A 70531-nucleotide genomic window follows, 5' to 3' on the forward strand; every position below is an offset into this window, starting at 1 on the left:
GGAGTGGAGGTGGCTCAAGCAATTAGGTGCCTCCCTCCCACATCAGAGGTCCTGGGTTCGGCTCCTGGAGCCTCTTAAAAAGAAGACCAGCACACAAGCAAACACAGCAAATGCAAACAATGAGGGTATGGGAAGAAATAAGATATTTTTTAAAAAAGCCTTACAGGAGGTAGTTCAAGTGATAGAGCACCTGCTTCCCATATACGAGGTCCTGGGTTCAATCCCTGGTACCTCCTTAAAACAACTAAATAAAAATAAATAAATAAATAAATATATGAAAAACACTATGAAACTCTTGGGAGAAAACAGAGGAGAATATTTTCAGTACCTTGTATTAAGCAATTAGACTTTACACCAAAAGCACAAATAACAAAAGATAAATTGAGCTTCATCAAAACTTTAAAAAGGTTTGTTTTTAAAAAACTTTTTAAAAACTTTAAAGCTTTAAAAAAACTTTAAGGACATTATCAAGAAAGTGAAAAGACAACCTCAGAGAAATATTTGGAAATCATTTAGGTGATCAAAGTTTAATACACAGAATAGATAAGGAACTCCTTCAACTCAATAACAAAAATACAAACAACACCTTTTTTTAAAAAAATGACGAAGGATTTGAAAAGAAATTTCTCCAAAGAAGATACGCAAATGGTTAATGAGCACATGAAAAGATGTTCAACATCATTAGCCATTAGGGAAATGCGAATCAAAACCACAATAAACTATCACTTCACACCCCCTAGAATGGCTATTTTTTTTTTTTTAATGGAATAAAACAAGCCTTGGTGAGGAAGCAGAGAATAGGAACTCTGGTGTCTTATTTGTGGTAATGTAAAATGGTGCAGCTGCTGTGGATGGCAGTTTGGCAGATCCTCAGAGATACAAGTATAGAATTACCATATGGCCCAGCAATCCCACATTTAGTATTAAAATCAGGGACTCGAATAGATATTTGTACACCAATGTCCATAGCAGCATTATCCACAACAGCCAAAATGTGGAAGCAACCCAAATGTCCATCAACAGATGACTGGATAACAAAATGTGGTATTTATATACAATGGAATATTAGTCAGCCATAAGAAGGAATGAAGTCCTGATACTTGCTACAGCATGGATGAACCTTGAAGATACCTTTTTAAAATTTTTCTTCCCTTCCCCCTCCCTGCTGTTTTTCTTTTGTTTTGCTTTATGTGTCCATTCGCTGTGTGATCTGTATCTATTTCTCTTTTTGTCTTCTCTTCTGGTCTTTCTCCTCTAGGATTCACTGGGATTTGATCCTGGGGACCTCTGATGTGGAGAGAGGCTCCCAGTCAATTGTGCCACCTTGGTTTCAGTTCCTGGTCTCTGCTGTGCTTTACTTTGATTTTCCCCTTCGTCTCTCTTTTGTTGTGTCATCTCTTGCTGCGTGACTCACTTGCGTGGGCATTGGCTCACCATCTGAGCACTCAGCTTACCATGTGGGCACTGGCTCACCATGAGGGCACTTTGGTGGGCACTTGGCTCACCGCATAGGCACTCATATGGACACTCGGCTCACCACATGTGATGAGCACTCGGCTCGAGCACATGGGCACTCGGCTCACCATGCAGGCACTCTGTTCACTGCATGAGCACTTGGCTCGCCACACAGGCACTTGCACAGGGACTTGGCTCATTGCACAGGCACTCTGCTCACTGTGTGGGCACTTGGCTTACCACATGGGCACTGCCTTGCCACGCAGGCACACTTTCTCTTCTTTTTCACCAGGAGGCCCCAGGGATCAAACCCAGGTCCTTCCATATGGTAGGCGGAGGCCTTACCACTTGAGCCACATCTGCTTCCCCCTTGAAGATAACTTGTTGAGTGAAATACAAGATGCAAAATGACAAATATTGTATGATTCCACTTACATGATATACCTAGAATATGCAAATTCATAGAGGCAGAAAGTAGATTACAGATTACCAGGGGAAGGGTGGTTGTGGTGAATGGGGAGTTAATGCTTCAGGGTTACAGTTTCTTTTTGGGTTTTGGTAATGGATAGTGGTAACAGGAGCAAAACATTGTGAATATAATTATTACCACTGAATTGTATACTTTTAAGTGGTTAAAATGGAAAATTTTATTTTGTAGATGTTACCAGTCATATCCTCCCCTGCAAGGGAAGTCACACATTGCACACGCTGCAAAGGTTTGACTGATGTGATATCCGCAGGGAAGGAATGTATATTCAGTGTGCGCCCTACAAGGAGGGTGCTATGAATAACTCACGCTTTGAGTGATGTCCGGAAACTCCATTACAGTCAAGACTGGGAACATCCCTGGGCCTTAACAATGCTAAGTTTTAAGAGGCTTGGTCTATGGAACCCATGGCTTCCTACATTCAAATGGTCCCATTCGATGGTCTGCGGGTCTCCTAATACCTAGAGCCATCCTTGAATGGAACGGACTGCCCTGTAAGAAGGTGAGGTAGGAGAGTGGTTGGAGCTCCACTGCTTGAGCCCCTGCTTCCCATGTACAAGACCTGGATTCACTCCCGGGGACCTTCTAAAAACAAATAGACAAACAAAAAAAAACAACTCTCAAGGAGCTGAGATGTGGCTCACAGGTTGAGTGCATGTATCCCATGTGTTGAGTGCATGTAGCCCATGTGCGAGGTCCTAGGTTCAATCCCCGGTACTTCCTGAAAAAAAAAAAGGTGAATTATCTGTGCCTATCAGGGAGGCTTATGTAGATTAGGCTGGAGACCTGATGAGAAGACCTCTAGGTCCCTTCCTAATCTGCGCCTACGTTCCAGGGTTCAGTGGATATTATTTCAGGGTGTCAGGCATTATGAACTAGAAGAAGAAGTCTTTTCTTCTGCCTCATGGAAAAGAAGGCACCCCCTTTCTGCCAGGCAGAGAGCCTATCCTGGGTAACCTGGACAAGCAGCTGGGCAGGGGTTGGGGGTGGGGCAAGGACCAGAAAGCCTCAGGAGGTGTGTCCTGGCTCTGTCCTAGTTGGGTAAATTTCTTAACTGCTCTTAGCCTCAGTTTCTTCATCTGTAACTGTATCTGAGGAAAAAGTAGTGATTATCCCCATTTTACAGATGAGGAGGCTCGGAGAGGGTAAGTTGCTCAAGAATTCACTATAGAAAGTAGCAGAGTCAGGATTTAAATCCAGGCAGTCTGAATCACTAAGAATCACTACTGAGATGTGGGGTACCACTCTTTGGGGGAGGAGGAGATACTCTACCACTTTTATTTGCTACTTACGAGGTATGGGGCGTCCGTCTACCACATGGGAGGTCCGCGGTTCAAACCCTGGGCCTCCTTGACCTGTGTGGAGCTGGCCCATGTGCAGTGCTGATGCGCGCAAGGAGTGCCGCCCCACGCAGGGGTGTCCCCGCATAGGGGAGCCCCACACACAAGGAGTGCGCCCCATAAGGAGAGCCGCCCTGAGCGAAAGTGCAGCCTGCCCAGGAATGACGCCGCACACATGGGGAGCGGACACAACGAGATGACGCAACGAAAAGAAACATAGATTCCCATGCCGATGACGACAACAGAAGTGGACAAAGAAGACGCAGCAAATACAGAGAACAGACAACCGGGGTGGGAGGGGGGAAGGGGAAAGTAATAAATAAAAATAAATAAATGTAAAAAAAGAAAAAAAAGAGGTATGGGGGATTGAACCCAGGACTTCATATATGGGAAACAGGCGCTCAAACCACTGAGCTATTACACCCATTCCCTACTCTACTCCCTTTAAGGCGGACATCCACTGCTAGACACTTCCTGATTTCCAGATTATTAAAATGGGAGAAAGTGTGAATCTTACCAAGAAGAGAACACGTATTGTGCGTGGGCAGGGAGGAGGAACCAGAGACTGGATGTGCCTCCACTCCCTCCTGCTGTTTCCCTCCCAGGCTTAGAGCCTCCGGGAGGCCCCAAGTAGGGCGACAGCGACTTTAACACTACTTGCAAGAGGAGAACCGCCCCCCGCCCGCAGTCGAGGTTTGGGGGAGAGAGTAGAGGGTGCAGCGGTTGCCACAGTTTATGCTCCCCCTGAGCTTCGGAGCAAGATTTCCCCCCAAAAAGCCATGCTAAATAAATAAAAGGAAATTCAGCAGATGGGAACATGAATCAATGAAAACTCCCATATGAGCGCAAAGATTTATGTCAAAAAACAAAACATCAGCATCTGGGAGCTGCCGTGTCTCTCCTCTTGGCTGCTCGTTTGGAATGGATTCTCAGTGTCGCTTTCCGCCTCTTTCTGGCCCTGGGAGAGGACAGAAAGAAATAAAGAATGAAGCCCATTAAAAAATAGTCATTTTTAATCAGAAATGAACACTGTTTTCCCCCTCAAGGCTGGAGGGAACGTGATCCAGGCGGTGGGCTGCGGCGCGCGGGATGGCAGGAAGAGAGAGCCCCCTGCCGGACGTGCAGGGGCCCCTCCCTCCCAGCTCTTAGGCCGCTCTCGGGGGTCCAAGACCTCCAGATTTCACAGCTGCTGCGCTGCACAAACACGCACACATTCGCGCCCACTGCACTGTGGCCGCGCTCGGCGCCTCCACAGCGCTGGCAACCCGACTGTCACGAGGGTGGGGACTGGGCCGGGGGAGACCCGTGGCTGCCACAGGTCAGGCCCGCCCCCGGAGGCTGGTCTGGACAGGGGGAACGTGACCGTGCATTCTGCCGCTGGCGCGAAGGGAGACGAAGAGGAACCTAGGCCCTAAGGAAGGAACGTGCAGTGCTGGTCAAAGGCCACACTTAGCTCTTAAACTGGGCCACGCAGGGGTTAAGAGTGCTGGTGATTGCTCCTGATGTCTGGGTGCAAATCACAATTCTGCCATAGCCTACTGCATGACCTTGAGCAGGTTAACTTCCCTAAGCCAGGGTTTCATCATCTGTAAATCCGGAATAATAGCACCAGCCTCCTAGGGGAGTTGTGAAAAGTAAAGGAGAAAATACATGTAAACATGTATATATGCATATTGTACACATATATTCAATTGAATGCATATTACCTATTATCATTAGGATAGAGACTCAATTCTCTTCATGGCCTACAAGGTTCTGTATAACTTGTGTGCCCAGCTCTGCATCCTTGGAGAGGCTACTCCCTCCGTCCCAGACTCCAGCCACATTAACCTTGTCTTTCACCCAGCAACCTAATTCTTTACCTCAGGACCTTTGCACATGCTACTCTGTCTGGAAGACTCTTTTCCATTTTCCTTATCAACCTTTCTTTCTTTGGACCTCATTTTACCTGTCACATCATCTGGGAAACTGCCAAATATAGTCACCTTGCTCTATGCTTTCATAGCAGCGTGGGCTGCTTCTTGGTAGCAATGATTCCACTTGAAACATATAATCAAAAACACTGGCTATCGGGAAGCTGACTTGGCCCAGTGGTTAGGGTGTCTGTCTACCACATGGGAGGTCTGTGGTTCAAACCCTGGGCCTCCTTGACCCGTGTGAAGCTGGCCCACATGCAGTGCTGATGCTCAAGGAGTGCCGTGCCATGCAGGGGTGCCCCTGCGTAGGGGAGCCCCATGTGCAAGGGATGCGCCCCGTAAGGAGAGCTGCCCAGCGCCAAAGAAAGTGCAGCCTGCCCAGGAATGGCGCCTCCCACACGGAAAGCTGACACAACAAGATGACACAACAAAAAGAAACACAGATTTCCGTGCCGCTGACATCAGTAGAAGCGGACAAAAGAACACTCAGCAAATGGACACAGAGAACAGACAATTGGGGGGGGGGGGAGGGGAGAGAAAAAAAATCTTAAAAAAAGAAACAACATTAGGTAAGCAGTATATCCCAAGAGGCCAAGGCCCAGGATGTTGCATTTGCCATGGCATTCCCAGGCCCCAGGACAGTGATTGCCTAGGCCCTTCATTTGTGGAGAACGACCCAGAGTAGATAGTGGGGCTCAGACCTGAGGGAATGGTCTTCTACATTGTTTTACCAGTTTCTCCCAACAGTAAATATATATTCATCAAGCTCGATTACTGCCAGGTCCTGAGCAGGACACCAAGGACACAAACCCCTACAATTCCATTTTTGACCTAACAGAGCTCAGTCCAATGACAGAGACAAACATGTAAACAGATGACAACACAAATGGAATGGTGACAAGGTATGTGTGGGCAATGCGGTGGCTGTTCCTGCAAGGGCAGTGCCCTTGGCTCTAGGTGGTGCAGGCAGACTTTGCTAGGCCTGCAATATCACACTGAAACTATTGAAACTCAACAAAGGCCTATTATCATCCCTTTTGTACAATGAGATATAAAGAGGTTAAACAACTTGCTTAAGGCACAAAGATAATAATGGCCCCTTCAGAGCCAGAGCTCTTAACCACTGGGCCCTGCTGCCTCATAGCAGACAGGTGTGTAGTTACCCTTCCTGGTTCAAAGTGGGGTGCTCCCCCTCCCTCCAGTTCCTGCTGGTAGCCAAAACAGGGAGCAGGTAGAGCAGGGTTGAGAAGCAGGTGAAAGCTGCACACCCTGCTCCACACAAGGAGCTTAATGAGGGATGTTCACTAGAGCTGCAAGGGGGACCTGCAACTGCTCGGCTAAAAACGGAGCGCCTCTGGCTTCTGTGCTGCCAAATCCCAGTGCTCCCTCTGGGGAGGCCCCAGCCTAAACCCAACGCTCTGAGGGTGTTGCTCTTACCTTTCACACCCACCTGGCAGCTTCTCTGATCCTACCACCTCTCCTCTCACCGCCCCCCCCCCAGGGCTTTTTTTTTCTTTTAAAGATTGCAGTCACATTTGCTCTACTAATGGCAGTCCTGCCCACCCTTCTGGATCCCAAAGGAGTCAGCCAGCATAGGGTTTGGGGGCTTCTAGGGGTCTCTGTTCCTCTAAGGTCTGGCTGAGGTAAGGTGTGTGTGGGGGGGGACTCCTTCGAGGATTTGATGAGACCACTCCTCTTTTCCAGGTCCCTTCACCTTCCAGCTTTCAGAAAGCGGAGACTTCTGGCACTACCTGGAGGATTCTGACGGATAGGTCTGAGATCATAGCAGAGCAATTAGATGAAAAGTCTAGCAGGCAATACTATACTTTTCCTTGGGAAAAGGACAAGGGTAAGGCTACTACTTGTCATTTATTGAGTCCTTTCTATGGCTCCCAAGACTTAGGTTCTAGTCTGGGTTCTGGCTGCATCCTGCCCTCGGGGTCCATTAGATGCCCCCCTCCTGATAAAACTTTTTTTTTTAAAGCTAGCTTTGGTGATTTTCTAATAAGTCAGAACTAATGTGGGGGAAGGCAGAAAAGAGAGTTGAGCCAACTTCAAGTTGAAAGTTTCTCTCCTAGATGACTTGGAAGAAAGGATACAATTGACAAAAAGAAGGATGTGGCAGTTTTGTAGGTTAAGATTCAAGGAGTGGATGGTCAACTGAATCAAGTGCTCTGGGTCAAGGAGACTGACTGAACAAAGGCCCATTAGTGGTTAATGAGGTAGGCTTTGGTGACCCGAGGGGCAGACGTGTCAGAAGAACAGAGATGGAAGTTAGGAGGCAAAGCTGAAAAGTGAGCTAGTCATGAGGATATGGGAGACACAAGACTGGTAATTAAAAATGTGGCAGTGGAGGGAAAGAAGCATAATGGTAGCTGAAAAGGGCAGGAAGATCAAAGAAAGGATTTTTTCCCCAAGATAGGAAAGGCTTGTGTATATTTCATAGGCAGAAAGCAAAAAGCAAGCAGGAAGATGTAACCTTTGGCATGAGGGTCAGATTACAGAGACAACGTTCTAGAAGAGACAGGAAAGGAATGGGACTGAGAGCAAACACAGAGTTTGGCCTTCGAACAAAGGGAAGAGACAGGTCTCTCCAATTGAACAGATTTTCTTGTCATTTCCTCTAAATCATAAGCAGGACTTATATTTATTTGTATAGTACATGGCTAACTTTCACATGTATTTATAGCTGCTCTCACATTAGATTCTTCATCATCATCACACATAACTACCATGTATTGACTGTGTACCAGCCAATCTATGTGTCATCTCATACTAGTAGGGTACACTTGTCATTCCCATCTTACAAATGAAGAAACTGAGGTACAAAGATAGAGAACCTTACCAAGATCACCTAACTGAAAGGGGGAGAGCTGCACTGGATTCCAGATATTCCAATTCTAGAATGCATGCTCTTCTGTGCTGCCTCCTTAAACTTCAGAGTTAAAAATAGTAGCCTTTAGGGAGAAAGAGTAGAGGGTAGGGAGCTATATGAGGCAGGCATCTGATCTTTTTGGTTATAAGCCTTTTAGTACTATTGTCTTTTAACCACCATTACCTGAGTAAAATCCAGTTGGCCTGCTCCCTTTCTCAGTAACACTTGTCACTTAAGTGTAAATTTAGCCACCAATCCTACTGGGTAGGTGGATCTGAAAAACTGAAAAAGAATTTGTATAAAGCAGTTTGCATTCTTTTGCAATAAAAAAAAAATTCGCTAATAAAAAACAAAAATAACTAATATCATGTGGAGGTGATACCTGTCTTCTCAGTGATGAAGGTAACTGGCCTAGAACAAAAGGGTGGGGTGAAAATGAGGGCTCAAAGCTCTCTAATCCATTCACCACACAGCAACCAAGAATGCTCCCCCACTTTCTTTTAGGAGGGTATTGGGAGGGAGGCGGACTTGGCCCAATGGATAGGGCATCTGTCTACCACATGGGAGGTCCGCGGTTCAAACCCCGGGCCTCCTTGACCCGTGTGCAGTTGGTCCACGCACAGTGCTGATGCGCGCAAGGAGTGCCCTGCCACGCAGGGGTGTCCCCGCGTAGGGGAGCCCCATGCGCAAGGAGTGCACCCATAAGGAGAGCTGCCCAGCACGTTTTAAAGTGCAGCCTGCCCAAGAATGGCGCCGCACACATGGAGACACAACAAGATGATGCAACAAAAAGAAACACAGATTCCTGGTGCTGCTGATAAGGATAGAAGTGGTCACAGAAGAACACACAGTGAATGGACACAGAGAGCAGAGAACTGGGGGGGAAGGAGGGGGGGGGAAGAGAAATAAATAAAAAATAAATGTTAAAAAAAAAAAAAGGAGAGTATTGGGGATCAAACCCAGGACCTTGTACACGGGAAGCAGGTCCTCAACCACTTGAGCTACAGCTGCTCCCAAGAATGGCCCTTTTAGGGTTGCTCTAGCCTCACTCCCTGCTGAAAATCCCTCCTTGGAAGCAGCTACAAGGCTTTATGACCTGGCTCCATTTACCTCTCTAGCCTCATGGCTCCCCCCTAGCTCCTTCCTGTCAGGCTACACAGGCCTTACCTTTGTAGAGCAATTGAGTCAACTTGACTTTGGGCCACAATCCAGCAACACAGAGCGGCTTTGGTAGTAGAAGAGAATGGCCAATGATTTGGGCCTAGAAGTTCAGACAAAGCTAAAGGCCAAGGGAACAAGAGTATCATCCTTGATGGTGTTCTGGGTAGCAAAGAAGAAGTAAACCGCTATGCCAGGTAGGACTCTAGCTGCTCTGGCCATCTGCCCCTCATACAAGTGCCCTGTTGGTGTCATCAGGCTTCTGGGAATAAGAGATATCATGCCATTTTACACATTTTTACAGACACCTTATCCTCTGGTTCAAACATTTTCAGCTAGCTTCAAACATGGAGAACACTCCAAGAATATCTGGATGTAGAATGAAGTCATTTCCACCCAAAACAGTAAATCCCATGTTTCAGGTCTGGTGCTCTTGGCTGTCTTCACGATCTGCACAAGGTGTTTGGCCAAGTCACCAGGTATTATCTGAGCATCTTCTCTGGCCTGACAGTTTATGTCAAGACCTATGGGGAACACAAAATGAGAGAATGCCATCCCTACCTTGAGGAGAAAACTAGGGAGACTAGACTTACACAAATGAGATAATTAAATAACAGGACAACATATAATTACTGCTAAATTATGTGGTAAGAAACTAACTGCTACAGGAATTAGGAGAAGCAGAGAGCAGTAAAGGCTAACAGTTGGGGAGTCTCGACTGAAGAGGTGGGATTGGACCGAGTTAAAGAATCAACAAACTGCAGGTGGGCTGAAAGGAAGATGGATACAGCAATTCCAGCAAAAGGAAGATGGATACAGCAATTCCAGCAGGAAGCAAAGAGCCAAACCCTCATGTTTGTTCATGATTTTATTTTGAGGCAGTAATGCAAGGGATGTGAAAAGTGGCTGCCCCAAATCTCAAAGCAAGGATATTTCTGAATAGTTTCCCAATATTCAAATTTCTGGACCTTGATTTATTCAGCTTCCTTCACTTGGATTGCATTTGCTCCATTCTCCACCTGGCAAACTCTTACTCCTATTTAAGAGTCCAGCTCAGATGTAATCACTTCTCTGAATCTTTCCATGGTATCCCAATAGCCCATTGTTTATGTTTCTACTGGAACATTATATATTACATTTGCTTACTCCCCTTCACTACTACAATTAATAGTAACATATTTATTAGGCCAAGGACTATGCTAAATATTTTAAACGATTATTTAATCCTCACAACATCATGAATTATTATTTCACCTATTTTATATAAGAAGAACTTGAGGCTTAGGGAGGTTAAGTAACCTACCCAAGAACACACAGTTATGAAAGCATAAAGCTGGGATTCAAATCCAGATTTGTGGGACTTCAGAGCCCACTCTTAAAACACTGGATCATGCATACATGGTGGATGCAAATATTCTTTATTCATCTGTCTTCTCAGTTCTTAGGACAGCGGCTGACTTACGGCTCAAAAATCAATTTTGGGGGAGCAGGTGTAGCTCCGTGGTTAAGCGCCTGCTTCCCATGTACGAAGTGTCAGGGTCAATGCCTGGTACCTCTTTTTAAAAAAAATCGATGTTGAGTAAACTACTGTCACTTTCATATTACTTGCCTGGATCCAAGAGTAGGTATTCCAGTATTTTTACGCCTGGTATATACTTCCACCGATCTAGAAGTCACAGACCAACGGGAGTGTAGGGAAGGAAGTCTAAGTATCTTATATTTGAATTTGAATGGGAGCTCCTTTATTTCACGGACTCAGGTCGGGTGAAACAGGAAACATTCTTTTCCCAACAAAAGAACACACTTTAAGGTTCACAGGATCTGAGGATGAGGCCTCTGATAAACTAGTGTATGAGTAAGGAGGGGAACTGGGGGGGGGGGGGGGGGGAGTGTTCTTCCCTAACGTAGTTTTAAAGAATCATCTGGGGAGTCAGATTGTCAGACCAGCATATGGTCGAGATCATTTCATCAAACCCTATCGAGGCGCAGACTGGGCCCAGACCTGGGGAGAAGTCGGCTTGAAGCTACACAGAGAGCAAAGGTGAGCCAGGATAGAACCCCGGAATCGGAACCCTGCCCTGCGCAGTTTTCCATTGCCTTCTCTGTAAGGCCCGAGCCCCTCATCTCGAAGCAGACGGCCTTGTTCGGGAAGCTCGGACTACCGGTTTCTTTTGTGGGACCCTAGGACTCCGATCCTCCTACCACTGGCCTGGTTACTCCCACCTCCTCAAGCCTCGGGACCTGGAGAAGAATTTTCCTCCGCGGTTCAGCGTGTCTGTAAGGTCCCCTTGTTACACCAAGGTCGCTCTAGCCCTCTTCCCAGCGGCCCTTTTTCGGAGGCGGTTCAGCTTAGCCACCTGCGGTGCCCCCGCTCAGTGCGCGCTCCCCGTTTTTGTGGAGGCGGTAAACAGCACCTCTACCACGGAAACCTGGGCCAAAACTTCCATACCCTTTTCGCATTTCTCTTCCCAGCGAGTCCAAAACACCCACTTCCTCTCGCTGAGAGCTGTCCTTCCGGTTCGGCTCCTTTCTAATTGGCTGGCTGAGACATTCTTTAGGAACTCCACCACTCAGAGAGCGGGACAGCGGCCCCTCTAGCTGCCCTCCATGCTTCGGCCTTGCTCTTTCGGCTGCGAGCTCTCTATGGTGCTGAGGGAATGTGGCGTCTCCCGGGCCTTCTGGGCCGAGGTAAGAGCTTCCGAGCCGAGCGTCTTGAGGCAGCTGAGACTTCGAACTGGAGCTGGGGCGGGCCCGAGGGCAGAGTCAAACCAATTGGGGGGAGAGGGGAGAGCTGGGGAAAGGAGGGCCAGAAGGGGGTGGGACTACAGCCCAGAAGGCCCGTAGGAAAGGGGCGTGGGTGGGGCTAGTGGAAAGAGGGCGGAGCTTAGCGCCCAGGAGGAGGGAGCGTCTATCGGAAAGGGGAGGAGTCAAGGAGCAGGTGCTAGGCGGAGCCGATGAAAGAGGCTTAAAGGCGAATAGAGTAGCAGAGGCCAGTGCAGAGAGGCGGTGTTTAGAGATAAAGCACTCCAAACTGGGCGGGAGTATGAATAAAAATGAATAAAAATGCTCATCTTAAGAGCAGTGATGTCAGCCCTATGGGAGCATCACAGCACCTGGGGAGCTATTTCAAAATGTAGTTGTGCCACCGTGAAAGATCCTGGTTTACTGGTTCTGGGATAGCACCCTTGAGTCTGTAGGAGGCCAGAGATCACCAGGTGATTCCCACTTGTATTGTTTAAGAACCACTGCAGGGGCAGTGACCACTGATTCCTGCCTTCCTGGGGTGGGGGTAGGGTATGGAGGGAAGCTTGTTGGCACTACCATTGCCTCAGTCACCTGTCAACGTGACTAATCCTTGTTTCTGCACAGCTCTTCACCGTCCACCTGGACCCGGCCTGCCAGGGGTGACCCCCAGGTCTACCAGCCCACATGGACCTCAGCCTGCCTCCTCCACCCTCCTTGTCCCTGTGTCTAGCCTTGACAGGTGAGACTCTTGCCATTCCACCTCCTATCTCCTCCCCTGGCCTCTCTTCCCTTTAGGCAAAACTTGACAGCCTCTGTTGCATCTGTCTAGGTCTGGCCTGCATGGCCCAGGCCCAGCCCCAAGCCCAGGTACGAGTGGGGGCCCAAAGTCCCATGGATGGAAGGATGCTTTTCAGTGGATGTCTGCCCGTGTCTCCCCAAACACCCTGTGGGATGCCATATCCTGGGTAAGCCTTCTCCAGCCCTGTCCTTAACCTTTAGAGTGGATGTGAATGATCCTGCCTAGAAGTGTAGCCTAGAAACAAGAGCTAAGGCATGATGTGCCCACACGCAAAGTTGAGTAACCCATGACATCATCAGGGAATACTGATACTGCTACTCCCTTCCCCTCCCTGTGTATTTATTCCTCCTTTCACTTAGTAAACCTTTATTTAACAACTTTGAGCCAGGCATTTTTGCCAGGCATGAGGGACACATAGCAGAGAACAAGGTAGATATGATAACCTGCCTTCATGGAGCTTACAATAAATAATAACTAACATTGTCTTTGTTAATATAAATAATTGTTTATGCATTGTTTTGCTTATTCCTTATAAAAATCTTGCAAGGGAAATATAATATAATCCTCATTTTCTAAATGAGGAAACTGAAACTGAGGGTCTGGAAGGTTAGGCGACACACTAAAGGTCATACAACTATTGAGGAGCCAGGTTTTACTGTGGAGCTCATGCTGTTAGCTACCCTGTTCAATAGCTTGTTTGCTGTACCTAGAATCGTTTTTAAAAACACCTAGTATAGAGCCTGGCCCATAATAGTTACTTTTAAAATATTTGTTGATTCTGAATCTATAAGGCCAGATACTCAGGAGCAAATCCTGAAGTCTTAACAGGGCAGAGTCTTTGCCTCCTAAATTCTGCTTATAAAGTATTCTGACGAGAGTTGGCACACACATCCCTCCCATGGCGGTCGCAGCTCCTCTCTTAACTGTCATAACATGTACTTTGGGCAAGTGGCTTGTCCTCGCTGAGCCTTAGGTTTCTCATCTGTAAAGTGGTCTCATCAGCAGAGCTGAGCCTGCTTTCCATGACAGGGGCATCTCCCTGGGAAGTTCTGGACTAAGCAATTCACATTACACACCCTGGAGATGGGAGCATTTTTCCATTTTGCCCAAGGAGATCTCAGTCCCGCAGTGAGTCCTGTTTGGAACTCGGTCTGGATTCCAGGGGTCCCAGTGTCATGCCTCAGCTCTGGTTTTGCTACCCATGTGAAAGGCCTGTCGCTACGCACTCCCTGATGCCATGGACACTCACCTCTACTCTTCACAATGCAGGCACCTTCTCCATGTTCACACATTGCCCCTCAGAGAGTCTCTTCCTGACTCCCCATCTTGTCAAGCTTCCCTCTTATGTTCTGTGGAAACACCCATCTTGTTTCCTTCATGGCATTTAGCATAATTTGTTATTGTATATTTATGTCTTTCTGTATAAGTCTCTGGGTTTTGTCTGTCTTTCTCAATGCAAGATATAAACTTCATGAAGGCAGAAACTCTATCTTGTTTGCCGTTGTGCATGGTGCCTGTCACAACAAATAAAGGAAAACCAAACAGTCGCTGGGATATGAGCTAGCTCAGGTCTTCTGCAGACCTCTCAGAGAAGAGACACCTTCAACATCAGCAGGCCTGCACCAGTGAATGTGTGTTTCATGGGTGGGCTTGCCTGAGGGCAGGGAGGGTTTCTGCGGGGCTGTGGAAAGAGTGGGAGCCTGGGGGAAGTCTGACCTCTTGCTGCATTTGTTTTCAAGCCCCAGCTGAGCACATTATCTCTTTACCTGCTTTAGCCTTTGTTTATTCAGTCACTTGCTCATGCATTCATTCAAAATATATTTATAATGCGAGCAAAACAGATTGTCTTGGTGCCTAGAGTAACAGGAGAGATGAACCTTGGATGAGTGATGGTATTTCAGTACCGTGTGATCAGGGCTCCAGGGAAGTTCCTGTACTGTGAGAGTATGTAGCAGAGGAATGAGGAGAGGCTTCCTGGGTGAGTGGTGTTTTGAGCTGAGAGCTGAAGGCTGAGTTTGAAAGGGCCGACCGGTGGAGGGCTGTGTCCCTGATGTGCTGTCTTTCCCAGGGCACGCTGGCTGTGCTGGCCCTGCAGCTGGCGAGGCAGTTCCACTTCCAGGCATCCCTGCCAGGAGCATGTCGGCGAGCAGAGCACTGCTCTTGGCGCAGTCCCCGGGACCTTTTCCCGTCATTTCCTTTGTGGCACCCGCGCTCCTGTGAGTTCTCAGTCCTGGGGGCAGGAGGGCTGGGCTGGGAGTTTCTGTGGGCCAGGAAGCATCTCTGTACACACCTCAGGAAAAGAGCCATCAGCAGCTCCTTGCCTTTCCTTTCGGAAGTCAGAGGAAAGGGCTTTTGGGGAAGTGTTGTCCACCCAGGGCGCAGGCCACACCTGCCCCTCAGTGTCCTTCCACATCCTCCTATCACCTCCTGCAGAGGGAGCATCACAGGGATGCAGTCCCCTTTAGATCCCAGGTGTGGCTTCCTGCCAACCCCTCAGCCAGTTAGGACATTCTCTGGCCATCAATTAATAAATGAATATTACTTGAGTACCTCTTATGTGCCAGGGTACAGAGGCAGTACAACCTAGGGATTAAGGCTCTGGACTCACATTGTCTGGGTTCAAGCCTGGGAATTCTTGCATACTAGTCTGATATCTCTGGGCAAGTCACTTAACTTCCCTATGCTTCAGTTTCCTCATCTATATAATACCAGGTTTCCTCATTTATATAATACCAGGACTCACTTCATTGGTTACTTGGGAGGACTAAATGAGTTAACACAATTTGAGGATTTAGAATAGTCCCTGGCACATGAAGTCCTCAGTAAATATTAGTTCTTCTCATTATTATGATTGTGCTCATTGTCAGTATTACCACACAGGTGCTAGGTGCTGAGGCTACAACAGTGAATAAGGTAGATGCCTTCCTGCCACTGGAAGAATTCAAGCAGAGGAGCAATGGAGTGTGTTTAGGATGGGAGATGAGCCAAAGGCAGGCTCTAGACCTATGGAGGGAAGCCAGCAAAGGAAATGGAGGAGAAGAGTGAGAAAGAGATCTCACAGGAATTTCAAAATTCCTCCTGTGGTCTCCATAACCTCAGGGGGGACTCTGTCTAGGCAGAACTGGCTGCACTGTCCCTTTCTTACCTGAGCCCTCTTGCTGGCTCTTTGCAGCTCTGCGGAGCCATGTTCTCCCCAGCCCTGAGTGTTCAGCCACCAGGCACACTGACCTCAGGGACCCCCGGCTGGGTCAGGAAGGGCCCTCGACTCTGCGCCAGTGCCTCTCCTCACACAGCTCCTTGAGGGCGACTAGTCCTCTGGACCCCTCTGAGGAAGGTAAGTCCTCATCTCCTAGAATCAGGTAAAGGTTGGGGTTGGGGGTAGGTAGCGAGAGTTGGGCAGATAGACATTTGTAACTGCATTTTCCCAGATAAATTGTCATTCCTTTGAGGCCCTGCGATTTCTGGGGCCATTCAGAGTTATTCAGGTTCTTGGCAGCGGGGCTGGGTAGAGGGGCCGGGTGGACTGGGAGAGTAAGAGGCAAGGAGACTTAATGCCTTCCTCCTGTTCCCTGGCTGGTTATTGGCCATTTCTGCTTGCAGAGTCCAGGGACAGTTGCTTCCTGCATGCCAGTAACAGCCTTGAGTCCCAGGCAAAACCAGCCCAGCCTCAGACCACAGAGGAGGAGCAGGTATTGTTCAGATTTGGCCATTCAGACGTTGGTAAAATTCCCCTAAGCAGGTGATCATCCCATCATGGCTCTTCATATTTCTTCCCCAGGAACAAGATAAATCAAACACTGTTTCCCTGGAGGAGGCTGTGACTTCCATTCAGCAGCTCTTCCAGCTCAGTGTTTCCATCGCTTTCAACTTCCTGGGTAACTGCCTTGACCTTGCCTCAGGATGAGTGGATAGGAAAATGGGAAGGGTGGGTCAAAGAGAATCAGGGTCAGTAGTGGTTTAAACAAGAGAGGGCATATTTTCTCCCAAGTAGGTAGACCAACTCTGGCATGGTGGCTCAGTGGTTTCAGGGATCCATTCTCTTTCAACCTTGTTCTGCCATTCTTATAACTGACTCCCATCTCGAGGAACTATTCCAGCTCCTACCCCACATCCACATTCCAGCCAGCTGGAAGGGAGAAGATGAGAAAAGTGAAGGGCCACTCCTTCCCTTTAAGGATGAGACCTTGAAGATACACAAATCATTATCTGGCGTGTGGGCATATGGCTCACTTAGTTGCAGAGGAGGCTGGAAAACATAACCTTTCACTGAATGTCCATGTGCTTCCTTGAAAGATCTGTTACTGTATAAGAAGGGAAGTAGATCTTGGAGTACATCTCACCTTCTCTGCCACACTAGGAAAGAACAGGCTCCTGAGGCTGGGAGCAGACCCTCAAGTGCATGAATGGGAACCTCTTACCCACATCTGGAGATGCCAGGTGCCGTTTCCCCCATTTTCCCAGGCCCTGCAGTGACTTGGCTTAAGTTTCATGTCTTCCAATGTGGAGAGCCAGGCTTTCAGTAGCATCTAGTGGGGTCTGGTGGGCATGTGGGTGAGAAGCTGGGATTCATTCAGCCCAAATGTATGGAGCATTTACCTTTGTCTGAGCCCTGTTTTAGGTGCTGGGGATACAGTGATGCACAGGACTAAGTCCTTGTTCTCATGGAGCTGACATGTAAGTTAAGGGACAGAAGAAACAAGCTGGCAAACAAATAAAAAGAACTTCAGGTGATGGTAAATGTTATGAAGAAAAAACGGCAGTGTGTTAGTGATTTGGGCAAGGCCTCACTGAAGAGAAGATCCTTGTACTAAGACATGACGGAGAGAAAGGAGCTGGTCTGGAGAAAGTGCTTTCTCCTAGAAGAGGGAACAGCAAGTACAAAGATCCTGAGGCAGGATTGAGTTTTGCTAGTTAAAGGAAGGGAAGAAAGGCAAGAGTAGCTGGAGCTTAAAGATCACAGGGTGAGTGGAAGAAATGAAGTCAGAGAAGCAGGCAGGAACCATTATCAGGTGAGGCTTTCTGAGCCAAGGTAAAGAATATAGATTTTCTTAAGGAGATAGGAAGCCATTAGGGGACTTTAAGCTGGGGCAAGGAGTGGGGCAGGCTCATAATCTGATTTACTTTTTCAGAGACCTGTCGGGCTGCTGTATGGACATGTATTGTAGGGATGCCAGAGGAGTGTTTTGGATGTGATATGATAGTTCTTTAAGTGGTGAGGTGAAAACACAAGTAGCTGGCCAGCTGAGAATGGATGAAAGGACAGCTTTGTTAGCTCAAAGCTCCTGGAATGGGAGAGGGGAGAATGAGGGTGGCAGAGGGCTAACCTAGGCTCCTGTGAGGGTTCATAGAGGAGAGTAATTTCTTTTATGCTATTACAAGGAGAAACAAGGGGACTGGGTAGCTGCTGTTACTGACAGCTAAGCAAGACACACTGGTACCTTGGTTTAGGTTAGAGGTAGAGAAAACAAGAGTAGATGGACCAGAGTATGTTGATGGAGCTGGTGTCGGGAATAGGGGCAGAGTGAGATCTTTGACCTTCTTGAGTCTTCTCCCCAAGGACAGTATGCTCTCTGAACCCCAGACTGAGTTTTTAACCAGTAGGGAGGTGACTTTAATTCAGTGCTGGCTGAATTGAACCTGGCTTCTACCTCATTAACTTTTAGTGATTTTGATGGGCAGACAGTCCCTTCTGAGAATTTTCTGGCCCATTCTTTCATTAATATATTCATTTATTCAGCAAGTGCTAGGCACTGTGGCAGAATACAAAAGGAGCATAAGCCATAATCATATTTTGCATTTGTATAGAGCTCTCATCCTATGCACAGTTATTTCTTCTACATTCTTTTTCTGCTTCTCCCTCTAGGATTTTACAGTCTAATTGAGGAGACAGGACTTGTACTCTTGAAACAGTTTAATTCATAGAAAAAGGCTTGGTATGTTAAGTAAGCACCAAAAAAAGTGTTTAAAGTCTGAGTGTGGTCTGAAGGTTCTTGAGCAGAAATAGGATGTGAAGACATGATGGTGGAGGCAGAAATTATCCCAGGCAGAAGAAACCACTTGAGCAGAGTTGGCTGTGCCCTGCTTCCTTCCTGTTTTCCTTTTTGTCTGGACAGTGAAAAAGAACATGGGCTTTGGGGTAGGACATACCTGAGTCAAGGTCTCAGCTTTCTTATATGACCTCTCTCAGTTTCCTCGTAAAAATGATCAACAGTCTCACCTGTATCAGGTAGGATTTCTTGGTTGCAAGCAACCGAAACCCACTAAGGCTAACTTAAACAAAAAAAGGAATCTGCTAGTATCTTTTGGCCTAACAGTCTGTTGCCTCAGAAAGAACAGGAGTCAGGGAAGCTCCAGTGATTCAGGATGCAGCAATACTGTCTTCAGAGTGCTGCAATCAGAATAAACCTGCAAAAATTGTGTTTTGTCCTTGTCCCAGCCTGATTCAGATTCAGATTCCTGGGAGAAAGAGTCATAGGTCAGGAAAGGTGCAGGCGCATTGATTGGCAGCCTGGAGTGGGGGACTAGTCCCAAAGGGCGATCAGGACCCTGTTACCAAGAGAAGAAAGAATGGCTTATAAAAGGGCAGAACCGGGGGAAACGGACTTGGCCCAGTGGTTAGGGCGTCTGTCTACCACATGGGAGGTCCGCGGTTCAAACCCCGGGCCTCCTTGACCCGTGTGGAGCTAGCCCATGTGCAGTGCTGATGAGTGCAAGGAGTGCCCTGCCACGCAGGGGTGTCCCCCGTGTAGGGGAGCCCCACGCGCAAGGAGTGCCTCCCGTAAGGAGAGCCGCCCAGTGCGAAAGAAAGAGCAGCCTGCCCAGGAATGGTGCTGCCCACACTTCCCGTGCCGCTGACGACAACAGAACCGGACAAAGAAACAAGACAACAAGACGCAGCAAAATAGACATAGAGAACAGACAGCCGGGGTGGGGGGGGGGGATTAAATAAAAATAAATCTTTAAAAAATAAAAATAAAAAAATAAAAGGGCAGAACCCACTAATGCCTATGGACACTCATGAAATATTTGGGGGAGGGAATAGTGGAAATATATGCAAAGTGTCTAGCACAAAAAAGAAAGGAAGGAGCCTGGTATCAGATGAGCCTATGGGTATCTGGCTGAAGGTATATGGGGAAGCTCATGGAGAAGTTGTGAGTGTTCGTGCCTTTTGCTTGCTCTCAGGGACAGAGAACATGAGGAATGGGAACTACACGGCAGCCTTTTCTTACTTCCAGAAAGCTGCAGACCGTGGCTACAGCAAAGCACAGTACAACGTGGGCTTATGTCACGAGCATGGCAGAGGCACCCCGAGAGACCTCAGCAAGGTAGTGTCCCTCCTCCCCTGCCCCAGGGCTGTCCCCTGTGTGCCCAGTGACCTCCAGAAATGAGCAGTAGACGGCGCAGGGGGAAAATCTGGCTTCTCCCTTCCACTTGGTTTCAGCTCAGTAGTCAGGAAAAAAAAGAAAGAGCTGCTAACTTCTAGGTGTTTAGCCTTGAAACTCCAGGAGGGTGGGTACCTTGTCTGCCTTATTTGCCACTGTCTCCTCAGTGCCAAGAACAGCACCTTGATGAATGAATTAGTTAATATTTTTTTAAAAGAATAGGATAAGTATATAAAGATGTTATATGCAAGAATATATATATATATTTTTAAAGGAGGTACTGGGAATTGAACCTGGGATCTCATACATGCAAAGCATATGCTCAACCACTGAGTTGTACCCACTTCACAAGAATGTATTTCTTAGAGTTCTATATAATGGCAAAAAAAATGGAAGGCAACTTGATATTCCTTCAAGAGAGAATTGGTTAATTACATCCATATGGGTCTTAAAAATGGTGCGCTACATCTATATTTATTGGAAAGGAAAGATATTCTTGGTGTATTAAGTGAAAAAAATAGTGTGTAAAATAGTGAATGTAGTATGATCTAGTCCTTTATATACATATACATATTTATGTGTGTGTGTTCATATGTGCTTGTATACAAACACAGATATGTGTGGGAAGAAGTTTGCAAAACTACTAAAATGTTACTGGAACAATCTTTAGGAAGCTTGATTTCTTGGGATTTTATATTTCTAATTTTGGCTTATCTGTTTTTTCATTTTTGCCTTGTCTATTTTCTGATGTATCTACAATAATCACATAATATTTGACTAAAGTAATTTTAAAATAGTTCACTCAAAGCAAAAGGCAGCTTATAGAGTTACCAGTTGCCTGGGTGTTTCTCCTTTGCCCCAGGCAGTCATGTATTACCAGTTGGCTGCCAGCCAGGGCCATAGCCTGGCACAGTACCACTATGCCAGGTGCCTACTGCGAGATCCAGCCCTCCTGAGGGACCCTGAGCGGCAGAGGGCGGTGTCCATGCTGAAGCAGGCTGCAGACTCAGGCTTGAGAGAGGTAAGTGCCACTGATGGGCTCTGCCCTGGTGGCTGGGGCATCTGGGGCCTGACAGTGACCAAGATGCCCTTTTTCTTTCCTCCCTAACTACAGGCTCAAGCTTTCCTTGGGGTGCTTTTCACCAAGGAGCCATACCTGGATGAGCGGAGAGCTGTGAAATATCTTTGGCTTGCAGCTAACAATGGGGTATGAGGTCTCTTGTCTTCAGGCATGTTGGGGATTGAGTCTGATAAGAGAAGATGGATTCTGGAATTAGTATTGACTTATTCTGTGCTTAGGAGACCTTCTGATGGGTGCATGGGGCCGGCTTCAAGCCCACGTTTCACTGTTTTACTGTGTGGCCCTTGCATGGGACTGGGGTTTGCTGGAGCTGCCTTACACCAGTCTGCAAGAGCTGTTGGTATCTTAAAATAAGCCACTGTTTGAGCATTCCCACCACAGAAATTGGTAAATGCTACAAATGAAGACTTTTTTCTCCCAGAGATAAAATCTACCAGCACACTACTGGGCTGTTCACTTATTTTTTAAAATTTTAAAAAAATTTTATTTTGTACACATAGTAATTGAAAATATAAACAAAAACTAAAAAGAAAACAAATAAAAGCATATGTTTTTCAATTAAATGTACTAGATACCTATAAATATTTTTTTGAATCACACAATATGTTACACTATGTATTTGGTTCATAGTAAGGCAATCATACAGTATTTGTCCTTTTGTAGCTGGCTTGCTTCTGTTCACTTTTTTTTTTTTTTTTTTAAGATTTATTTCTCTCCCCTTCCCCGCCCCACTCCCCCCAGTTGTCTGCTCTCTGTGTCTGTTTGCTGTGTTTTCTTCTGTGTCTGCTGGTGTCAGCGGCACCCAGAATCTGTGTCTTGTTTTGTTGCGTCTTCTTGTTGTGTCAGTTCTCCGGTATGTGTGGTGCCATTCCTGGGCAGGCTGCACTTTTTTCAGCTGGGTGGCTCTCCTTATGGGGTACACTCCTTGCGTGTGGGGTTCCCCTATGTGGGGGACACCCCTGTGTGGCACGGCACTCCTTGCGCGCATCAGCTCTGCACATGGGCCAGCTCCACGTGGGCCAAGGAGGCCCGGGGTTTGAACCTTAGATCTCCCATGTGGTAGGTGGACGCCCTATCCATTGGGCCAAATCTGCTTCCTTCTGTTCACTTCTTGATTCAACATGCTTCTTCATCTCTGAAACCAGGGCAGTTATGCTTTGCTGACCTGCCTACTACTTCACATGGTTGTAAGGATCAAAATTTAACTGAGGTAATAAGTGTGAAAGCCCTTTGTAAACTGTACCTCCAAAGTGCATCATGAGAAGTGGTGAGCCCAGGCAGGTCAGAATGCACACGAGCTGAAGGCACTGAGCTATTTAGCAGAGGAAATGTCTGGTTGTCTGTAAACTGGGAACATTGGCATTCAGCGGCATGTCCCAAAGATTGTTCCATAGAGCATTAGTTACGTGGGTTATTTAGAAGTAGTAATTTTTGTTTGTTTTTTTTAGGAGGTACCAGGGATTGAACCTGGGACCTTGTACATGGGAAGCAGGTGCTCAACCACTGAGCTACACCTGCTCTTGGATCGGTATATATATTTATTTTTTGTTTTTTTTTTTTCTCTCTCTGTCCATGTGTTCTTCTGTATTTATTTATTTTATTTCCCTTCCCCCCCTTGTGGCTTGCTTGCTGTCTGCTCTCTGTGTCCATTCACTGTGTGCTCTTCTGTGTTTTTGCTTGTCTCCCTTTTTTTGTTGTGTCACATTGCTGAGTTGGCGCTCCACGGTGTCTGCGGGCCAGGTGGCTCTCTGCGGCATGTGGGTGAGCCTGCCTTCACAAGGAGGCCCTGGGACAAGAACCCAGGGCCTCCCATATGGTAGACGGGAGCCCAACAGATTGAGCCACAGCCTCTTCCCAGACCAGTGTATTTTTTCTTCTTGAAAGACCAGAAGTATGATATTTAAGAAAGCAATGTATGAGCTGTAATTCCCTGCTTAGGGTGCTGCTCCTTCTCTTTGTTTTCTGGCCAGCACACTGATAGCTTCATTGAACTCTTGACTGTTGCCCAAAGTTTCTCTAATAGCCATCAGAAGGGAATTCATGTCACCATCCCTGTACCCACCTCAGAAAGAGCCCTGCAGAGCCTTCCTTGGGTATATGGGTCTTGTGCACCCATGTGCTGGGTGAGCCTAGGAGGCCCCTGGGCGGTTTCAGTCATGTAGCATGCTAGGAGAAGCACATGGAGAGATATCTGTCACCTTTTTGTGACACTGTTGGGGCATAGCCCTCATGCTCATGCATCCATAAGAATTGTGTCTTCCTGGGCTTGTATGGAAGGCTGGGTGTTTGGCCTTCCATATGTCCAGGTCTGTGTTCTAATGCAGCCTGTAGCCATGAATCCACCATAGTTATTGCATAGACTTTGGCCTGTGTTTCACAGAAGTTAGGGCAGAATGTGTAGACAATTCCAGAAATTTGACTGGAAGGTAGAAAAGAAATGGGACCATGGTTGGGTGTCAACAGAGATTTCATTGGTTTGCGTTTTCTAAGATGGGAGATTGAGTGTAATGAAAATATCCCAATAGAGAGGGAGAGATTAATGATGTGGACAATAAAAGGGGATAATAACAGCACCTAGTATTTACTGAACACTTAGTATGTGCCAGGCACTAATCTAAGTACATTTCATATATTAAGACATTATTATTCTTGTAACAACCTAATAAGGTAGGTGCTATTATTATCCCTACTTTATAGTTGAGGAAACTGAGGTACAGAGATGTAGAGTAACATGCCTGAGGTTACCTAGCTAGTAAATGGCGGAGCCACGATTGGAGCCCAAGCAATCTGGCTGTACGGAATGGGCATCTAACCCTTACCTGATAATGCTTTTGACAGGAGCATAGCTGTCAAGGAGAGGTGGGAGGATACAGTGCCTCCCGCAAAGGGATTAGCCTTTTTAAGGAAGAGGAAATGCTTTTTCTGTAATTCCTGCTTTTAGCCCTTTAGGCAGAGATTCAGGGAGGCTAGCAGGCCCTTTGGGAAGCCTGCTTTCCTCCCTTGCCTCTTTTCAGTTTAAAATAGGAGCCTGGGGGCGGAGGACTTGGCCCAGTGGTTAGGGCATCCGTCTCCCACATGGGAGGTCTGTGCCGGGCCTCCTTGACCCTTGTGGAGCTGGCCCATGCACAGTGCTGATGCGTGCAAGGAGTGCCCTGCCACGCAGGGGTGTCCCCCCCATAGGGGAGCCCCATGCACAAGGAGTGTGCCCCATAAGGAGAGCCGCCCAGCACGAAAGAAAGTGCAGCCTGCCCAGGAATGGCACCGCACACAAGGAGAGCTGACACAACAAGATGATGCAACAAAAAGAAACACAGATTCTTGTGCTGCTGACAATAACAGAAGCAGACAAAGAAGACTCAGCAAATAGACACAGAGAATAGACAACCGGGGTGGGGGGGGAGGGGAGAGAAATAAATAAATAAATCTTTTTTTTAAAAAAAAAGGGAGCCTGACTCCCAGATGTTCCTCCTGTAACTGGACTGGAAAATTCCTGCAGCCTTCACTTCTCCATCCCTTTAGCACTGCTTCAGCACTCTGCTCTGGCTGCAGCCTCCTTGGGCAGAGGGATCCCTGTCTCCTCTGTGTTGGCCAAGCTCTGGGCCTCTGGCTTTTCATTGAGATTCCTTGCTATGGGGAGGGGCGGAGTTGGGTCTTGACCCTGCGTGGGCGAAACCCCAGCGTGTCGGCTTATCGCTGTTGTTTCTGCCCCAGCATTTCAGCTCTTCAGTCCTGCATGTGCATTTCTGTGTGTCTGTCCATTTTCTCCCCTAGGACTCACAGAGCAGATACCACTTGGGAATTTGCTATGAGAAGGGCCTTGGCATGCAGAGAAATCTGGGAGAGGCTGTGAGATGTTACCAGCAGGCAGCTGCTCTGGGGAATGAGCTGGCCCGAAAGAGGCTGCAGACCCTCTTCTCCATGAATATAGCAGGTACAGACGCAAGGCAAAGCCAGTAGGCCCCCCACCCCCCCCGCCTTCTGAGTTCTTCACCCTGTGATAGAGGTTGGTATGGCAGTGGTCCCTGTTCTCCTTGTCATTTCCTGCCCTACTAGTGGTTAAGAGCATGGTTCTGAGAGCATGAGAGCACTCCTGAGTTTTAACCTCTGCTCTGTCACTGAACTTGGACTCCATGTCTTTGGGTCCTCCGTCTCTTTACCTCTAAAAATGAGGGTAATAGTAGTGCTGAACTCACTAGGTTGTTGTAGGGATTAAATGAGATGACTGTGAAAGGCTTAGCACAGCCTGGCACCTAGTATGTATGGAATAAATGCTACCTGCTCTGGTGGTTTTTGAGGCAAGACAGTGTCCTGAGGCTGCTGCAGTGCTTGAGTTGCCTTCTGGAGCTCTGAGAGCCCTGCTGAGTTATGAGCCACTGGGGCTGGGCTGGGCTAACAATGCCAGGGGTATCCAGGTCCTTTAAGAAGTTGCTGCATGGTGGAGTCCAAGAATACAGCCTGAGTAAGAGTTGCTCTCACCTCTCCTTGTAGCCCCAGGGCCCAGCGACTTGGCAGTTACAGGACTGAAGTCTTTCTCCAGCCCCTCCCTCCAGAGTCTGAACACCCTGCTGGCAGGTGCTTCACACCTTTCACATGCCTGGAGCACAGGGAACCTTGGATTCCTCTGCAGAAGTGGACACCCTGGACCCTGCCCTGGAGCCCCTGGCAGGGCTGGCCCCCCACACCCCTACTCCTTGGAAAGGAGTCTTGTAAGACTGGGATTTGGCTAAGGTGAGATAAAATGTAGTCACTGGTTAAAAAACGTAGTCACAGGTACCTCTCAGGGACCAGCAGACCAGAAGGTTGGATGACCTTTCCAGGGTGGAAATTCCAGTGGGAACTCAGGATCCCAGGCAGTTTCAAATGCATGGCTAATAAATGACTTTGACCTTTTCCCCAGTTGGTAGCCTCATAGATGAGCAGTGGACAAATTTGCAGTTATTTCTGATACATGCACAAAAAGGACTTAGTCAGTGATCTATAAAAAACCCCACTGAAGGGTACAGAAACCTGATCCTTGCTTTAGCTTTTGTCTTTGAGAAAATCACTTATCATCCCCCTCCCTCTGCCTCAGTTTCCTCTGCTTAGATGACATCATAGTTTGTGAAAGTCTGATGTGTGTATCACTGGTGGTGCAAAAGAAGATTGTAGGTAGTACATAAGTTAATTTTTATTTTAGTAGTTATATATTTAGTATATAATTTAGAAGTATGACTAGCCTATTGACCTGTAGTTTTACAGATATGGCTAGGATGAAGCTAACTTTAAAAAAAAAGTGAATCAATTTAAAGAAAAACATTGAGTAAAAGGGAGGCAAAAGTCACGAGGGTGGTCCCATGAATGGCTAAAATTGGGAAACACTGAATCAGGTTATCCCTGAGACGAGCACCAACGTTCATGTTTGTTCATCCCCAGTGGATTCATGAATGTTTTTATTGCACTTTTGATTTAGAAGGAAGGAGTTTCTTGCCTAAATGCCTGGATGTGTCTGCTTGGCTTTTTCAGACCTTCTCACCTCAGCCTCGAAGATGATCGTATGTTTTCTCAAGGAGATACTTCAGCTTGGATCCCAAAGAGGAGGCCAGTTACCCACCCACCTCTCCAAAGCGCCTTAAGCACCCGCCCCAGCACAGCGTGTGGAAACCCAGGCTCTGCTCCTGGCTCGGCCACTTGCCTGGCCATGTCCCCTGAAGCAGTGACCTGCTCTGTTTCCTTGGTTGTAAACAAGGGCAGTGGCATCTGCCCTCCACCTTGCAGGCTTGCCGTGAGGACTCCCTGAGACCAGCACAGCCTGTCACTCCGAAAGGACCTTGGCGCTCACCTGGGTCACGGGGCTTGGTGTGTCGCCAGGCCATGTGAGGGCCCGGGCCTCCTGACTCGTGGCCCAGGACTCTCCCACCTGTTCACACTGTAATTTTATGTGAAAGCACTAGGGCAACGCTATTATCGTCCTATCAGTGTGAGGGAGTGGATGTAATTTGAGCACCTGGAGTCTTGGAGGAGGCAAGAGTAGATTTTGAGGTCCTCGTTTGAGAAGGGGTGTGCCAAAACTGTATGGGTGTTTAATAAACTGAATGAGATTGTTTCATCACTCTTGGCCTTGAGTGTGTTGGGAGAGCCAGGAAGATGGGCAGGAGGAGCTGAAAGCCAAGGCTCCATTCTCCTCTGTACTTTCCATTAACCAATTTAAAGGGTCTTAAAAGCTTCTCCAAGAGAGAGGCTCAGGAAAAAAATGATTTCTGAGTCAACGCTAATGACTCCAATTACTGAATTTGTGAATAGCTGTTCCCTGTTTTCTGGATGTTAGCCCGAGTTCAATAGCATAGATGTGGCTGGGGGGCGGGGAGGACTGAGGGCCAAACCCGCTGGTGCCTATTCAAATGGAAGGAACCATCCAGCCTGGCCACTTGAAAGGTGGGGGGAAGTGTGGGGGGGGAAAGTTCCCCACATTTCCCTCTCTGCTGCCCACCCCTGCTGCTCCCCACCTCTAGTGGTCCCTTGCCACACTTTTCCCAGCACCTTCCTAAGCTTCCTCTGGGTCCAGCATCTCCCCTTCCCTGCTCCTTTTCCGCAGCTGCCCGCACTGCCACTGGGCCTCCCACAGAAGGCGCTCCTTGGGAGCAGGGGCCTGGTCTTCTATGTATTCCAGTATCCCCAGCACTTAGCGTCATGGCTTTTAAGCTGTGTAGTGCACTAATCTCTCCGGGAAAAAAAAAATTCTGTGGTCAAATAAGTTTGGGAAATGCTGCACTAGACAGCCCCTTTTTATAGATTACAATGCACATCAGCAGCTTCAAGGTTCCAAGAAGTCCTACAGTAAAGAACTTGGTTAACCCAGTGTTTCCCTCTCTGAGTTGCACACAGGCCCATTTCCCACAGGCTGCGTGTGGACCTCCCTGGGGCACCCCCTGGAAGCTCTGTGGCGAGGGTTGCCTCCTGCCCTCCCATGGAGCCTCCACCAGCCTCTTGCCCTCCTGTTGGCATCTGGGGTTCTCTGATTACAGGCTCCTCCCGACTCTGTCCGGGGCCCAGGGGCAGTTGCAGCAGTCCACAGGCACTGGGTGTTCTGTGGGATGGACAGGTGCAGCGCTCCCTTGCCCTCGGATGTTACAAGTTAAATATTGATTCAGTTTGGAAGCCAGAGGGAGGAGTGAGATTTTTGTAAGCACTCGGATTTAAAAAGGTAGGGCCTCTCCTTGTGCATGGAAGAGCCGGGAGAAAGAAGCCAAGGGACCAAAAGCCTGTGACTGTTCAGTCACTGCCGGCTGGATGCGGCCCCAGGGGATGGGCTTTGTCAGCAGACCTGGGAACTGCTGGGCTTTTGCCATTAAAATTCCATTTTTAATGACTTACCATCAGTGCCCAGAGAGGAAATGCGAGGGAAGGATAGGGAGGCGGCCTCCAGCAGCAGGGCCGGCCTGGGTCAGGATGCTGGATGACCCAGTGTTCGGGGCCTGGTGCCCTCTGCGATGAGATCTTTGGGCAAGACTGCTGCCTCAGTTTCCTCATCCTGTGACACTGATTTCATGGTACCCTGACATGGTTCATTGTATCTTTGGTGCTAATATACAGCTGAGCACTTAGATATTTATTCAATGAGTAATTCTGTGCATCTCCCCCCACTCCACCCAATGCCTGGCACCAAGCCTACCTAGCACATAACAGGTCTTTTATAAAAAAGATTTATTTATTTGTTTCCCCTTCTCCATTGCTTGTGGTCACTGTCAGGTCTCTGTACATTTGCTGTGTGCTCTCTGCGTCTGCTCATCTTTTTAGGAGGCACTAGGAACCAAACCTGGGACCTCTCATTTAGGAGAGAGGCACTCAATCTCTTGAGCCACATCAGCGACCTGGTTTGTTGTGTCTTTTATTGTTTTTCCTCTTTGTGTCTCTTTGTTGAGTCATCTTATTGTGTCAGCTTGCCACGCCTGCCCTTTGCATCAGCTTGCCTTCTTCAGCTCCAGCCCATCTTCTCCAGGATTCACCAGAACTGAAGCCAAGACCTCCCATGTGGTAGGAGGGATCTCAATTGCTTGAGCTATATTAGTTTCCCATAATAGGTCTTTAATTAGTGAATGAATGAATGAATGTTTCTGTATACCCTTCTCCCCACTGCTATTCTTAGTCTAATTCTGACCCTTAAAATTGTTCAATAGATAAAATATATTTGTTGAATGCATGTTTCTGATCATGCCACCCCAGCCCCAGCTCACCCCTACCCATTACTTTGTACCTGATAGTAGAGGTAAGAAAACACTGACCTATTTGGCTGGTATAGACTATGCTGGGCTGAGCCTGTGCTAAGCCTTCCCCTTCCAGTCTTCCTTTTTGGATTTGTTCTTTTCCAGAGTCCCAAGGGTAGTGGATGCCACCTCACTCTTGTTCCAGCCAGAAGAGAAGTAGGGTCAGTGAACTGCCAAGCTGAAGTTGGGTGACAGGCAAGAAGCCTGCTTGTCAGTCTCTGAGCTGCCCCCAGGCTCTGAGTGAGCACTACACTGCACTCCTGCTGCTGGGGAATGGCTGATGATTGATTTTTAAAAATGTCCCTCTCGCTTTCCAAATTAAGACGACATTTAACTGAGTGCTTGCTGGCTTGCCTGCTCCCTCAATGTCCCCGGGGACAGAGCCCATCTTGGTGGAAACTGTTTTGAGCATGCCGTCAGTCTCAGCTTAGACATCTTGGGTGATGTCAAGAAGTTTCTGTAACCTTCCTGTTCTACACACTCAGTTCTGTCACCATATCCACTGCTTCATTCCCACCTGTTATTAGGAAAGGGTCTGGTATCAGTCAGCCTGCTAGGAAGGGATTGGTGCAGGAGAGAGCAGCAAAGTGTAAGACTAGCACTTACATATGTGAACCCTCACCCCAAGGAAAGATCTGTTGCCTCAGAATAGGAACAGTCTGCCCATGAGTTCTCTGTGCTTCTGCAGGGATGGCAGAGTTAAGCACTGACCAAGAGGATGCTACAGCAGTGGTCCTTAATCTTATTTAGGTCACTGACCTAATGACCTTCGAGAACCTGATGAAAGCACTGATTCATTCCCCTAGAAAAATTCACATCCTTCCAGTTTTGCATGCAATTCAGGAGGTTCATAGAACCTCCAACTAGGTCCAACTAGGACCCCAAGTTAAGAACCCTTGATATGAATAGAACATCCTACTATATCCCAGATCCAAATCCTTGCTTTGCCAAAAAGCTGGCCATTTGACCTTGGGCAAATCATCTAACTTTTCTGTCTTTCCATATCCATGGCTATAAAATGAAGAGTTGAAGTAGACAAATGTTCAGATGTCTTATGGCTAAAATTACCTGTGTCTGTAGAGGTTTAGATAATGTCTTAGAGCAGTACTGCATAACCTTTTATAGGTCACATCTTCCTTTGAGAGTCTGATGAGAGCTTCTTGTCTTCTGCCTAAAAAAAGCTTATACACAATGTTTTACTTCCTCTTCAGGTCCACAGGTTTAGGACTTTTGAATCAAAGTGATGTGATGATCCATTGCATCCAGTGACCCAGCTGCGAGCCATGGTCCAGGCTCCTTAGGTCACCTCCTCCCCCTATTTCTTCCCATCGCCACTCCCAGCCTCTCAACATCAGCTCTGCTCTGAAAATCCACCAGTAACTGGGGCATCAGCATGTTCTACACCAGTGCTGCAGATTTCAGTCTTTGCTTTTACATAATAGAACCATTTTTTCCTAATGAATCTTACCTGGAGCTCCAATATAAATAGAAGAAGGCTGTCTGGTAGAAGCACTCGTTTACCTATTCATTAATTCCTTCATCTGCTCAGAAGCCTTCATGGTGTTGGCTTTGTGTCAGGCACCTGGTTGAACGAGCTGGAGATCTTGCCTGCTTGGTCTCCGCTTGGCCTCATTGATCTGCAGGACCCAGTGGCTCTGTGAACCAGCTTGTGAAGATATCACTCGGGCCTGGAGTTAGGTGATCAGAAACCCAGTTCTAAGTATGTGTGATTTTCATTATCGCTAGTTGGGAGGGTGACTGTCCCTATCTGTGGACATAATTATTGAGCTCTAAAGGAGGAAAAAAATGAGGCACATAGAGAATTTTTTTTTGCCTTCAGTGTCCAGGAGAGCTGTTGAGAAGTTAGCTGACTACTTGAAAATTCCCAGGAATATTATGAGGCTGAGCCCTGGGAACAGATTTTTTCTTTACTCACCCCTCCCCATGAAGGTTTCCTGCTATCAATGTCGGTTTCATAGACGCAGTTCATACATTGTCCTTTGGGGCCTGAATTCACAGGTCTGACCTGCTGTGACAGAGAAAGATTTACCCACAAACGGTGGGTCAGAAAAAAATGACTTCTGTACCGGAAAGGTCACTCGCTGGGAAAGGACAGAGACCTGCAGAGGCCCAGGCCTGCATCAGGTTGGATCCAAGTCCTGCTTGTCCTGTGCTTGGAAATTCACAGAGATGTGCCAGCCTGAGTGGCTTTGGAAATGCGCACTTCAGCAGTGTTTCCTAAGGGAAGCTCAAGCAGGTCCACCGCTGGCAAAAGTCCACCTTTTCCTTTTCCTTTCCTTGGCTGGCAGTCTAGTGCCAAGATCGAGGGCATGGGTGTTGGCTTTGACAAGCCTAGGTCCAATCAGGGCTCTGTATCTACGCTCTGCTTGATCTTCAGCAAGACAGTCAACCTTTCCAAGCCTCATTTCCTTGTCTATGAAATGGAGATAATAATACCTTCCTTCCAGGGTTGTTGTAAAAATTAAATGAAATTATATTGTAAAGCCTGGTGTGTGGCTTATGTAAGTGCTCTATAAATAGTAGTGCTTTTTTTAGCCCTAATTTTTCAGCTGGGAAGCTGATTAGTTGATAATGTGGCAATAGAGGAGTGGGGTCAAGAGTTTGCATGTCCACATTTGCGTACGTAACACAGTACACCAACTTCTCCCAGACCTGTCCTGCCCCAACATGATTCTCTTGCCAGTGATTGGATGACAAAAACCCCACCCCACCCCATTGCTCTTTTCTCCTCCCTCTTGATAGGAACCAATAAGAGAATGAACCACTGCTTTTCCTTTATTTGTGGGTCAGAGAGCATTGCCCAGGATCCAGCCTGCCCACCCTTCAGTATCCAACCAGGCCATCCCTTCCTGCCTGTGACACTCCTACACTCCTTAGCCTCTATTCTGCTAGACTAGAGGATCGACCCTTGGCATTCTACTTGTGTGTTGCCAGCAAACACTTATCTTGGCCCCAAACTCTCCTGTCCTCCAAAAAATTTACCTGCAGACCCAGCCCCTAGCAAGGGAGCCTGCTTTGGCCAGAAAGCTATTAGTCCCAGGGCCCCTGCCTCCTTCGCAGGGGTGGTATCGGTCACCCGAAAATTCTCAGGCCGTTTCTGGTCTTTGAGTTCAAAGATTTTAGAAACCTACTCACACCCCAGGAGCCTCAGCTCCCAAACATCTCCCAGTGGCCCCGGGTCCAGGATCCAGAGGCCCCGAGGTGGGTTCACAGGGCCCTATTGCTGCTGCTGCTGCCGGTCCTGCCCTCAGCGCCCTTCTTTCCACCTGGGCCCCCCTGGGCATCGGGGCCCAAGGCCCCGCTGGTGGCCAGGTCCAGACTGAGGGTCCTCCCGCAGACGGAGAGCCGCCGCAGCGCCTCAGAGGCCGCCTCCACGGGCACGCCAGAGCGTTGCTCCAGAAGCATCTCCAACAGCGAGCTCATCTCCGAGACGAAGGTGCTGGCCAGCCGCGAGCCCGTCGGGCTCAGCTCGGGCCCTGCCGCCTTGCCGAACGTCTGGAAGGTCCGCGGCTCCTCCGAGGCCGCAGCGTCCGGGGAGAACAGGTTGTCGCGGTAGTTGGAGGTGAGGGGCAACGAGAGCCTCGCCATCCAGGCCGGGTCGGGGGCGCTCAGCCGGTCCAGGGCCAGGCCTGCAGGGGCAGGAGGGGGTGCAGTGAGGGCAGAGCTGCGCGCCCGACACGGGCACAGGACCAAGGAGGGAAGGGAAATGGCAGAGGGGCAGAAGGGGTGGACAGAGGGACCAGGAAGGAAGGAAGGGGCCTGACGAGGAGCCGGGGGCAGGAAGGCGGCTGCCTGAAGCACAAGGCCAGCTGGGCAGGGAGGAGGGAGGCCCAGCACCCGGAATCCGGCTGCTTCTGAAGAATTCCCCAGTCCAGCTGGATTTTCTCCCCCTCAGGGAGACTTCTCCCCTGGAGGTACCACTAGCTAAGGATGGGGGAAAATCTTTTTAGTTTTTAGCCAAGGCTGGAGTTCCTGTTTGGGCTGCCTTCTGTTCATATCCATGATAATAGTGACCATTTATGAAGTACTTATCAATCAACAATTTATATAACTATCTCATTTAACCTTGCAAACCTTTGAGGTGAAGGGTGTTACCTCCACTTTACGGATGATGAAACTGAAGCCCAGAGAAGTTAAACCTATGAGGCAACCAAACCCCAAGTCTGAGCCCAGGACTGAAGACTTCAGAGCTGGCCTTTCCTTCCCGTTGCTCCAGGTGCCCACCTGTAACCTCTGGAATTCCTAGGTCTGATAAGGCCTACTCTGTAACCACCAGGCCCCAAGCCCTCCACTCCTCCACGACTTCACCTCTCAAGCAGCAGGCAGGAAATACTGGCCTCAGGCAGGAAGAGGCTGACCCTCTGAGGGCTATCCCTGGAAAGGGATTGGGTGGCGGGGAGTTTGAATACTGTCCTCTAGATCCCCAATGCCATCCCTTCAACAGAAAGTTCTGTCTCAGACACTAGCCCCAGAAGCCAATTTAAATATGGGCAAAAGATTTGAATAGACAGTTTTCCAAAGAAGATACACAAAATGGCCAATAAACACCTGAAAAGGTACTCCTTAGCCATTAGGGAACTGCAAATGAAAACCACAATGCGGGGAGCTGATGTGGCTCCGTGGTTGAGCACTGGGAATTGAACCATGTCCCCCACCAAAGGCATATTCAGGACCCCTGGTCCTGTGGGTGTGGACCCCTTTGTAAATAGGACCTTTGAAGATACTAGTAAAGGTGTGTCCAGACTGAATGAGGCGTGGACTTAATCCAATATGGCTCATAAGCAAAGGAAACTGCACACTGAAAGAAGCCACAGGGAGCAGCTGGAAGCTGAGAGTCGACAAAAGAGAAAAAGAAAAGAGGCCCCCATGTGTATTGCTGTGACAGTTTGAATTTGGTTCATGAATCCATCAACTAATCCATTTCCATGGGTGTGAGACCCTTTGATTACATCAGATTTGGTTAAGGGGCCTTGATTAGGTGGCTTGATTGAATTGCTTTTGATTGGACTATGTCAGTGAGGTGTGACTCAGGTTGGGGCTCTACCGTCTTACTGGAGCCTTATATAAATGGAGGAGACACAGAAAGAAAGACACACAAGTCATGTGCCTGATTGCCCACAGCTGGGCTCAGGGAGAAAGTAGAGCAGCTAAGGTTGAAAGAGGAGGCCCGGAAAGAGACAAGTCATATGCCTGATCACCTACAGCTGAGCTTCTGGAGATGGTGCACTTTGAGAGGGAGGCAGGGACCTTGGCAGACTTTGGTGAGAAAACATCTCTGATGGTGCATTGATTTGGACATTTTTGCAGACTTGGAACTGTAAGATTTTACCCCTAATAAATTTTCCATTATAAAAGTCAACCCATTTCTGGTATTTTGCATCTGCAACCTTTGGCAAACTAAGATAATTGCCATGTATAGAAAAGCCAAAGGAACTGGAAAAGATTGCCAGCTGACCAGAAGATACCAACCAACCTTGGGAGGAAGCAAGCCTTTTAGCCTCTGAAACCATGAACCAATAAATTCCTGTTGTTAAATCAAACCATTGTATGGTGTTTGTTTTAGAGGCCGGCAAAATGCAAACATAAAATGGAATATTATTTGGCCTTGAAAATGGACTGAAGTTCCAATGCATGCTGAACCTTGAAGACATCGCATTGAGTGAAATAAGCCAGACACAACAGGACAAATACACTTATATCAAATAAGTAGAATATGCAAATTCATAAGGTCAGAAAATAGAATACAGGTCACCAGGAGCGGATGGGGAAAGGAGATTAATATTTAATTGAAACGGAGTTTCTGTGTTGGGTAATGGAAAAATTTTGACATTGGATTATGGTAATGGAAGCACTACTTTGTGAATGTAATTAACATCAATGAATTGTATATTTGAAAGTAGACGAAATGGGAACTTTTAGTTTGTATATAAGTTACCAGAAAAAAAAACCCATAGAACTGTACACACAAGGAGTGAATCCTAATGTAATATCTGAGCTCTAGTTAATAGTGTAATTGTAATATACATTTTTCATCAATTGTATCAAAGGTACCACACTAATGCAAAATGTTAATAAGAGGGAAAAAGTGGGGGGGGTATATGGGAACTCTGTACTTCTGCATATGATTGTTCTGTACACTTGCAACTGCTCTAACTTAAAAAACAGAAATAAAAATAAAACAAAAACTAGCCCCAGGTCTGACTGTTAAAGGCCAAGTCAGAGGGAAGAAAGGGAAGTATAAGCCTTGTGGACTATGATTTTTTTTTTTTAAATAGACACAACATCTACTTTAACATTTACTTAATGTTTGTTTAAGGTGAGCTGCTTTGAAATCTGTGAGTAAGGAAAAAAGGAGAGGGGAGCGGATGTAGCTCAAGTGGGTGAGCGCCTGCCTCCCATTTATGAGGTCCTGGTTTGATTCCCCAGCACTTCCTAAAAAAACCAAAACAAGTAATAAAACAAACAAAAACAAAAAACCACCTTTCTTTGGGGGAAGTGGATGTAGCTCAGTGGTTGAGTGCCTGCTTCCCCCCCTCCAAAAAAACTGGGCAGAAGTAATTTCCTTTTTTGTTTAGCTCTATTTTTTACATTAACCAATGATTATTTTGGTAATTTGAAAAAGTCATTCAAAAACAGTTAATCATTCTATATTGATAAACAAGTCTCCATGTTATGCTGTCAGTGCTGGGTAATGTGGTTATGAGGTGGGGTTGCCTTCTCTACTGCCTGGGGCTTAGTTAATATTTGCCGGAGTGATTAAATGAGCATAAATATTAACCGTAGGCACTTGGGAAATGTAAACCTTTGTTCCCTGAGACTCTGAAGTGATAAGGGAATCATTTGGTGTTTCACAATTAGGCTTCTCTTGTAGGGTTAGTTAGCCTCTGAAGGAGTGAAGGTTGGAATGAGAAAATCCCTGGGGTGAAGGAAAACACAGAGCAACTGCAAGTGAGTGCTGGGCAGATCTGGACTTGATTTTCCAGCTTTGCCACTTAGGGGCAGTGTGACCTTGGGAAAATTGCTTAACCCCTCTGAGCATCCTTTTCCTCTCATAAAGTGAAGAAATAGTAGCACTCATTTTGACAGGTGGTTGTGAGACTCCAGTGAGCTCATGCAACCCATAAAATATTGTCATTGTCACGTCACATCTTTAGATGGGGCTTTTATTTGAAGCAGCTAAGACCCCAGTCTCAAGCACTCACCAGTAGCACCATCACAATCCAGCCCTGTGCACGGGGAGGGAGAATTTTGCGTGGGAAATGAGCACACAGCTTCTAGCCCAGAGCTATCCAGTAGAGATATAAAGCAAGTCACCAATGTAATTTTAAATTTTCTACTAGCCACGTTAAAAAAAAGTAAAAAGAAACTAGTGAAATTAAGTTTAAACATTTTACTTAATTGACTCTAAACTATCATCATTTTTCAGATATTATTTTTAAAATTATCAATGGATTTTACATTCTTTTATACTGTTTTTGAAATCTGGAATGCATTTTACACTTAAAGCATATCCCAGTTCAGACTAGTCAATATCCAACTGCTCAGTAGCTGCAATGTGGCTGCCATATTGGACAGCATGATTCTAGATTCTAGACAATGTTGTTCTATAAAGCTTCCTATATATATATATATATATATATATATATGCTGTCCACAGTGGCAGCCACTAGCCACATGTTGACAACTGCACACTTGAAATGTGATTAGCATGATCGAGGAACTCAATGTTGCATTTTATTTAATTTTAACTCACTAAAATTTAAATAGCCACATGTGGCTAGTGGCTACTGTTTTGGACATCACAGCTCTCAAAACCAGAGCCATGATGCTTGTATTAAGCATTATCTACACCACCTCAGGCAAATCATTAAACAGCCTTGCCTGTCTGTGGGGTTAATACATAACACCTTCTCACACTATGTTCATGAGGCACTTAGAAAAGGGACTAGTTCATAGAAAGCACCCAATAAATGTTAGGTTTTCTTTGTGTGTGTGTGTTTTTAATCTTCATTTTATTTTAATGTTACATTAAAAAAATATAAGAGATTCCCATGTACCCCCCCCACCCCCCTTACCCCATTCCTCCCACATCAATAACCTCTTTCATCATTGTGGCACATTCACTGCATTTGGTGAATACATTTTGGAGCACTGCTGCACCACATGGATAATCGTTTACATTGTAGTTTATACTCTCCTTCTTTGTATTTTAAACCAAGGAAATGGAAGTGTCTGCCATGCCTTCAGCATGTTTGCAGCTAGATGGGGCAGACAGGATATATTCTCATGAAAAATGGATTGTTGACTATAGAAACAGAAAAACCACAGTGTAAGGATGGTTAGACTTGCAGTGTGCTCCCTAATGGAGGCTGGCCAATGTCTGCAGGAGGGGACAGTTAGCAGATTATTGAATTAAAGTTTCAAGTTACGTATTTATTGTCAAAACTAACTGTTTCTCTACCAAAAAAAAATTCTTTTTGCTTAAATTAGAAGTGTTAGCACATTAAAGAGCTGGCTCAGTTCTCAGGGTGAGAGGAAATTTAAGCACTCCCAACAAATGCAAATGAGTGGTTTTGGAGAAGGAATTAAGAAGTCTCCTGAGGCCAGGCAGGCCCAGGTTTTGGCTCCCTTCAATCACTGATGAGCTAGGTGACTCTGGGCAGGCTACCTCTCTGAGCCTCAGTTTGCTCACCTGAAATTGGAGCTAATAATACCTATCTCGGAGGACTGTTGGAAGGCTTAATAGAGATCATGTGAGAAGCCCCCCCCCCCCCCCCCCCCCCCCCCCCCCCCCGCGCGCTTGGCACAAAGCAAAATCTCAGTGATCATTCATTATTCTTATGATGGCTTTTTAGATTAATAATCAAAGTTGAACCTGGTCTTTAAACCAACAAATATCTTAAGAGGCTCCAGGGGAAGTAAGATGTTACCAATGCTCCTCCCCAGAAGCAGCACGGCCACGTCTCCCCGCAGTGGACTGGAGCAGAACTCTGAAGCCTGGGGTGGGAGGGGACCCCTACCTGTGTGGGGGTCCAGCAGGCTCGACAGCTCTTCTTCCAGCAGCTGCTTCACAGAGAGGTCCTCAGGGTCCAAGGGTCCTTCCTCGAGGTCTGGCTCTGCCTGGCCACTAGTCCTGGCTCCCGCATCTGGCACCACATTCCTGCAGAGGAAGCCGACCCAGCCCATTAGTGCAGAAGGCACCGACAGTCATCTGTTCATGCCAGCACTCACACATCCATGCAGCCAACTGGATACCCAGCCCGGTTTAGAGTGGGACCAACCAGCCCCAGCCCCACTGCCTACTCTGAGACTCAGTTTCCCCAGCTGTACAATAACACCCACCTCATGGATTGTTGCAAGGGTAAAATGAGATGTTGCATGTAGAGGGTCTATCCTAATGCCTGGCACGCTCATAAACGCTCAGCAAATGGTGGTGACTGCAAATGCATTGATACTATTACTCCCTGTTGTTCCTCCAATGTCTTCATAGTGCCAGGCACAGAGTGGGAGTTTAGTAAACTTTGGTTAGATGGATGCAGTCATTCACCCACCTCAGAACGTGAGCGCCAGTGAGGACAGGGATTCTGTCAGTCTCATTCCCTGCTCTCTCGCCAGTGGTTGCAAAAGTGCCCAGCGCATAGCAGGTGCTTGATACATAGATATTTTTATTTATTTTGTGGAATGACTGAATAGACCCTCCTCCCTGTTCGAGGCCAAATTCCAGATCGGAAGAGCAGGTCAGTGAGGATTCTGCAGAGGGGAGGCATCTGCAGTTGGCACACGCACCACACGTTCGTGGGGCACCTGGTGCTAAACCACTCGTAGAAGACCTGTTCTGGGTCGGGGTTTGGTATGAGGCAGAGCAGCTCCCTCGCTGCAAGCTATTGACAGTCAGTGCTCTACTCAAGGGGCCGCGCCCTCGCCCGTCACGCAGGTGGCGCAGAGTCCCCACACTCCAACCTCCCGCTGTCCCTACCCTGGTTCCTCTTTCCCATGGACCCCCGTCTCTTGGGGTTGACCAGCTCCTGGGGCTGCCTCAGCATGGAGGGACAGGCTGGGGCCCTCACCCTGGCAGGTGGGAAGGCTCCCTGAGGGGCTCTAAGGCCTGGGGTCCTCAGGACCATTTCTGCTGCTCTGAAGGGATCAGCTGAGAAGCAGCAAGTTTGGGAGTAATAACAAGACTAATGTTGATTGAGCAATTACTTTAAGTCCGGAGCTATGCAGGGGACATGGACCTTCTCATGGGAAACTTCTACACCTGTAAGGGGTTCCTTCTCTTATCATTCCCATTTTGCTGAGGAAACTGAAGCTTGTAAAGAGTATGCAGTTTGCCTGAGGTCCCCTTGGATTACTTAATCTAATCCAGGGAAAGGTGCCTCTGGAGTGTGCGTATACTCACCTCTGCTCTGCCTCTTACCAGCCCTGCTAAAAACCTGTAAGCTGCCAAGGCAAAAGCCCTGAACCAGTGGTCAGGTGCCCCGAGGGCCTGTCCCAGCTCTGCAATCACTTGCTCGTGTGACTTTGAGCAAAGTCACCTTCAGAGGAAAAGACTCAGCATTGCTTGAGCACCTTCTATGTGCCAGGTGCTGGTCTAAGGACTCAGAATACATTTGATCATTAACGCTTTACCATATAGGGAGTTGATGAGGCTCTAGAAGTTGAGGTCCCTGGTTCAGTCCCCAGTGCCTCCAAAAAACAAACAACAAGCAAACAAACAAAAAAAACAACTCAGGGGAGCCAATGTGGCTCAGAGGTTGAGCACCAGCTTCCCATATACGAGGTCCAAGTTTCAATTGCTGGCCTTGGTACCTCACACACACACAAAATCTTTACCATATTGCTACAAAGAAAATGTTGTGTCCTTCATTTTACAGATGAGGAGACTGAGGCCTGAGAGATTACCTGATTTGTTCATTTTATAGCTGGGTTGGATTAAACTCCTTAGAGCTAGTTTCTCCAGCTGTAGCAAGGAGTTATATTAGATGTCCTCTTGGAGTCTCTTCAGTTCTAGGACTGCCCAAACACATACACATCCTTAGAAGGGAGCCTTCATATTACGTTTAATGGTCAAGAGAAAGAAGATAAAGTTACAGATAGCCCAGGGCCTCTGTAATCAGGGCACAGACAGCGCCTCAGATGGAGTCATTTCCTTACTGACTTGGTGACTCCAGGTTCTGTAAACACTATAAAAATACAGTCGCCCCAGGACCAACTGGCTGGGATGGGAGGGGGAGTGCGGGTGCTGCTGCAGCACTCTCTCAGGAAAGCAGGGACTAGTGATGTGCTCACCTCTTAGTTGTGGAGACCCCAGGGGTGACGGGCACTGGGGGATGGTGGGGAATCCCAGAAGCCTATGGGCTACGTGCTGCTTACCTGCCGCCGCCTGGCTTGGCCGAGTACTTATTTCCCCGGTGGTTTGGTTTGGGCTGGAATTGGCCCTGATGCAGCAAGGACAGCAGCTGGGAGATTTGCTACAAGACAGGAAAAATCTGTTGACTCCACACAATTCCGACACAGCACACTTCCTTGCCGGATGTTTCCCTCAATGCCGGTGCTTTCTTTTTATAGTCCTTCCTCCGGCTTCAGATGTTTGTGTGATCAGATGGGGGGTGGTGCAGGGGCAGCGGAGACAGGAACCTGTATGGGCAGGTTCCCCTGGTACCTGAGGGAGAGAACAGGGACCCTCTGGGACCATCTGGGTCTCCTTCCCTTAAAGTGACCTCCTTCTAATGGATTCTGTGGGATGGGTTTGAAATGCACATTTCCTAACTGTAAATTCATGATTACTTCGATAAGAATTATCTTGAAAGAACTACATTGTCCCCTCAGAGTAGTAAGCTCAATTTTTGTGAGCCAGATGTAAGACTATATTGCAGGGAGTGGAGGTGGCTCAAGCGATTAGGCGCCTCCCTCCCACGTGGGAGGCCCCGGGTTTGGTTCCTTGCGCCTCCTGAAAAAGAAGACTAGCAGGCAGCGAGCAAACAACGAGGGGGCAGAAATAAATAAATAAAAGTAAATAAACCTTCATGCACACACAAAAAGACTGTTGTGGAGGAGGCAAAACAGTGTCATTTATTCACCGTTTCATTCACTCAACAAGTACTTAGCGCTTGTTCGTGCCCATCCTTGTGCTTGCTATGGGATAAGAATAAGAAGGCCCAATGGCTGCACTCCCCTAGCAAGCTCACAGTCTGTCTGGGAAGACAATAGCCATTACCACAGGGGGTTGCTTCCTGGTGGTGGGGAAAGGATGGGGTGCTGTGGGAGCAGAGGAAGGTCCTGAACTCTTGGAGCATGGAGGAAGGGGGAAGGAGACTGGGGGGAGGTTTTTTCCTTATGTCAACAAAGGATGACCAAAATGAAGAGCTTAATTTTACTGTAGGTGAAGAAGGCTGTATTTGTAGTAGTGCTCCAGGAATTACCTGATGTTTTCTTATTCTTCTTAAGTTAAAAAGTGTTTTCTGTTTGTACCCTCGGCTGGGTGATAAAATAAATGTGTTGTTTACTGGAAAAAAAATGTTATTGAGTTCATACTATGTGCCAGGCACCCCCTCTGAGACCAAAGGAGCCACAGGAGTTTGACCAGTGGAGATTCGGGTGAGGGTAGGAGGCTTGGAAGGGGTTTCAGGCACAGGGGATTGCAAGCTGAAAAGCCAGAGGAGATGGAATTTTAGGAAGCTGGAGATTGCGGAACGGTGAGGGGTGGCGCGAGAGCCAGACCTTGCGAGGGTTTTGGAGGGAGAAGGCACAGACCAAGTCTTGGGAGACGGAGTTCTGGTTCCTGGCCGTGTCTAGCTTGTGTATTATTAGGCAGGTGTTCAAACCTTCTCAGGCCTCAGTGTCCTCTTCTCTACCGTGGGGCTAGAAACACCCGCCCAGCCTTCTTCACAGGGTTGTGGGATTAATTAAAGAGTTTGAAAAAGTTAAAAATGCCCTGCAAATGTGCAGAGCTGGGGTTGTTCCTGCTGGAGGCCCCAGGGAAGCCCTCTGCCCCTGCACAGCTCAAGCAGGAAGTGCCAGTCTCAGGGCCGCCAAGCCTGGGGTTTCTGTGACTTGGGAAGTTCCCATCGCCTGCCTCAAGGCAGATCCTGGCCCGGGGCCCTCCCAAGGCTCCTGTCACCCTTTGACCGAACAACAGCTGACATATCTGGGACTGTCTCTGGGTGCCAAGCCCTGTGCAGATCACCGTCACGCAGGATCGCTTCACAGTTTGAGCCCAGACTTTGGAATCAGTCAGACTCAGGTTCAAATACTAAATCTGCCCTTGCCCCAGTTCCTGTCTGTGTGGCCTTGCAGAATTACTTAAACATTCTAAGCCTCAGGGCCCTCAGCAGTAAAAAAGGGAATATAACAATGAAACCCAGGTTGCGTGGTGATGAGGAGGATTAAATGAGCCAACGTGCACAAATCACATATTAAGAGATCCCACAATAAGCACTTACTGTCAGGCAGTATAAAATCTCAATTAATCATTACAATAACTGAAGGGACAGGATGCTATTTCATTTCGTAGAGGTGGAAACTGAGGCTCACAGGGGCTACAAAGCAATTAGTGGCAGGACTGGAATTAAACCCAGTGCCCTGGCTCCACTGCAGCCCTGCACTGCCACAGAGATGCGCACCAGGCAAGCCGCCCCTTACTCTCCAGTTGCTCTCAAAGGGCATCCTTCTTTCCATGTCCCAGTGGAATCACCCACATCACCAGCTTTCTGCTGCCTCTGTTCTCCAGCAACCAGCACATGTTTGGCATAAATAACTTATCCAATAAAGTATTTGATGAATGGATGAACGAATCAATCAGTCAGTCAATCAATCAATCGATGGCTCCTGGCAACTTCTGAGGTTGCATGGAGCCCTGAATGAGACTCCTGAGAGAGCATCTGGGCCCTCTCCAGGTGGCTTCCTGAAGAGGGGTTGGAGGAAGGAAGCTGTGTCCTTGCTCCACAGGAAGCCTGAGGCGATGGCCTGACGGCGGGCAGCTGGGCACAGGGAGAATTGCGTGGGATTCGGAGGAGCAGATCTGGGTGTGAGATCAGGCACCTCCTCTGAAAAAGCTTTCCCATTTGTTCTAGATAACTCTCAGTTACTAGACACTTTGTCCTTCATCATCCCATTTAACATTCCGCCCCACCTTGCCACCCACCCCCCCCCGGAGGTAGATAAAGGGAATGTTTGGTGTCATCCTCCCCATTTTATAGATGAGGAAAATGAGGCTCAGATGTAGAAGGACATGCCCAAGGTTGCACAGCTCCTAAGTGACTGTGCTGAAATTTGAACTCAGATATGCTTAACTTACAAGTTCAGAGGTTGTTTCCACAGTCGCATCCCACAGGCCCAGCCAATGAGTTACGGGGTCTCAGCAAATCCATTGCAGCTCCTGATGCTCAGTGCTACCCAAGGTGGCCTACTTCACAGGGAGGTCACCCAGGTGAGATGAGGGCAGCGGAGATGGAGGGGCGTTTTGCGGAAGTACTAGTAAACATTGGCTGAGCACTGACTTCGTGCCAGATACTGTTCTATGGGCTTTAAGTGCAGTAACTCATTTCATCTTCACAGCAAACCTAGGAAGTGGTGCTGGTAACACAGACACATTCAACAGAGAAGTTGAGTCACTTCCCTGTGGGCCACAACTAGGAGGAGGTAGAGCTGGGATTTGAACCCAGACAGCCTCGCACCAAAGTTGATACTCTTAACCACTCCCTTTGCTGCGTGTCTACTTGTGCCAGGCACCGGGAGTAAGTGCTTCATTAAGAATCAGCTCATCAAAACCTCAGGACAACTTTTATGAGGCAGATGCTCTTACTCTTACTGTGATCCCTATTTACAGATAAGGAAACTAAGGTTCAGAGACAGTAAGTAATTTGCCCAGGATCACACAGCTGATAAGCTCTGTTGACCCCAGAGCTGTGCCCTGAACCACTGCCACTCACAGCACCATATTGTGCTGGGTGAGCCTACGGTAAGGAACGAGCGCAGGTGAGGGGTGTCTGCAGCCACTGCTGCTGGTCCAGGGCGACCAGGAGAGGGCCACCCACGCCCGAGATACCTGCACAGGAGGGGAATCCACGGTAAGCTCCTCCACAGGGTTCCGCTCTGCAAAGGCGGCCACGGACAGCCGGACCAGGCTCCGCAGGATCTGACGGGGGCTTGCCTCTTTCTCCGGGGACACTCTGCCGTTGAAATTCCGCTGCCGCCTCAGAGTCGCGGAGGGGTTCGCTGGGCTCGGCGGGGCCTCCTCCCGGCCCTGGTCTCTGAGCGGCCTCCCTGCTGGACCGCCCGGGACCTTCGGGGTCCGTGAGAGTGGCTGGCCCGTCACGGTGTGGGGCTCAGGAAGGCTCAGGTTCTCCCGGGAGGCGTTCCTCTGCCTGGGGTGGTGGAAGAGGAGGCTGACGGCCTCCGGGAGCCCCTCTCGGCTCTCGGCCAGCGCTCCCTGGTGGCCTTGGTTCCGTAGGGTCCTGTACAAGGTCGGTGTGAGGTGGAAGGGGGCCTCCAGACAGGGGTCCCAGCCTGCTTCCACAATCGCTGCCTTACCTGCGTCCCCGCGGGGCCGCCCCGCCTCGCCAGGCTCGTCCGCCTGACCCCTGAGCACAGGCACGAGGTGGATGTCCGCCTTCTGGATGGGCTTCGGGGGCCTCTTGGGCTGCTGGCGGTAGGTGGACTCAGCTTCCCGACAGTTGTACGCCCGGTTGTCCTTCTTCTCTGTTCGGCAGATGGACATGGCCAGAGCCCAGATCAACCCGAAAATGGCCAGCAGGACGGCCAGGCAAATCACAGTCAGCACCGATGTGCTCAGGGCCCTGGGCCCATGGACCAGGTCCTTCAGGCGGTCCACGCTGGTGACAAACGTGACCCTCAGCAGGGCTCGGGTCTGCAAGGGGGGGCTGCCACGGTCCTCCACCACGATCCCCAGCTCCCACTCGCTTCCAATGAGGCTGCTGGCATTGGTGACGTTGATGAACAGCTGCCCCCGGTGGGGGCTGAGGACAAAGAGCTGGGCTTCATTACCGCTCCGGATGCTGTAGAGGAGCTCTCCGTTGGCCCCTGAGTCTGCATCTCTCGCCACAATGGTTGCCAAAAGGAAGCTGTGGATGGCCGGTGACGGTGTGTCAGTGCCGGCCGGACCCAAACCATTGGGAGTCTCAACAGGCACCAGAAGGTGGCCCGTGGAGGCGTTTACAAGTACTGAGAGGCTGGCCTTTCCATGGTGGAGCACGGGCTGGATCACCTCTGGGGCATTATCGTTGACATCCAGGAGGCTGACCCGCACAGAGACGCTGGATGCAAGCTGGGGCTGCCCCATGTCCTCTGCGATCACCTGGAACTCAAAGCCGGCCATCTGCTCATAGTCCAGTGTCCTCTGAGCAGTCACCTCCCCAGTATCTGAGTCAATAGCTACCAGGTGAGAAACTCGGGAGTCCTGGATGCGGTATGAGATTTTTCCATTTATGCCCAGGTCTGCGTCATGAGCCTTGACAGTGATGAGGTGAAGAAAGGGCAGATTGTTTTCCCGAGTGGATACCACATACCGGCTTTCCTCAAACACAGGTGCATTATCGTTGGCATCACTGATCTCAATGCTGAGCTGCTTCTTGGCTGATAAAGGCTGGGGTCCTCGGTCTTGGGCTAACAGAGTGAGGGTGTATTTGGGCCACTGCTCTCTGTCCAGCGTGGCATTGGTTAGCAGCATGTACGTGTTGCCATTGGTCCTTTTCAGCCTGAAATGGCCCAGCTCTTGGCTGAGCCAACAGTGGACCCGACCATTGTTCCCTGAGTCCAAGTCATTTGCCATGACGAGGGCAACGAAACTATCCTTGGGGAGAGCTTCTGACACCAGTGAAAGCTGGGAGGCCCACGTGATGTGGATGCTCGGGGCGTTGTCATTGACATCCAGAACCTTGATGAGAACTTTGCAGTGGGCTGGGATGGGATTGGGACCCAGGTCCCTTGCCTGGACATCTACCTCGTAGGCAGGATTCTTTTCATAGTCTAGGGGTCGACGCAGAATGACCTGGCCCGTCTTGGCATTGATGCTGAAGGTGTCCAGCACCTCTGGAGGCACGTGCTTACTGAGGAAGAACTCCACCTCCCCGTTTGGGCCCTGGTCAGGGTCTGTGGCAGTGAGGTTTATCAGCAGAGTACCAGGAGCAGCGTCTTCTTGGATTTCTAGGGCCAGTGAGCTCTCAGCAAACACAGGGCTATTGTCATTGGAGTCCAGGACATTGACCTTGACCAAGCTGGTGCCTGACTTGGGGGGGTTCCCCCCATCATAGGCAGTTAACACCAGATCAAAAAGCGAGCGGATTTCCCGGTCCAACTCCTTCACCACCACGAGTTCCGCATGTTTGGTCTCATCAGGCCCCACGATAACATCCAGGGCAAAGTGCTCACTGGGAGACAGAGTGTACGAGTGCAAGGTGTTGGGGCCGGTGTCTGGGTCGAGAGCTCTGTCCAGGGGAATGCGGGTGCGTAAGGAGGCGCTCTCAGAGATCTCCAGCTCCTGCTCACCTTTGGGAAACTGCGGCTGGTGGTCGTTGATGTCCAGCACCTGGATCTCCACGTGGATTAGAGTCAAATGCCCTGTGGAGAGCACGTCAAAGGAAACAAGGCAGGGATCCTGCTGCCGACATAGCTGCTCTCTGTCCAGCCGCCTCCCTGTGCTCAGCAAGCCGCTGTCAGCGTCCACCTGGATGGGGAGGGTTTGTGGCAGCTGCAAGACCTGGAAGGCAGACCCCGCGTGTCTGTGCCTCTCCTCCCAGCCCAGTTCCCGGGACAGCTTCCCGATCACTGTGCCGGGCGGCACTTCCTCTGACACTTGGTATTTCACTGTGAGAGTGGCCATCTCCTGACAGTCCCCTGAAAGGAACAAGCAGCCACCTGGCCCCAAAAGCCCCAGGAGAAGTCGCAGAAGCTGCATCATGCTTACCACCAGAGTGGGCTAGACTCAGATAACGCTAGTTTCCTTTAGAGGCTGGGAAAGTCCTCCAGTGTTTCCTGGGTGGCTTGGTGAGCCCCGTTCTCCTGCCCCCAAGCTTGCTGGTGCAGCCTCGTCCCATAGCTAGAAGATGATGGAGCAAGTCGGATTCCCAGGAAAGGCCATCTTCACCTGAAGAGATCTGAGAGGTTCAAGCACCGATAAAATTGCCAGAGGAGACCCCCACGGGGTGCTAGTTGATCCACTCTGACAAACGATGGACAGGAGCCGGCCAGAGGGAGCTTAACCCAGCATAGCAGGATGCGGGGATCTGCCTTCCGAACAGTCGCTTGGCTGGGGAAACAGAGAAGCAGCTTTTTCCTATGGAAACCCCACCTACAGGAAAAGGGAGGGCTGTGAGTTTCAATGCCAATTAGAGAAAGAGCACTTCCTGTGAAGCCGAGTGGCCTGCCGCTGAGGAGGATGTGGCCGGGGCGCCGGGGACAGGCCGGATGGGAAGGTGCTATCCATGAGTAAGGAAAGGGAACCCTCGTGTTGCCAAGTGGGCCGAGAACCTGAGACGCTGCCTGCCCGCTTGCGGGCGATGCCCTCCTGGTGTCGTGTTTCCTGTGTCTCTTCTCTTCCTCATCTCTTTTTGTTCCCATCTTTTCTCCAGTATTCCTCCTGTTCCCGTCTTTTCCCCACACTCTGTCTCTCAGTCTTCACTCTGCCTTGCTCGTCGCATGGGAAGCAGATCTTCAGAGCTCTGCTGCCTGGCTTTAAATCCTGGCTTTGCAATTGACCAGCTGGCCATCTGGGGCTAGTCACTTAGCCTCTCTGGGCCTCAGTCACCTCATCTTTAGAGGGGATTGGGGATAAGAATACTAGCCCTTTTGGCAGGAAGTCGTGAGGAATAAATGAAATGATGCATGAATGGCCTTAGCTGGGGGGTTTGGCCCAGATTCACGGAATGAAGCTACTGTCTGCCTCTGGTGCTGTGATCAGCACAGCTCACTCCATCGGCTGGCTGCCCCTGGCTCTCATGCTGGCGCTCGGGGAAGTCCCTGTCCACACTGACCCGTAAGGGTGCCCATGGCCTTGACTCCAGAAGCCTGCAAGGACCTCTCTGACCAAATGTGTGGCTCCCCTCCCCCTCCCTTCCTGCTCCCCCAGCCTGAGGTCCATTGTTCTCTGTCTGGTGCAGCCGGAGTCCCTCTCTGGGGGAACCCCCTGGCCTCCAGCTCTTCTGTCTTGGAGATTTTTTTGCTTCCCTCTCCCACACCTTCCTCCCCCTTTCATCTATGTCTTTCCCTCCCTTCCTCCAATTCTTCTCACCCCATTTATATTCCTTGACCAGTGACTCCCTTGCTGCCCTCTACCCTGCTTCCCCCGTTCACTTTCTCGGTGAGGTGGGGCCCAGGAGGGGGGTGAGTGGACAGTTTGCTTGGGTGGTCTTTGAGGTGGCCTTGTGACTTCTTGTTTTTCTCCTCAATCTACTGCCTTTAGCCCCCAGTCTTCTTCCGGCCTTACACCCCACCTGGCGGCTGATCCCAGAGGTGTGCACAGCATTTGAGGTGATGGGGGAGGAGTCAGCTTCCCCCAGATAGGTGATTGCAGCTGAGTCTTAGGAACCAGAGGTTCTCCATCTGGACCCCAGGGGCCCCAGTCAGGCAGGACTTATTGGCCGGGAGGTCTGTGACCATCAGAACTGAGGTGGCTGAGGGACTGCCCTGGGCCTAGGGACCATCTAGTCATCCACAGCTCCGTTCCCTGCCTTTCCCTCTGTCTTTTCTTCCCCTCAACCATATCCTTTCACCCTGCACTCTACCTGGAGAATTTCCTAACCCACTGAGCCATAGCAACGGGCTGAATCTATGGGGCCATTTCCTCTGGGGTGTCCCTGGAGACAGGCCACTCACAAGCTCTGAGCCACTGAACAAGTCATTAAACCTCTCTGAGCCTCAGTTTCCTTCTCTGTAGAGTGGGGCCAATGTTCTCACCTCATGGTAAGAATCCTTATGGTAAGGATTCAATGACATGATATACATAAGGGACTCAGGACATTGCTGGCCCAGAGAAAGTATTTAACATATGGGACTATTATTTTACCTTACATTCTTTTCCAGGTTTTATGCCTCACAGGTCACTGCTGAAAATGGTCTTGTATTTGTTCCTTCACAGTTTTCTTTGCCTCCTTACACAGAAAAGCTCATTTCCCAGGTCTTCCCTAGCCCAGGCTCAGACAGGGTGCTGCTTGTACCTCAGAAGGAGGGAGCCAGCACAGGCCCAGCTCACCCCATCTGCTAAGTGGCACCTAAGAGCTCAGAGACAGGTTGGATGACAGTCAGCCCACATGATGGCCTCGCCATCCCGCTCTCATTCATTCTACTCTGTGCCTGGCAGAGAACAAGATAACTAAGCCATCCCCAAGGAGCTTACAGACTAAGGAGGAGGAAAGTCAACAGAAAATTGCAACAACCCAATCCAAGCAGGGGAGTGGCTCTAGTCTCAGGCCTGGGGTCAGGGAAGACTCCTCATGGAGGGGACTCAGCTGACTCCTGGTAGACATGGAGGAGCTAGCCAGATGGAGGTAGGTGGGCAGGGGAGAGGAAAAGTCAGGAAAGGAGCTGTGTTTGTAAGGGTTCTCTAGGGAAACAGAACCAACAGGAGATATCTGGAAATAGTATGAGATTTTATAAAACTGTCTCGTGACTATGGGATGCACAAGTCCCAATTCCACAGGGCAGGCTGCAAACCAGGAGCTCTGATGAAGGTCCTTGATGAGTTCCCAGGAGACTCTGGCTAACTAAAGTAGAGATGGGAATTCTCCCAATGCTAAAACCTCTTCTCTTTTTAAGGCCTTCCACTGGTTGGATGAGATGTCACTCACTGCTGACAGCAATCTCCTTAGTTGATTGTGGATGTAACCAGCCCTCTACGCAACAACTCACTGATGATTAAAGTCCATGAAATGCCCTTGTGTTATTTCTAATTTTTTAATTTTTATTTATTTCTCTCTCCTTCCCTCCCCCTCCCCCCGCCCCCCGTTGTCTGCTTTTTGTGTCCATTCACTGTGTGTTCTTCTGTGTCCCCTTGCATTCTTGTCAGCGGCACTGGCAATCTGTGTCTCTTTTTGTTGCATCATCTTGCTGCGTCAGCTCTCCATGTGCATGGCACCACTCCTGGGCAGGCTGCACTTTCTTCACGTGGGATGGCTCTCCTTATGGGGCGTACTCCTTGTGCGTGGGGCTCCTCTATGTGGGGGACACCCCTGCGTGGCATGGCACTCCTTGTGCACATCAGCACATGGGCCAGCTCCACACGGGTCAAGGAGGCCCAGGGTTTGAACCACGGACCTCCCATGTGGTAGGCGGACGCCATATCCATTGGGCCAAGTACACTTCCCAATATTCACTCTTAAACTTGACATCCTTAAATACTATGGCATGGAACTAATACAACTTATGTCTATGATAAGGGAAAAGGTTAGGGGATGAAAACAAAAATATTCGTTTTATGTATATATATAAACATCCTTATAACAAAACATTACAGTCCTTGTTTCTGTAACTGGTCATGTGGTCGAAGTTTGTATTTATCACTACCTTCTTCCACTACCCATTCTGTGTTCCCTTTACCGTCAGCAAGCACCTCAGCTGGCCATGGTTCTTTGCCTGGTGGGGGACCCCATTTCTGAAGATTCTGGTCCATTGTTAGTCCTGCTTTGACTGGGTTGTTGCAATTTTCCATTGACTTTAATCACAGGGCATGGTAGTACTAAGACACGCCCTAGGGGATCTTCTGTATTCCAGGCAGTCTTTACCTCCATTGTGTAGGTGCAGTCCTTTTTCCCTTTGGTAGTCAGTATCACTCACCCCAACCAGTACAGTAATTTCCTTCTTTGCTCATTGTTTCAGAGGCACAAGGAACCCAAAATGGCCAGATGAAGTCTTAACTTCCAGTTCTATGGAATCACTGTGTTCCTTGATGGCAGCACTCCTCCTTTTGGAATGAAGACATGTAGACAGGTAAAGCTTAAAGTCGCAGGGACAGGAAGCAAAAATTTTCCTAGTGGATCACTAGGGGTAATTATAAGCGGTGCCATTTCCATTGCTACCCCTTGATTCCTGAACCCTGAATATGGGAGTGCAGCACCATAAAGTGGACACTGATTTAGAGCATACACAGCGTCCTGGAAAACATTGCCCCAGCCCTGCAAGGTATTGCCACGTAGTTAGCACTGTAATTGAGTCTTCAAAAGGTCATTCCACTGTTCTATCAATCCAGCTGCTCCAGAATGATGGGGAACATGGTAGGACCAGTGAATTCCACGGGCACATGCCCATTCCTGCATATTTTTCGCTGTGACGTGGATTCCTTGATCAGAAGCAATGTTGTGTGGAATGCCATTGGGGTGGATAAGACATTCAGTAAGTCCACAGATGGTAGTTTTTGTAAGAAACATTGCATGTAGGGAAGGTGTGTTAGTCAGGGTTCTCTAGGGATACAGAATCAACAGGAGGTATCTGTAAATAGTATGAGATTTTATAAGATTCTCTCACTTAACCGTGGGAATGCACAATCCAGATTCCATGGGCAGGCTGCAAACCAGAGGCTCTGATGAAAGTTCAGTGAAGGTCATTGATGAGTTTCCAGAAGATGTTGGCTGTCCAAAGATGAGCCATTCTCTCTGAATGCTGAAATCACTTTCTTTTTAAAGGCACTCAACTGATTGGATAAAATGTCACTCATTGCTGACGGCAATCTTCCTGGTAGTCAGCCATTTATGCAGTAAACTCACTGATGACTAAAGCCCATAAATGTCCTTATATTACAATTAGCCCAGGGCTTGCTTGACCAAACAACTGGGCACAATTACCTGGCCAAGTTGACACATTAGTCTAACATCACAGCAGGCAAACCCATATCTGGCGTATATGTCTATTCCAGTTAAAACAAATTGCTGCCCTTTCCATGATGGAAGTGATCCAATGTAATCAACCTGCCACTGGGTAGCAAGCTGGTCACCTTGAGGAGGGTGCCATATCGGGGGTTGAATGTGGGTCTCTGCTGCTATCAGAATGGGTACTCAGCAGTGGCTGTGGCCAAGTCAGCCTTGGTAAGGGGAAGTCCGTGTTGCTGAGCTCATGCATAACCTCCATCCCTACCACTATGGCCACTTTGTTCATGAACTCATTGGACAATGACAGTAGTGGCTGGGGAAATCGAGTGGGTGCTGGCCACAGAGCAGGATATCTTATCCACTTGATTATAAAATCTTCCTCTGCTGAAGTCACCCTCAGTGAGCATTCCTATGAGATACAAGTAGTTTCATGTTTTTTTTGTTCATTCAGAAAGGTCTATCCATATACCTCTTTCCCCAGACCTCTTTGTCACCAATTTTCCAGTCATGTTCCTTCCAAGTCCTTGACCATCCAGCCAAACCATCAGCAACAGCCCATAAATCAGTGTATAAAACACACCTCTGGCCATTTCTCCTTCCAAGCAAAATGAACAACCAGGTGCTCTGCTCAAAGTTCTGCCCACTGGAAGGATTTGTCCTTACCACTGTCCTTCAGGGATGTCCCAAAAAGGGGCTGCAGTGCTACAGCTGTCCACTTTCACTTGGTGCCTGCATATAGTGTGGAACCATCTGTAAACCAGGCCCAACTTTTCTCTTCCTCGGTCAACTGAGTATAAGGAACTCCCCAAGAGGCCATACCTATGGACTGGGAAAGAGAAGATAATGTGGGAGGAGTGGTGACCCTGGCCATTTGGGTCACTTCCTCTTGTAACTTACATGTGCCTTCAGGACCTGCTTGAGCCCTATCTCATATATACCACTTCCACTATATGATGAAGTACTGCAGTGCTTGCCCAACTTTATGGTTTGGTGGGTTAGAGAACACCCAGCTCATGATAGGCAACTCAGGTCTCATGGTAACTTGATAGTCCATGGTTAAGCATTCAGTCTCTACTAAGGCCCAGGAGCAGACCAAAATCTGTTTCTCAAAAGGAGAGAAGTTATCTGCAGAGGATGGCAGGATTTTGCTCCAAAATCCTAAGGGTCTGCATTGTGATTCTCCTATAGGGACCCACCAAGGTCTCCAGATGGCACTCTATTTGCCACTGACACTTCCAGCACCATTGGATCAGCTGGGTCATATGGCCCCAGTGGCAGTGCAGCTTGCACAGCAGCCCGGACCTGTCACAGAGCCTCCTCTTGTTCTGGCCCCCACTCAAAACCATTAGCTTTTCTGGTCACTTAGTAAATTAGGAAGGAGTAGCACATCCAAATGAGGAATGTGTGGTCTCAAAAATCCAAAGACACCAACTAAGCATTATGCTTATTTTTTGGTCTTAGGAGGGGCCAGATGCAACAGCTATTCTTCACTTTAGAAGGGATATCTTTTTTTTTTTTAAAGATTTATTTATTTTATTTTATTCCCCCCCCCCTTTGTCTGTTCTGTGTTGCGTCATCTTGCTGTGTCAGCTCTCTGTGTGTGCGGCACCATTCTTGGGCAGGCTGCACTTTCTTTCACACTGGGTGGCTCTCCTTATGGGGCACACTCCTTGCGCGTGGGGCTCCTCTATGCGGGGACACCCCTGCATGGCAGGGCACTCCTTGCGCGCATCAGCACTGCACGTGGGTCAGCTCAACAAGGTTCAAGGAGGCCCGGAGTTTGAACCGTGGACCTCCTATGTGGTAGACGGACGCCCTAACCACTGGGCCAAGTCCGATTCCCAAGAAGGGATATCTTGACATGCTTCACACCACTGGACGCCCAGAAATTTCACTGAGATAGAAGGCCCTTGTACTTTTGTTGGATTTATCTCTCATCCTCTGACATGCAAATGCCTTACCAATAAGTCTAGAGTAATTTCTACTTTTTGCTGACTAGGTCCAATCAGCATGATATCATCAATATAATGGACTAGTGTGATGTGTTATGGGAGGGAAAGACGATCAAGGTCCCTGCAGACAATATTATGACATAGGGCTTGTGAGTTGATACAGCCCTGTTTATTAGTCAGCCAAAAGGCTGCTGATGCAAAGTACCAGAAAATCTGTTGGCTTTTATAAAGGGTGTTTATTTGGGGTAAAAGCTTACAGTTGCAAGGCCCTAAAGAATCCAACTCAAGTTTCCTTCCTTACCAAACTCTGTTGCCATGTGTTTAAGCAAGAGAGCGGGCAACTTCTGCGAGGGTTGAGCCTTCCTCTTCCCGCTTTCTTTTTTTTTTTTAAGATTTATTTTATTTATTTCTCTCCTCTTCCCGCCTGCCCCAGTTGTCTGTTCTCTGTGTCCATTTGCTGCGTGTTCTTGTTTTGGTCCGCTTCTGTTGTCAGCAGCATGGAAATCTGTGTTTCTTTTTGTTGCATCATCTTGTTGTGTCAGCTCTCCGTGTGTGCAGCACCATTCCTGGACAGTCTGAACTTTCTTTCGCACTGGGCAGCTCTCCTTAAGGGGCACACTCCTTGCACATAGGGCTCCCCTACGCGGGGGGCACCCCTGCGTGGCACGGCACTCCTTGCGCGCATCAGCACTGCGCGTGGGCCAGCTCCACACGGGTCAAGGAGGCCCGGGGTTTGAACCGCGGACCTCCCATGTGGTAGACGGACGTCCTAACCACTGGGTCAAGTCCGCTTCCCCCTCTTCCCTCTTAAGGCTCTGTGGGCTCAGCTTCTTCTGATCTCAGCTATAGGCTGGCATAGGACTGGTCTCTCTTCCTAGGCTCATTTCTTTCTGGGTTAAGCTGCTATGGTCTCTTCACAAGTCAGCTGTAAACTATTAGGTGAATGACTCATCTCCCTTCCTGGGGACTCTGCCATGTCTATGGAGCTGTTTCTCTTCCTCTGTGTGTCTTCTCTGTGTATCTATTTCTGTGTGAATGTCCATTTATATAGCCCACCATGGGGGTGGGGACTCAACTCTGCATGCCCTAATGAAGTGGTCAAATCAAAGCCCTAATCTTGATTTAATCAAGTAAACATAAAGTCTTTGAATTTAAATCAATCAAAGGGCCCTTGTGGCAAGCTGGCTCATGTGGCGTGCTGCTGTGTGCAAGGAGTGTTGCCCTGCACAGGGGTGCCCCCCACGCAAGGAGGGGCCCCTGCACAAGGAGTGCAGCCCCGAGCAGGATGCAGGAGGGCAGACTGCCCAGGAGTGGCGCTGCCCACATGGAGAGCTGATGCAGCAAGATGACGCAACAAAAAAGAGACACAGAGAAGAGACAATATGAGACACAGCGAACTAGGGAGCTGAGATGGAGCAAGAGAATGATTACCTCTTTCCCTCTCCTGAAGGTCACAGGATGGATTCCAGGAGCCGCCTAATGAGAATACAACAGACACAGAAGAACACACAGTAAAGGGACACAGAGAACAGTCAGTGGAGCAGGGGGCAGGGGGGAGAAATAAGGAAAAAAGAAAAAAAAATTTTTAAATAAAAGAAACATTAAAAAAAATCAAAGGATAACATGTGCAGAGGAGTAGACAAGTTTAGAAACATAATCTCTCTTTTTTGGAATTCATAAATAATCTCAAATTGCCACAACCCTTGAGGCAGGACAGTGAAGGTATATTGCTGTCCTTCCAGCTGAAAGCAAACTGTTTCTGGGGGTCCTTACTAATGGCAATTGAGAAAAAACATTTCCCAGATCAATAACTGCATACCAGGTACCAGGGGATGTGTTGATTTGCTCAAGCAATGATACCACATCTGAGATAGCAACTGCAATTGGAGTCACTCCTGGTTAAGTTTACAATAATCTACTGTCATTCTCCAAGATCTATTTGTTTTCTTCACAGGCAAAATAGATTAATTGAATAGGGATGTAGTGGGAATAATCACCACCACCCCTGCATCCTTCAAATCCTTGATGGTGGCAATGATTTCTGCAGTCCTTCCAGGAACTTGGTATTGCTTTCTTTTTCCTTTTTTTGTTTTTTAGGAGGTACTGGGGATTGAACCCAGGACCTCGTACATGCGAAGCATGCACTCAACACTGAGCTACATCTGCTCCCTAATGAGAGTTGATTTTTCCATTTGTTTGTTTGTTTTTAGGCGGTACCAGGGATCGAACCTGGGACCTCATACATGGGAAGCAGGCCATCAACCATTTGAGCTACATCCAGTCCCCTGCTATTGCTTTTGAGTCACTATTTTGCTAGGTAGGGGCAGTTCTAGTGGTTTCCCCTTGGCCTTTCCTATCATAATAGCCCTCACTCCACAAGTCAGGGATCCAGTGTGGGGTTCTGCCAGTTCCCAAGTATGTCTGTTCCAATTGTGCATTCTTAAACTGGGGAAATAATCACAGAATGGGTCTGGGTACCCACTGGACTCACTCTGAGATGGGCCTGAACTAAAATTCCATTGATCGGGAAGCGGACTTGGCCCAATGGATAGGGCATCCGCCTACCACATGGGAGGTCCATAGTTCAAACCCCGGGCCTCCTTGACCTGTGTGGAGCTGGCCCATGCGCAGTGCTGATGCGCACAAGGAGCACCCTGCCACACAGAGATGTCCCCCGTGTAGGGGAGCCCCATGTGCAAGGAGTGTGCCCCGTAAGGAGAGCTGCCCAGTGTGAAAGAAAGTTCAGCCTGCCCAGGAAGGGCGCCGCACATACGGAGAGCTGACACAGCAAGATGACGCAACAAAAAGAAACACAAATTTCCAGTGCCACTGATAAGGACAGAAGTGGTCATAGAAGAATACACAGAGAATGGACACAGAGAGCAGACAACTGGGTGGGGGGAGAGAAATAAATAAAAAATAAATCTTTAAAAACAAAACAAACTCCATTGATCACCTACCATTCATAAGCCCCTACTCTGACTGGTGGATCACAATGACATTTTGAGTCTCTTGGAATTAATATTACTTCTGAGCCAGTGTCTAATAATCCCCTAAATGTCTGACCATTTCCTTTTCCCCAATGCAAAGGGCCTTCCGTCTTTTTGATGAAAGCTGGGCAGGTGATTAAGAGCATACATTTTTGACACTGTAACAGGATCCTTCCCCATTGGGACCTGGCATTTCCCTCATTCAAGGGGCTCTGGGTCTGTAAACAATCTCAAGTCTGAGAGTTGATTAAAGGGCCATGATTCCCTGTTTCTGTAATTCAAGTTAGGGTTTTGTCCACTTGACAAAATAGTCTTCTGCTTACACAGATCGAATAGAAATTTAGTCGACTGCCCATCTATTTTACTACTAGGTACCCCATGATCTATTAGCCAATGCTAAGGCTCCATGGAACTCAGACTCTTGATTGCTGCTTTGAGTCTACCTTTCGTTGTGGTAGCCACGCCCACCTCATCTTTGGCAATTAAGTGCTACTACTTGGCTTCTGCAAGCCTGGTATCTGATCATCCCCATAGTGTTTAAGGATTCTAGTTCCACAACAGCAGTTCCCACAGTAATATCTGGCCTACAGAAAACTGTAACCACTCTTCAGGGAAGATGGAGTTAGTCTTACAAATTTATTCCTTACAGTCCTGGTTAAAGGTGTGTCCTCTGGACATTCCTGGGGTAGGTGAGTATGTCTTAAATGGTAAGCCCATTCTAGCATTCCAATCTCTCTAAGCCATTAGATCCCTTCTTGTACAGTGTATCAGGGTAAATTGGGCATCTCAACCTCAGACATCCTAGGCCATCTTTGGCCCATGTTTCACCCAGCCACCCAAACAAACTGTTAGAGCCCTTCCTAACCCCTTAAACTACAGCGTTGAATCCAGAATCTCTGCTAAGTGGGCCCATATCAATAAATTCAGCCTCATCCAACTTTATATTCCTTCTGCCAGTATCCCATACCCTCAATATCCATAATTTCCATTCTCACACATATTCCCCTGATTTCTTTCTATATAAAGGGAAAAACTCATGCAATTCTTTTAAGAGTATGGCATTCTTCTTCATGGGTCATACTTTGTACTTCATCTTTGGGGGCTTGCGATTTTCATCTACTTATAGGTCTGGAAGAGAAGAGGGATGGTGGGGTGGGTAAGGAGAAGAATTAGAAATGTCTTGCAAGCTGCTAACCTCAGGAGATTCTTCTGCATTTTAGTCTGATGAGGCAGGATTGCTATCTTCAGGCCTGGGTTGAATGGCAGACTCCTCAGGGCAGGGTGGATGTTGGGTGATGGTTTCTTCAGGGCAGGGAGGAGGCAGAGACTCCTTGGGCAGTCTTGAGATTGGGCAGTCCAGGCTTGAGTTTGGCTGGTATCTGCCTCAGGGCAGGGAAGAGGCCTGGACTCCTTGGGGCAGACTGGAGATGGGGTGATACAAGCTTGACAATGCATGGTCTTCACAGGGCAGACCATTACAGGTTTATCTGGCAAAGTCTCACCAGAATTTAGGGTTTCACTGTCTCAACCAAGATCATCATCAACCCATATCTCTCCATCCCAAATCCTCAGGGTTCCACTCCTTTCCAATCAATGTCCTCACTTTAACAGCAGACACCCAGTTGAGATTTTAGTTTCCACTATAACTCTGCTACTCATAAATTGAGACTCTGAGATTGGTTTTCTGAGATCTCAAGTCTGTGGCTGCATGAAACATGATTTTCTTTCAGAGCACACATAGAAACTTTCACAACATCCATATGGCACTTAAGCTGCAGATTTGAAGCCTGTAGCTCATCCCTTTCTTTTGTAGCAGTATCCAGCACATTTAGGAACAGCCAGCCAACATCATTGTGCCTTTTAACTCCACAAAACTGTTAAGGTGCTGAAAACACTCTCATCCAGATCCTTGCCTCTTATAAGCATGGAAGTAGTTGTATCCAGGGGTGATATTTCGCACATCTCTATTGCCAACTCAAACCAAGGACTGTCAGTGGCCTCTTGATTATTGGAAAGAGAGTCAGTGCCCATGAATCTAATCAGAGTAGAGAGCCAATTGCAAAAATCCCAGAACCAATTCATAAATCCCATTTTTGAGATTCTGTTTCTCAAGAACCATTCCTAGTACCAATCTGTATTAGTCAGGGTTCTCTAGGGAAACAGAACTGACAGGAGATATCTCGAAGATTTTATAAAGTTGTCTCCCATGACCGCTGGGATGTGCAAGTCCCAATTCCACAGGGCAGGCTGCAAACCAGGGGCTGTGATGAAGATCCTTGATTAGTTCCCAGGAGACTGCTGTCTGAAGTAGAGATGGGAATTTTCTCTCTGAATGCTGAAATCACTTCCCCTTTTAAGGCTTTCAACTGATTAGATGAGACATCACTCGTTGCTGACAACAATCTTCTGAGTCGATTGTAGATGTAACTAGTCATCTATGCAATCAACTCACTGATGATTAAAGTCCATGAAATGCCCTTGTATTATAATTAGCCCAGTGCTTGCCTGACCAGACAACTGGATACCATTATGTGGCTGAGTTGATACATTAGCCTAACCATCACAGGAGCAGAGCAGGCAAAGCCCGGGAGTGGGGAGAGCTGGTAGAGCTGGCTCCTTACAGAACTGCAGGAACATCTGTCTGAGTGGTGGAGCAAGGAGGAAGGGCTGGGGTTGCAGTCATACACAGGGGCCACCCGATGATGGAAGGTCTGGGGTCCATGCTAAGGATTTGGATTGTCCTGAGGGCCAAGGGGAGCTCTTGACCGGCTCTAAGCAGGGTAAAGAGAACAGTGGCTACATTCAGACCTATTCTCAAGTGTTTTACTACATAATTTCACGCCATCCCCACAACTATGTCATCAGGCTGAAGAAGCTGGAACACAGAGGATTAGGTAACCTGCCCCTAAACACACAGATTTGTCCTCCAAAAAGCCCTTTCTGGTGCACTCTGAAAAATGGATTGGAAAGGAACAGAGGGAGGCCAGCTGGGAGCAATGCAGGGGAGCTTTGGTGCAGAAAATTGTGAGGGTGAAAATGTTTCCAGAATGCCATCTGGTGGCCAAAGGTAGAGAAAAAGACACAGAGGCACAGGGCGGGTGGGGGAGCAGGCACCTGAGCAGGAGGGGCTCACAGATAGTTACAACTTCAGACCCCTGCTGTGCACAGAAGCTCCACATGGATGACAACTTTATATCTTAAAGGGAAACAATGTGGACCAATGCCCACAGAAGGAACATGGAATTCACAGTTATGCCTATGCTAACATTTATATTCTTGAAAGGATATTGTGGGGTGTGTATGAGTGTTACCTTGACTGGGCCCAAGGATACAAAAAAATGGGGTCATGGGGCTCACAGGTCCTGAGAAAGTTTGAATTTGGATTTCACAAGTGGTTTTTGTTGTGGTGGTTTGTTTGTTTTATTCACACAGGGGGTATGGAACCAAGACAACCCTTTAAGAATCCAAAGCCAGCAAAAAAAGCACCAGGTTTTTAAAAACAGTTACCTCTGGAATGAGCACCCCAGTCACTGGTTTTCTCTCCTCCTTTCTAGCTGTGCTAGTCAGCTGAACTTTAGAAGCCACCTGTCAGGGAGTGAGGGGAGTTGCCCCTGGGGTTTCTCTGGAAAGGCTTTGTCACCCTGAGTTTTGTTTGTTTGTTTTTGTTTGTTTTGTTATTTCGAGGTACCGGGGCCAGGGATTGAACCTGGACCTCATATGGTATGTGGGAAGCCAGCACTCAACCATTGGGCTACATTGGCTTCCTGGAGTTGGTTTTTTTGTTTGTTTTGCTTGTTGTTTTGTTATTTTTTTAGGAGGCACTAGGAACCAAACCCGGGACCTCCCACGTGGGAGGAGAGCGCTCAGCTGTTTGAGCCCCATCCATTCCCACCCCTAGTTTTGAAAATAGATTTAAAGAATAGGTTTGGAGGAGCAGAGGTACCATTTTCTTTTTCTTTTCTTTCTTCTTTTGTGTGTGTGTGTGTGTGTGTGGCTTAAAACAACAGAAATATATTCTCTCCCAGTTCTGGAGGCCAGAAGTCTGAAATCAAGGCATCAGGGTGTGGGAAGGGTAAGCTCCCTCCAGAGGCTCCAGGAAGAGATTCTGTTCCTTGCCTCTTCTGGCTTCTGGTGGTGGTTAGCGTTTCTTTACTTGTGGCCGCATCACTCCCATCTCCGCCTCCGTGTTCCATCGCCTCCTCTTTTGCTTTGTGTCAAATCAGATGTCCTCTTTTTTACACACCCTCACCCCTCAAATCCAAAACATTGTTAAAAGGAGACCAGACAATTCTGCTTCTAAGTATACATCCAAAAGAATTGAAAGAGATACTCAGGCAAGCTATGTATGCACCAGTACTCATAGCAATATTATTCACAATAGACAAAAGGTGGAAGCAACCCAAGTGTCCATCAGCAGATGAACAGATAAACAAAATATATATACATAGGTACATAATGTACATAATTATATATAGTACATTATATAAATATATATATGTGTACACAATGTGGTATGCACACAATGGACTATTGGCTGTAAAAAGGAATAAAGTCCTGATACATGCTACAACATGGGTGAACCTTGAAGACATCATGTTGAGTGAAATAAGCCGAGCAAACATTGTATGATTCCACGTATATGAAATAACTAGATTATGCAAATTCATAGAAACAGAAAGTAGAGTACAGGTTACCAGAGGTCAGGGTGGTAGGGAGTGGGTACAGGGTCTCTTTGGGTGATGGAAATTTTGGTAGTGGTGGTGATCATAGCAATTTTGTGAATGTAATTAGCACCACTGAATTGCATATTTGAAAGTGGTTATAATGGGAAATGTTACGTTGCATATATGTTACCACAATTTACATATATATACATACATACATTTATATATATATATATATATTTTTTTTACAAAAGGAAGCCAGGATGGGGGTTGGTCCTTGGAGGTCTTGTTCACCACTAACCTTGGAGTTGCTCACATTTGGGTCCTTTGTCACAGGGAGGGATTGAGGGATGCGGGGGTGGGGGGGATGGGGGAGGTTGGATGATTTTTTTAGAATGCTTGGAGTCCTAAGGAACCTTGAAGGGTCAGACCAGCAGGGTGTGCCTCGGACTCTGGGGGACCCAGCACTGCTGGATGAAGGCTAGGACCGTGTCCTGCTGGGCTGCCTGCCCACGCCAGGGCTCGGGTCTTCTGGGCTGGCCCTTCATGAATCTAGCCAGCAGCTACCACAGTCACCACCACCAATCAGCTTTGATGAAGTTGGGAAGCTTCATCCTCAGGATCATTTGGCTTGAAAAGGTGGCTGGACCACCCACGATCAGCCTCTTTTCTCAGCAAAATCTTGTAGAAGTTAGAGCTGGTCTGATGAAGGATCTTGACTTGGAGACTCAGGCAGATGTCCTGGCTCATCAGTCCTTACAGGGCACTTTGTGCTCTTTGTTGGGACATACTGGCAGATATCTACTCCCACACAAAGGCACATTGCAGTGCAGGAAGAGGAATGTAATTTTCATGGAGAAATTTGCTAAGAAATTGGACTTTTCGAGCAATAAAAAGAGTTTTTGCTTGGTTAGGAGTGGTAGTTCTTAAAAGGGGTTGAGTATCAGAATCACCTGGGAAGATTTGCAAAGTACCAGGAACAGAACAAGAAAATTCCTGCCTTTCCCTTCCCCTTCTTGCTAAGGAGAATTCTGGAATTGCCAGCTCAGTCCTACTAAACCCAACCCCCCCCCCCCCCCGCCCCCCGCCAAGGTTTCATCTTCCAGATCATTTAGGATAGGGTTAGAGAAATTGATTGGACCTTTGCTGGCAAGAGAGGCTAAACCGGTCTGCAAAATAAAAGAGGAAAAAGAGTTGGGGAAGGGAGATTGATGAAGGTTGAGTAAATTATGGAGAGGGGTACACTAGAGAACAGCAGAGCTGTGAAGAAAGTAGACTGAAGAGGAGAGAGACCTCTGAATGAGTTTTGCAAACTATGTATTTGCATCTCCTTCACAATTTTCATGGAAAGTGCAAGAAAAGATTTATGTTATTTTCAAAATGTATTTTGTGGTTTAGCAACCATAACACTGTCCCAAAACTGGACCACATGAACTCTTGCTTGATGAGAGTTATAAATGCCTCTTTCCCCAACCCTGAAATGGAAGTGGGATGGTTCCACTATATGGGCTTTAATTCTGATATATTCCAGGTGATTCTGATATGCACCATTCTCATTCCACTGTTGAGAACCACTGATTTAGAACTTCTCAGAAGCACCAGCAACCTCATGATGGCCAAATCTATAGCTTCCATATCATTCTTACCCAGCATCCTTCTCACCCCTGCTTCCTGTCCATACTGTGTCACTGTTTGTCAGACGCCCTGTACTCTCCTGGCTTGCCCTCCCTATCTCTGTATCCTCCTCTGTCTGCTTCTGTGACTCCTCTGGTTTTCTTCCTTCTGACTCCCAGGTGTAGGCATGTCCCCCAGATACTGTCCTCAGCTCTCTCCTTTGCATAGGGTTATTGGCCCAGAAATAGGGTTGCCAGATATAGCAAATAAAAATGCAGGGCAACCAGCTAAATTGGAATTTCAGTTCAACAATGAATACTTTTTTTGTGTGTAAGCATTTTTATCTGGCAACCCTATCCAGAAATAACGTATGCTCTCAACACAAGTTGCTTTTCTGTTTCTTTGGTTTTTTTCTTTCTGCTTTTCCTTTCTTTTTGGAATGCTGGTTTACACAGTAAATTTGAAAATCTATCAGTAAACATATTGACTTGGAGCATCATCTGTGCATGAATATTCAGCAGCTGACTGTGTTGATTGCCCTTGTTATGTATTCAGCATTTCTGGGTGACTCCAGCATTGAACTGTGCTCACACTGAAAGAACCACCCTGGAGGAAATCTGGATCACACTCATTCATTAATATATTCGGTCATTCAGTCACTCATTTATTTGGTGGTATTCAGCATGTTCTCTATTTACAAGGTCATTTTTCTTGGCAAGAGAAGTAGCTCAAGTTGACCCACATTTTCCCTTCGTATTAACCATCGGTTTGGGTTTCTTCACATAGAATCCGATCAGTCTAATTCTCTCCTTGCTTCAGAAAGGCTCTTCAGGAAGGAAAATGAGTCTTCCCTCGTAACATAAATTCTCATGGGGCTTCCCTTTATAAGTTTATGACAGCCAGGAGTTGAGCCTGCAGCTCTGAACGAAGCAGCAGCATACTGATTTATGATGGCAGCCGCTGCTAAATCTCTCCCCTTTTTCCTTCTTCCTGAGCCATGTTACCTTGGGGTTACAAAACTCTTTTCACTGTTATTCAGGGGAATAATAATAAAATGCCAGGTTGCAAGTATAAACATGATCATTCTGTGCCTATTATTGTAAATCAAATTTTAGCTTGCATCAGAAACACAGAAAATATTTTATACTGTCATCCACCTCAAACCTTTTTAGGAGTCTGTTCCCAAATAACCCTGGAACAATCTGAGGTACTGTTTGGGCCTCACTGACCAGAAGCTGTTCACATAGTTGGTCTGGTGGTTTCTCCTGACAGACCAACTGACTGCTTTCTTTGAGCAAAGTGTTAACTTTGTCTAAGCAGAGCTCTGGGGTTAATGATATCAGCCCAGGACTCTAACTGCCTGTGTTCAAATCCTGCCTCTGTAGTTTAACAGCTGGGTGACAGTGGCAATTCACTTAAGCTCTCTGAGGTCAGTTTCCTTAGGTTCAAAATGGGATGATGATGATGGTGATGATGGTAACTATAGAGTTACTGGAAGGTTCAGCTCAGTTAGTACACAACCTTCAGTGCAGGCCCTGGCACGTAGGTAGCACTCTGTTCATAGTTTTTTTTTTTTTTTAAGGAATTGGGGACTTAACCCAGGACCTCATACATGGGAAGCAGGTGCTCAACCACTGAGCTACACCCACTCCCTAAGTGTTAGCTGTTGATAATTGTATGTCTAGTTGCAGTGGCTCCCAAATTGCAGGATGAAGTCCTCATTTTAAAGAAAAATAAATACCGTAGAAGCCCACATGATAACATTAAAAGTGATTTATTTAGTGAGCAAATACACAATGACAAAAGACCACCAGAGATTCAGTGATTTTTCTGCACTGGGGCTGGGCTTACCACTCCCCAGGCCCGTCCAGGGGTTAGGACAGGGCTTTCCTCTCCACGCTGCTCCACTGTGGGTGTCATGGGCTCGTTTCAGGAGTGCTCGCGCTGGTGCCCACTGAAAGGGAAGCCGTCCCAACTGGGCAGGTGGAATGGGCTTAGCAAAGTCTCTGAGCACCCAGCAGATGCCAGCTATGCGTGGGGATAAGTGTGGGCCCTGACGGAAGACCTGCTAGCTCCTACAGTAACGGGCCGTATTTATGGGTCTCCCACTTCTTGACTTGCTGACCTGGTCCTGCTCGCTGGTCTAGGTCACAAATCTCATCCTCTCTTAGCCCTGGGCTCTTTCAGCTCACATGCCCAGGGACGCTGGACAGCTTGGGTCTCTTTCTCTCCTCACCTATTGTTATGACACAAACTCTAATCTCAGCTTCCTTAAGCCTTTCCATTTTGATCTTTAAGGCCAGGACTATTTTTATTCTCTCTGTATTTCTATAAACAAACCCTAATTCTTTTATGGGCTATGGGAGAGGGTCAGACTGATGAGGAATTGGTCCTAATCCTGGCTCTACCACTGCATGAGACTGGTCAAATCACTTGATCCCCTGGTGCCTCAGTTCCGTCATCTGTAAAATGGAGAGACAAAATACCTGAAGTGATACAGTCCTGGTATTTAAATGAGATAAGGCATGTAAAGTGTTTGGCTCAGTGGAGTCCTAGGCACACAGGGAGAGCTCAATTTAAAAGACTAACCTGGTACATGAAGTCAAGGACACAAATGTCTGTTATTTTTATGGAGTCTACAAACAAAACTTGTTAAGAGACTCTTTATCCAACCCTGACTTCAAAACTGGAATGTAAATCATTAGTCCATTTTAAACATTATCCAAATTATTAATACTGCTCTGAAATTCTCTATTCTATTCCCTTCATCCCGAGACCTCTGGCATGAGGTCATGACATGATGTCACAATTCACTCCCTGCTCTAACTTTGTGAGAATTTCCCCTAGCTGGTTCTTGGGACCCTTCACTTTCTGCACCTGAGAGGTCTCTGGGGAAATCTCTGGCAGGATTATTGATCTGGCCCCTCTGAGCACTCTGAGGTAGGGTTGTCATGCGTTTCACTCTTGGTTTTACTTCCCTTGGCTGAACATGAATAACTGTATTAGTAAATGGCTTTGGAGAGTCTTGTTCCTTTGCATCTTTAAGGGATGGATCTGTTTCTAGTTTGGGCAACTATTACTGGGGTAGTTGGGTTTCTTGATATGTGATACTATCTATAGAACAAAAAACTTAGGAGTGATTATTTGCATTTCAAAAGTTTTCAATCTATGGCAACCAAGTGAGTCCCCCATCCCCTCCTACCAGGCACCCTGATTTACCCTCTTCATTTTTCCTCTCTCCTGGGAACAGGAGTGGCGACATAATTTGAAATGTCCAGCGAAAAAGGCAAATGTGGAGCCCAAAATATGAGAATTTATCAAAGAATTATAATACAAAAATTATTAAGAGTTTTAAGATGGTAACAGCAGTACGTTAAACCAAGTGCAGGGCCCTTCTAAACATGAGGCCCTTTTAAGTGCAGGATCCTGTGCAACTGCACAGCTCACTGGCCCATGACGATGACCCTAACTGAGAGGCAGTGGTGGGTAGGACCTCAAGCTATAGAATCCTGGAGGCTTGGGCTAGAGCTCTGCTCTGCAAGTTCCTTTTTTGGGGGAAAGAAGTATATGACGATGAGACACAGGCGCTTATTAGATGGTTAGGAGCAGATTAGACTCATGGTTCTAGGGAGCAGGCGCCAACATCCCTGCATCCCACTTAAGTGGCTGAGAACAGTGCTTCGCACCTAATTTTAAAAAGTGAGATGTAATTCACATACTACAAGCCTTAACCTTTTAAAGTATGTAATTCAGTGGACATTTGTACATTCACAAAGTTGTGTAATCATCATCATTATCTAATTCCAGAATATTTTCATCAACCTCAAAAGACACCCAATACCCTTTAGCAATCACTTCCCATTCCTTATTTCCCCTACCTGACGACCACTAGTCTACTTTGTCTCTGTAAAATTGCATATTCTGAACATTTCATATAAAGGGAGTCATATAATGCATGTCCTTTTGGGGCTGACTTTTTTCACTTTTCCTAGTGTTCTTGAGGTTCTTCCATGTAGTGCCATGTATCAGTACTTCATTTCCTTTTTTATGGCTTAGCACTAATTTATCGTTCGGATATACCACAATTTGTTTATCATTTACCAGTTGAACATTTGGGCTGTTTCCACTTTTTGACTATTATAAATATGCTTCTATGAATATTCATGTGCAAGTTTTTGGGTAAACATTTTTTCAGTTCTCTTGGAGCTATATACCTAGGAGTGGAATTGCTGGGTCTTATGGTAATGCTATGTTCAACTTTTTGAGGAACTGTTAAACTATTTCCACAGTGCCTGCACTGTTTTATATTTTCACTTGAAATTGATAAGTTTCCAATTTCTTAATAACCTTGTCAACACTTATTTTCCTTTTTTAAAAAAATTACAGCCTTCCTAAGTGTGTATGACGTGGTTTCTTTATTTTTTATTTTTATTTATTTATTGCTCCCCCCCCCACTTGTCTGTTCTCTGTGTTCATATGCTGTGTGTTCTTGTTTTTGTCCGCTTCTGTCATTGTCAACGGCATGGGAATCTGTGTTTCCTCTTGTTGCTTTATCTTGCTGAGTCAGCTCTCCGTGTGTGCGGTGCCATTCTTGTCAGGCTGCACTTTCTTTCGCGCTAGGTGGCTCTCCTTGTGGGGCGCACTTCTTGCACGTGGGGCTCCCCTACGCGGGGGACACCCCTGTGTGGCACGGCACTCCTTGCGTGCATCAGCACTGCACATGGGCCAGCTCCACACGGGTCAAGGAGGCACGGGGTTTGAACCGCGGACCTCCCATGTGGTAGATGGACGCCCTATCCACTGGGCCAAGTCTGCTTCCCTGACGTGGTTACTTAATGTGCGTTTTTTTTCCCATTTTATAAACAATTGAAGTATATCATTCATACATGAACATACATAAATGATAAATGTATAATAAAAGTCGTGAATTTACAAAACAAACATGCGTAACATCATACAGGACTCCCATACATCAACCCAAAACAAATACCTTGCGTTGTTGTGAAACATTTGTAACAAATTATGAAAGAGTTTTGTGAGAGCTTTACTACTAACTATAGTCCATATCTTGCATTTGGTGTATTTTCCCCCCAACCCACACTATTATTTTTGTTGTTGTTGTTCATGAACCACACAATTTATCCAAAATGTACAATCAATGGCATTTGGTATTATCAGAGTTGTGTATTCATCACTTCAATCAGTTTAGAGCATTTTCATTACTCAAAAAAAAAAAAACCAGACAAAAAAACAATAAAAACACCAGTATCATACCCATATATTAGTGCTACTAATTACAAACCCTATGATGTGGGTAGCAGTTTGATGTTATTGATGAATTCCAAAAAAATTTTTTGGATTATGTTTGTAAACTGGTCTTTTCCTCTGGGCATATGAGATTATATTGGATTCAGAGGTTTACTTGATTGAATAATCAGTAGGGTATTGAGTACCTGCACCCTGGTGGGCGGGGACTGGTAGATAAAAGGCATGGTAAAGGACAGAGTCGGGGTTTGTTTTTCCTTTTATCACCCCCCCCCTTGTGGCTTTTTGCTTGCTGTCTGCTCTCTGTGTCCATTCGCTGTGTGTTCCTATGTGTCTGTATTTATTTATTTTTATTTCCTCTCCCCTCTTGTGGTTTGCTTGCTCTCTGTTCCCTGTGTCCATTCATTGCGCGCTCTTCTGTGTTTTCACTTGTCTCCATTTTTTGTTGCGTCACCTTGCTGAGTCAGCTATCTGCGGTGCCTGCAGGACCATGGCACTCTGCAGTGTGCAGGCAAATCTGCTCTCACAAGGAGGCCTCGGGACGTGAACCCAGGGCCTCCCATATGGTAGACGGGAACCCAACTGACTGAGCCACAGCTGCTTCCCAAGTTGGGGATTTTTGATGTTGGAATTTTGATGTTGGAGTTTGATGCTGAAGCCTTAAGCTGGAGCATCAGGAAGTAAGCACACAGAGGAAAGAGAAGCAAGCCCCAGGAAGGGAGGAACCCAGGAAGCCTGAACCCTCACAGACATCGGCAGCCATCTTGCTCCAACACTTTTGTTGAGGGAAGTAACTTACGCTCTATGGCCTGGTAACTCTAAGCTCCTACCCCAAATAAATGCCCTTTATAAAAACCAGCCAATTTCTGGTATTTTACATCAGCACCCCTTTGGCTGACTAATACAATGTGCTTTCACCATTTCCGTTAATTTCCAAACATTTACAAACAACTTTTTACCAATTCACAGTTTAAACCTCAGCTTTCCATTCTCTAACACATTGTTTGTTAGTGACTTATATTCTAGCTATTAACTCCATGATTTTGCTCATTATATTTAGCTCATAATAGCAAACTCATACAATATTTGTACTTTTGTGCCTGCCTTGCTTCACTCAACATAATGTCCTCCAGGTTCATCCATGTTGTCATATACTTCACATCTTCTTACAGCTGAATAATATTCCATTACGTGTTTTTATCACAATTTATCTTTTCCTCAGTTGATGGACACCTGAATTGTTTCTATTTTTTGACAATTGTGAGTAGTGTTGCCATGGACATCCATGTGCAGATGTCTGTTCATGTCACTGCTCTCAGTCCTTCTGGGCATATACCTAGTAGTGGTATTGCCAGGTCATGTCTATATCTAACTTCCTTAGAACCTGCCAAACAAACTACCACAGTGACGCTACCATTCTACATCCTCACCAACAGTGAATAAGTGTTCCTGTCTCCCCACATTCTCTCCAACACTTACCGTTTTCTGTTTTGTTACTAGTGTGGCCATTCTAGTAGGTGAAATGATATCTTACTATAGCTTTGGTTTGCATTTCCCTAACAGCCAGTGATGTTAAACATCTTTTCTTGTGGGGTTTTTTTGTGTTTTTTTGCCATTTGCATTTCTTCTTTAGAAAAATGTCTATTCATGTATTTTGCCCATTGTTTAATCAGGTCATTTGTTCATTTGTCTTTTTATTGTTGAGTTGTAGGATCTCTTCATGTATCATGAAT

General features: G+C 47.5%; 2 protein-coding genes and 1 long non-coding RNA gene across 4 annotated transcripts; 1 reads left to right on the top strand and 2 right to left on the bottom strand.

Moving 5' to 3' along the window:
• Window positions 1-500: 500 nt before the first annotated feature.
• On the bottom strand, window positions 501-11817 carry LOC111762775 (uncharacterized). Its single transcript, XR_002795802.3, has 2 exons — window positions 11681-11817; window positions 501-4240 (listed from the first exon to the last, which is right to left on the bottom strand). It is a non-coding gene; the product is annotated as an uncharacterized lncRNA (long non-coding RNA).
• Window positions 11164-27326, top strand: DELE1 (DAP3 binding cell death enhancer 1). Its single transcript, XM_004452601.5, has 13 exons — window positions 11164-11919; window positions 12601-12715; window positions 12806-12941; window positions 14844-14991; window positions 15948-16109; window positions 16376-16464; window positions 16554-16650; window positions 19958-20100; window positions 21020-21178; window positions 21272-21364; window positions 25010-25169; window positions 25727-25966; window positions 26741-27326. Exons 1-12 carry the CDS (start codon window positions 11889-11891, stop codon window positions 25963-25965), a joined length of 1572 nt encoding a protein of 523 aa, XP_004452658.1. The 5' UTR covers window positions 11164-11888; the 3' UTR covers window position 25966; window positions 26741-27326.
• A 4930-nt stretch (window positions 27327-32256) lies between these two features.
• On the bottom strand, window positions 32257-47806 carry PCDH12 (protocadherin 12). 2 transcript variants are annotated; one of them, XM_004452602.5, is made up of 4 exons: window positions 44546-47806; window positions 40873-40970; window positions 38520-38659; window positions 32257-33128 (listed from the first exon to the last, which is right to left on the bottom strand). In XM_004452602.5, exons 1-4 carry the CDS (start codon window positions 47414-47416, stop codon window positions 32707-32709), a joined length of 3531 nt encoding a protein of 1176 aa, XP_004452659.2. In that variant the 5' UTR covers window positions 47417-47806; the 3' UTR covers window positions 32257-32706. The 2 variants fall into 2 exon arrangements, with proteins under 2 accessions (XP_004452659.2, XP_012378450.2); XM_012522996.3 differs by lacking the exons at window positions 32257-33128; window positions 38520-38659; window positions 40873-40970 and adding an exon at window positions 40980-41161 and having other exon boundaries at window positions 44546-47759.
• Between the last annotated feature and the right edge of the window lie 22725 nt (window positions 47807-70531).

The sequence above is a fragment of the Dasypus novemcinctus genome, chromosome 2 (assembly GCF_030445035.2).
Source record: "Dasypus novemcinctus isolate mDasNov1 chromosome 2, mDasNov1.1.hap2, whole genome shotgun sequence".
Classification (NCBI taxonomy): domain Eukaryota; kingdom Metazoa; phylum Chordata; class Mammalia; order Cingulata; family Dasypodidae; genus Dasypus; species Dasypus novemcinctus.

Excerpts from the sequence above, each read along its gene's own strand:
- DELE1 (XM_004452601.5), top strand. The coding sequence starts at position 11,889 with ATGTGGCGTCTCCCGGGCCTTCTGGGCCGAG. Across the intron at positions 12,942-14,843 it reads TGTGGGATGCCATATCCTGG|GGCACGCTGGCTGTGCTGGC; the intron begins GTAAGCCTTCTC and ends TGTCTTTCCCAG. Across the intron at positions 20,101-21,019 it reads CCCCGAGAGACCTCAGCAAG|GCAGTCATGTATTACCAGTT; the intron begins GTAGTGTCCCTC and ends CCTTTGCCCCAG.
- PCDH12 (XM_004452602.5), bottom strand. The coding sequence starts at position 47,416 with ATGATGCAGCTTCTGCGACTTCTCCTGGGGCTTTTGGGGCCAGGTGGC. Across the intron at positions 40,971-44,545 it reads TGGATTCCCCTCCTGTGCAG|CAAATCTCCCAGCTGCTGTC; the intron begins GTATCTCGGGCG and ends CCTGTCTTGTAG. Across the intron at positions 38,660-40,872 it reads GCCAAGCCAGGCGGCGGCAG|GAATGTGGTGCCAGATGCGG; the intron begins GTAAGCAGCACG and ends CTTCCTCTGCAG.